At 40.1% G+C, this 72089-nt stretch overlaps 1 non-coding gene across 1 annotated transcript; it reads right to left on the bottom strand.

Annotated features, from left to right (window-relative positions):
* Positions 1–35096: 35096 nt before the first annotated feature.
* Positions 35097–35203, bottom strand: LOC147916844 (U6 spliceosomal RNA). Its single transcript, XR_015552614.1, has one exon. It is a non-coding gene; the product is annotated as a U6 spliceosomal RNA (small nuclear RNA).
* Positions 35204–72089: the final 36886 nt, after the last annotated feature.

Genomic DNA, 72089 nt, shown 5'->3' with positions numbered 1-72089 from the left:
CTATCATGTAGAAGGCAAATTAGACTTGTTCTGAATCTCTCTTAAAAGTAGGACCAGCATCAGTGGTAGAAGCTACAGGTAGGGAGAGAGATTTCCAGTTCGATATAGAACTAATTGCAATGAGATCAGCATTGTTAGAAAATGGATAAGGAAGGAGGGCTCAGCGTGGTTGAGAGCATCTCCATCATGAAAAGTCTTCAATCAAAGAAGTCTTCAACCAGATGGATGTCCACTTGGCAGAGATATCATACTGAGAATTTTAAGAACAAAATGCAAGTCTAGACTTGCCAACCTCCACAAAGACCCTTCCGGATAATTCAGGAAAGAATCTGTGGGCCTCATGATGCTGCATTTTAGTAACATCCTCAAATTCACAAGCTGGAGGCAGCCACACTGCTCAAACCCACAGACCCTGAGCTGTTTCACTTCTGTGTTGCTATATCTCACCTTATGACTTACAGACTCATAAACTAAAAGTTAGGAGACCTAGTTTCTAGTTCCAGATCTGCCACTGATTAGCTGTGGGCTTATCATCTTGTTTAAGCTCAATTTCTTCTTCTGTAAGATAAGAAAGTTTGGACTCATCAGTTCTTGCCACATTAAAGTTCCAAAGCATTAATGTTTCTCAGACTTGGTCCTCAGACCATAACCATCAGAATCACTGTTTAACATCTAGATGCTTGGGCCCTATCATAGACTCTGTGAATGAAACCCAAGAGTATGAATTTTTAGTAAAGCACCATAAATTAACAAGCACACTCAAGATCCAGAAACAAAAAAGTCTGTGTGCCCTTGAGATCAGAACAACAGATAAGTAGAATTCAGACACAGCAAGATTAACTCAGTTGCCCACATCTCATAGTAAAATCAGAATTGTTCCTAGAAGAAAATAATCCGGTTATTTCCTGTTCTCTTTGAGGACCTGAAGATTTAAATGAGAAGGTGAGTGGAGAACTAGCACAGTCTCCAAGACATGTCTAGTAGGGCTGGAGAGGCCTCAAACCCTGCCTGGTGAGGCAGGAATCAGAGCTTCGTAACAAGAGGCAGCCATGCACACTGCAAGGCGTCACAGCAGGCAAGTACAACAGCAGGTGCAGGCCCCACACCGCAGGGAAAAGTGCAGGGTGAGGCCTCTCGACAAGCTCTTCTGCACACGTCTACCCCTCAGAGTGACATGAGTCAGGGTTTGAACAACTGGGAAAATGGAAAAGCGAAGGATGCTCTTAATTAACTGAAAACCATCCTATGCCAAACCCAGGAAAGTAAGCTTTTCACATGGAACAATGACTCTGTCATAGGAGCATTCATCATCCAGAAGTAGTCCTACAGAACATTTTTATTTTCCTCCCCAATTTCAAGGTCCCAGAGAGCTGTTTTCCCAAACTTACCATGCAACTTTCTTGGTTTGAAGACTAAGTGAAATTAGTAGAGTTCTTTATTTGAATTAGTAAAGAGGAGTTTGTTTTTGAAAGCCCTTTTCGCTGTAGACCCCACATAGATGTAAGGTTAATCACCACTAACAATTCCACTTTCTTATACATATGTTCACGGAGGTTTTCCCAGTACTGAGAATTATCAGCGTAAGTTTTTTCTTAATCTCTGTTTAAAATACACATGACATCACTGATTTTGAAAATTCTGTCTTTGTCCTATAGCTTATCATCCAGGCAAGCACCCTGTAATGACAAACAGTTTCACTAAGTCAGTTGCTTCCATAAGGCTCACTGATATTTAAGCTGAAAAATCCTAGATGCTGGCACAGTCAGTATTTGTATATTTAGCAACCACCTCAAACCCTTCCCCCAAATCCTCCCCCAAAACAAATCCATGAATGCTCATCATAAATGTAACTATTGCCTAATATAAGGGTTTCCCACTGTTCAGATGAGGCACATTGAAACCGTTAAAACCATAGACGTGCTCATGAACATGTCAGGTATCTGCGTCTTGTACAAACCAAAACAACTTTTGATGCCCTCTCCCCTTAAAAACTGTAGGAAAGCTTTATTTGTAAGTCATGGGCACTAGTCAATACTAAGTCATTACCATGTTGAAACCTCTAGCAGCATTTCCTTAAATGACACCTTCTACCCGTCAGTTCTAAAAGTCACTTAAGTGTCTCCATCAGATCAGCTATAAAGCAAATAAACTCTGGGAAGACACCTCAACCTAGAACAAATATTTCTAATGCTGAGAAGAATAAAGAATAAAGCTTGCCTATGAAGAAAGCTAATTTCATATTCCTATCAGAGAGTCATCAAGTAATACTGCTTGAAAAATGAAAAATACCTTACCCAGAAACAGTTGAATTAAGCAGATGGATTTTGACAGGACCTGCATAATTAAAGTTTCCACTGCAGCTTTAGAAACTCCTGTTCTGAAACCCATTTTGTCAGCCAATGTTAAAGAATATTTTTTTGGCTCAGGAACAAAAAATCCACATAGTCCCAGAGGAGAAGCTGCCTCTCAGCTTCAACACCCTCAGACACTGCCTTTCAAAGAACGACACTTTCCCCTGGAAATGGATCTTGTCATTGACACTGTCATGTTAATTGGCCAAATTCAAACACAAGTCATCCCTTGAACCAGCAACAGGAAGACCTTTGGATAGAGTGTTTTAAAACTTTTTCCTAAAGGAAAAGAGACATGCTAATAAAAAGTCAACCTTGGCATGCTAGTCCCTAACAATTAAGAAACCAAGACCAAAATGCTTTTGGTTAGCTGCTGCCAGCCAAGGAGTCTTCTTCTTTGCACTCTTAATTGGGCAGTAAGAAAAGGCACCCAGACCTCAAAACTCCATATGATAATAAACGGTTGGAGGTGGTACAAATAAATTGCCATCCACATATAATCCAAACCTTGTATCAACCAGTAGTTTTGCTCTTTTTCTGAAGCAAATTTCATTCCAGACTTGTTCACAAGGATCAGAAATTTCTGTTTAAAGCTGAGGCACCGAGGGTCCCACGGAGAATGGCTTCTGAGCTGTGGCCTCTATACAAGGCACCTGATGGAGGGGACCTGGGACAAATGCAGAAGGTGAACCCCTCTTCATGGATCAAAAGTGCAATTCCCTCAACTCTACTCTCCCTCCCTACAAAAACAAAGCTAGGTGAACATTCTTAGATGGGATTTAGATTTCTGGGCCTGAAGGTAAGATGTCCTGCCGAAACCAGCACCATTTCTGCGTCATTCCTTTCCTGGCTCTGGAAATGCCCCTGGCAGAGCCTGGAGAAGGACGACTTGGTTTCTAGGGCTCCGTAGTTGGAAACCTCTGTGGCTTGAAACCCTGTCTCACCATTTACTGGACAATAAGGGGTTTTTTGTTTTTGTTTTTTTAGTTTGACTTGTTTTTTAATCGTTATCAAAATAATATTTTCAGATGGAAGAAAAGAATTTCAAAAAACAGCGTATTACAGCAAAAAGCAGGAGTTTTCTGTTCTATTTCACTCTTTCCAAAACACATTCCCAGTTCTTTTCTCTGGAAACAACCATTTAAACACATGTATGGTTTTCGTTCTTTCTGGTAGTTGCCTTCATAACTCTGAATAATCTGAAAAGACTTAATAAGTTATTTTTGACAGACCTTTTCTGCCTGGTTCAGATCTTCTGCTGAAGACATAGCTTTAAAAATGTTAAAAGAAATAAATGGCACAATTGGAAAGAATAATTGGAAAGATCTGCCTCATTTGGAAAGAGTAGATTTTAAATACCTGATAACATGTAAACATTGGCTGCAAAAGTTTCTGTAAAACTCCTCCCATTGATTTGAAACCCCCAAGTGTTTGTTCGGAGGAGTCACTGAGAGATTCTCTTACCCAACTGGCTGTAAGGACCTGGCGCTGGCAAGCATGCAGCATGTCTCTTTGGTGTAGAAATCAGCCCGCGCTGGGCCCCTAGTGTTGTGAAATAGTCTCACAACTTAGGAACAAAACTGAAGACTCAATCTGTGTGTGCCTGAAAGCTGTAAAAGCCCAGGAAATCAACTCCCGCTCCAGAAATGAGCAATGAGTAAAATCAAGATTTAATGAAGTAACCTGGAAGCCAGTGCTGGCTTACCTTGGGGAAGCCGATGGGGCTCTGTAACCAGGTCCAGGATTACAGGGACTTTGGGCCTTCCCCAGAGGGCAGCCACTTAGGCCTCTTGGGGGGTTTGGTACATTGTGGCACTGCCCCCCTGGTAAAATTGGGGTCCCGGGAGGGAAGGAGCAGAGAAAAGTCTTTAAGTTTTGGAAAGGCTGTAGAATTGCTTGATCCAGAATTATTTGCCATGGGAAGAATACCATGTGTGTTGGGTTGGGTGCAATTAAAGTGATATAGAAACAGAAATATGCATATAGAACTCTACCTTACGTCTGGTTTATGCATAGTTGGAAGAAATCAGTAGTTCTCAAGGCTGGTCCAACTTTAAAAATCACTCTCCCCTGTCCTACCACTCTGTGCCCCTACACACTCACATATGCACACACTACATATACATTTCATACACATGAAATCAGGTTGAAGAACTATAGGTGCAGTCCTACTCTGAAGCCCTCAGAGAACATCTAATCTTATCTGCTTACATGACCAAAGAGAAAAGTGAGGTTAGAAACATACTGCGACTTCCCCAAGATCTAGGCAAGACTAGAGCGCAGGCACCAGTCTCCTGATCCAGTACTTTTTCCACTGCACCAGCTGAAGTGTCAGACAACGAGCTGAACCACAGTAACAGGCATCATGGCAGCCATCCTCCCAACTCCTTCACTCACAGCACTCGTGCCCACCAGCCCAGCACTTCAATGGCCTAATCTCTCCCTCAACGTGGCTCCCAACCTCACCCCCACACTTCATCCTTCCCACACCATCACTTCAGTCTAAGTTTTGTCAACTGAGAGGCCAAGGGTCTCTCAGCTCATTTCGGCAAAGCTCCAGAAACATAAAACTGAGTGGCCCAGGAATGTAATCAGAGTACAGTGGGGCTGGAGCACTGTGTGTTTGTGGGAGGAGGAAGGGGACTATTGGAGTTGGATGGAAATGGAAGATATTTTGAGGACAGATTGCAATGGGTCTTGACTGTCCTGCTGAGAGAGAGAGAATAAAAGTGGTCAGGAACTTTTCTAATGCAGGGGCCCAGCCTGCTTAAAAGAAGACAACTGATCCATGAGGACAATTGTATTAGTTTCTTTCCCTGTATAATGTGTATGATCTCACTAGAGTGGATGCTCCTTGAAGGCAGGGACAATACCTGTCACGTTCAACACCACATCCCCAGTGGTTAGCAGAGTGCCTGGCATACACAAGTCCTGCAAAGATACTGGTTACTGAGGAATGCAAACACAGCTACAGACATGCAACTCCCCTTACACTGGTCACATGTGAGCTCTCAGGGTCAGTGGCCAACATTTACGTTTTGTGAGTTAAGGATAGCCCAACTGACACCCCCCTGTAGTTTTTCCCCATCAGTTGTAAGAATTGCAGGTAGAAATCTCTATTCACATTTCTGTCTCTATGTCAATTATACAGCACCCAACCCAGAATACAGTGTATTCTCCCCATTGTAAACACTTAGGGATCAAGAACTTCCGTAGACTCCCCAAACCCTGAAGACAATACCAAGAGGACTGAACAACGGCCTGAGAATGAAGAAGCTTCTCCTGTTGTCTCAGTCTCTGACTCACACTAGACCAGGGACAAATCACTTAACCTCAGCTTGCCTTGTTTTTACTGTATGCAAAATAGAGCCGATAACAATACAAGCCTCCTCCTTCCCTCAGAGGGATATTCTGAGAATTGGGGAGATGCTATCTTGAAAGTGATTAGAGCGCCAAAGAACTGGGCTCTCAATACAGAAGCGGTGTTGTTCTTAGGTTGTGCTACAGCTGCTGTTTTTCAGCATGAAAGGTAGATATTGTGAGGCCTTGTTGGCAAAGAGAGGAAGCTGTTGCTGTGTGGTGACACAATGATACAACAAGCAGGAGGGCAGACACTTCAAAAGTTTAATAGCTCTGATTTCATTCCTTGAATTCCTTCTTCCTCACCTCAAACCTCAATCTCCATTATTTTTTATGGATAGGTGTTGTTCTTTTCTTTCCAACTTTCCCCAGCTGCCAGGACATCTGGAGAAAAACAAAGCTAGTCCAAGACATAGATAAATTTTTCCTAATTGAATCATAGAACCACAGGGGGAACGCTGCTTCTTAAGGAGTCACCTAGTTCATTCAATTTAACAATCAATTTCTGAGCATTTTTCTGTAAGGGGGATACAGGAAGATGAATAAAACCTGGGGCTACGTTTTCTGAATAGATGTATGCTCAGATAGCTATGTGTGTACTTAGGGGAGCAACAAGACAGAAAAGTCACTGCCCTGGAAAATCAAGATCATATAGAGATTGTATAAATAAAACATGGTTTCTGTTTTTGCAGAGCTCAGAGGCAGTGGCAATAATTCATTAATTCATTAAATAATTCAAATAATTCATTAAGAACCAAGGCAATGAGCCGGCCCAGTGGCTTAGCGGTTAAGTGCATGCACTCGGCTACTGGCGGCCCGGGTTCGGATTCCGGGCGCGCACCGAGGCACCACTTCTCGAGCCATGATGAGGCCGCGCTCCACATACAGCAACTAGAAGGATGTGCAACTACGACATACAGCTATCTACTGGGGCTTTGGGGGGAAAAAAAAAAAAGGAGGAGGATTGGCAATAGATGTTAGCTCAGAGCCAGTCTTCCTCAGCAAAAAGAGGAGGATTAGTATGGATGTTAGCTCAGGGCTGATCTTCCTCACAAAAAATAAAAATAAAAATAAAAATAAAAAAGAAACAAGGCAAGCTGTAAATGACTTATAAATAAATTTGCCTGAGAGTGCAGAGCAGAGAATATGTAATTCTGACTCTGAGGATTAGGAAGAGGTATTCAGAAGAGGGATATCTTAGGCTCAGAGCAGGCAAGTTTCTCAGCAATGAGAACAGGGTGTGCAAAGCCACAGAAACATAAAATTGAGCGGGACAGGGAAGATAATGAGAGTTCAAGGTACAGGAGCACTGTGTGTTTTGAAGAGTGTTGGATAGGATTAAAGATGGAGGGAGGGCTGGCCCCATGCCTTGGCGGTTAAGTGCGCGCGCTCCGCCACTGGCGGCCCAGGTTGGGACCCCGGGCACGCACCGACGCACTGCTTCTCCCACCAGGCTGAGGCCGCGTCCCACATACAGCAACTAGAAGGATGTGCAACTATGACGTACAACTATCTACTGGGGCTTTGCGGGATTAAAAAAAAAGGAGGAGGATTGGCAATAGATGTTAGCTCAGAGCCGGTCTTCTTCAGCAAAAAGAGGAGCATTAGCATGGATGTTAGCTCAGGGCTGATCTTCCTCACAAAAAAATAAATAAATAAAATAAAAGATGGAAGGGATTTTGGAGACACCTTGCAAAGGGTTCTTGAATGCTTGCTGAGAGGCTGGGAAGTCATACGAGCAATGGAAGGCTTCACAAATTTTGAGTTGGCCAGTAGGATACAAGCTAAGCTTTGGGAAATATAACTCCTGGACTCTGGAGATGAGTTGGATGACTACTGCAATAATTCAGGAAGGAGATGGTGAGAGCCTTAAATAGCCTCTGTGAATGGCTGAAGATATGGAAGAGGGGAGACAGGGTCAAATCAACCTGGGTTGCCTACAAACTGGATGCAGTTCTTGAAGCAGAAGGGAAGGTGAAAAATGATGTCCAGGAGAACTGTGCTCTGTCTATTCCACTCTGCTTAAACTCTCAGCTCAGATGGGCACCCTCCTATGCCAAGACCTGCATTCTAAAGTAGAATCATCTTACAAGTTTTTGCATGAAATCTTTACTTCCAACAGGAGAAGACTAGGTGCCTCTTTAGACTGGGTCGCCATAACCGAGCCATGTTCATGGGTCCACAGAATATCAATGGTAGGAAAGAAAAAAAAGGAGATAGAACAAAGAAGGATAGAAGAAGACAAGGGGGAATTAAAAGCTGGGAAGATGGGTGAACGTCTGCTAATAATGATGTCTCACTCTGGTTGCCTTTCCCAACTCTAGGGCTTATAAAGTCATCTAAAAGAATATCCCCAGTTTCCACAGACTAGAGACAAGCGGCTATTGCTCTTGGCCTCTTTCATTGAATGATAACCTTTGGGGACTTGTTCAGAACAAAGGCCTCTGTAAGCGCCATCACAACCTCGCCAATGATGGGAGCTTTTACTCCAACATTTGAAATGTCTTAGTAATAAATAAATAAATTCTGCACATGGTTTCACTGCCCATTTTGATTGTAAATTCCTCAGATAAATTAATTTGTTCAACATTCAACCAGGTTTGTTATGCACCTACTGTTCACCAAATCCTGTGCTAGGCTTTAGAGAAACAGAGGTGAACAAAACTAACATAATCCCTGATTTCGTGGAGCTTACAGTCTAATAGAGGTAACAGATATCAAAGAAATATTTTAACATTTAAACACTTTAGGGCCGGCTCCGTGGCTTAGCGGTTAAGTGCACGCGCTCTGATGCTGGCGGCCTGGGTTCGGATCCCGGGAGCGCCCCGAGGCACCACCTCTCCGTCCAACGTGAGGCCGAGTCCCACGTACAGCAACTAGAAGGATGTGAACCTATGACATACAACTGTCTGCTGGGGCTTTGGGGGGAAAAAAACTGAATAAATAAAATCTTTAAAAAAAAAATAAACACTTTAATTACAATTCTGGTATGAAGGAATAGTATAAATAGTACAGGCACCATAAGAACAACCAGACTTGATCCCACTGATCCCCACAGACTTGAAGGATAGGAGAGAGTTTGCCAAGAAAAAAAGGGAGGGAAGAGTATTCCAGAGAGAGCCAAAAGCTACCTGAAGACATGAGATGGGCCTTCTGGCATGACAGAGATCAGAGAGGACAGTGTGGCCAGAGTCTAGTGAGCAAGGCAGAGGGCAGCAGGAAGTGAGAATGGACACTCACAACTACGAGCCTTCTTCGTTTCCTATAATTACCCCTTAGCACCTAGCAGAGCAAGGTTCCAGAACAGATGAACAAATGCAACTTGGATTACTAGAGGTATCCTGGCCTACTGGCAACAAGATGTCGTCTAGCATGGAATCCGTCTTTACCTAATGGGATGAGGTTGGATGAAACGCTTCCGCAACCTTGCTTATGCCGAGAATAGCCTGTAGAACTAGAAAACTGCAAGAATGAAGATGTGATCTCTCTTACCCACTTTATTATTCACGTATCTTGTGGTAGTAAACCCAGTGTTGGGGTTGCTATCAAGGTGAAGACTTGTGGAAGTATCCATAAGGACCAAGTGTAGGTTAGAAATTTGGTTTTGAGGTATCAAGTTGCAATAATATAATGCATCTCTTATGCAACTTAATTCTATTGAAGAGTAGAAGAAAGTAAGATCAAACTCTGTATAACAACTCAACTTTCTCTAAAGCATAATTTCCCAGTAAGTTTACAGATACGAAAAGAAAAAGGTATCTGGATACTCTGGGCTTTCCCACTCCATTTTGCCAATAATTTTTTAAACAAAGAGGTGGTGGATTGTATCAGTGCAAATCCCAGCAAGAAACAGAATTCACCCCCAGATAATTCAAATGAAGAGACTTGTATGGCAGAACTGAGGGCAGGGTTAAAGGAAGGAATAAACAAAGGATGATGAGGTAACCAGGGAGTAGTAAGAATAGAAGCTGTTCTGCTAGGACTAGGGCTGAGGGGATTAGGAGAGGGGATAGTGCTGCTGGTATCCAGGACGGAAGCCATAGTCATGGAGGAAAGAAGCTAGGAAAGAGCAAGAAAGACACATCCTGAGGGCTCCCTCTCCAGCTCTCCAGGGTCCCTGCAGTGTCTCCTGTTGCTGAACCCAACAGCAAGCCAGCCAGCAAAGGAGCTTGGATAACACAATCCACAGAGTCAGGTTCCAGGGCACAGAGCAGGGCAGGGAAGGGGAAAATGGATGTCAAAAGAGAAATAGAGCAAATAGAGAATAATCAGCATAAATATGATGGGGAAATATGATGTAACCAGAACAGGAAAAGGAGGGAAAATTATACAACATCTCATATATAAATACTCTAAATAGTAACATATAATACATAATGCAATCTATAATGTACTATAATATATGATCAATTCACCAACATATCTACTTTAATATGTTATTATACTATATGTCAGCTATTATATATATTTTGTGTACATTGTGCAAATGTATAACGCATATAGGTATGTATAGTATATATATTTTCATATGTAGTTTTGTTGAGGATAAATTTACATGGGCAAGATGTTCTGGCCACATGGATAGCTGATGCTGAAAATCAGAGGGAAACTGCCCTTCTTTGCTCTTATTGCCTGTTGTTTCCTTGTGTCTGGCACCATCGCAGATCTGTTTCCAAATGGAAAGGATTGTAACCTGACTCTAAGTCAGTTCTGCATGAAGTGAATGCAGTAGACATTTTTTGAGGTTCACAAGGTCCCCTCTCTCTGGAAACAACCGCCTGGTTGTAGGAAGTGGTCCTCAAGAGCCATGTACATATGACGGACTCTGTTCTTTCAGGGCAGATGCCCTCCTCCTCCACACCTCCACACCAAACCCTTTTGCTTTCCTTCAGGACACCATTCAAGTGCATCCCTCCTGTGGCGCAGGCCCAGCTCTCCACAGTCATGTTCTTTATATCTTTCTCATGCGCTTTATACTATGTCTTATAATGATCTGTCTCCTCAGGGAGCAAGGACATGTCTTATATTCATTTCTGTTTCCTCCTAATGTTTGGCATAAAAGAAAAGAAATGAATGAAGTGAGCTTGTTATTTCAAGTGTACATGAATGGATGAATCATTCTGAGAATACAAAACACTACAGCTGGACCCACAGGGTCATTCTCCATTTGGACCCTCTCTCTGATTTTTTAGGGTCAGAATCCATATTGGGTTTATAGCTTTATTTCCCTTTCTAGGAAGGGAATGGTAGAAGAGGCTAATGGAGGAAAAAAGAACTGCGTGTTCTTAAAGCATGCAACTCTAGTATCTAGGTTCAAATGAAATCAGGAATATGGTGAAAGACGGATGAATCTAGGCAAGCACAGAAGTGCAGAGGAATATAACGCCACTCTTTCCATCAACCAATGACTCAGCAACAAGCCCAGGACTGAACCCAGGGCAGAGGACTTCTCAGCCATGGATACAGCTCTTTACCTGGTAGCTAGAGAAGGAGATGCCAGATGCTATAATGTCATTTGAGGCCAACAATCCATAGGGAGGTCACTAATCTATAGAGGGGCCATAACAAATTGTGATCCTAGCAAGCTGATGTCAAAAAGGACTCTTAATCTCTTTTTTCACATGCATAAGTAACCGTACGCTGCATGTCAATGAGTTTTCCCTAAGCAGCCAGGCCATTGAAAACCATTTATGTGGTACTGGGTATGTATTTTAATGGCATTAGTCTAAAGGTCAAGCAATGCAAAGAAAAGCAGCCAGGAAGCAGGGCAACAGCTCCGCAGGTAATTGAGCGTGCAAAAGCACTCCTCTACCGTTGGGACTAGTCACATTTTTGTTTATTTCTTCACTGCATGGTGTGGAAACAGTGTTCTTTTATTTTCTCTTCTCTGTTTATGTTACAAAGCAGCCATCAAGATAAGGATTATCCTTCTAGAAATAATATTGCTGTTGGCGATAGTCTATCAGCAAAAGTTGGGCTTTCACTCTAAAAAAGAGAGTCAGGGAGAGTTAGGTATCAGCTCTCAGGACAAACCTCAAGTATCCAAGTGAAGACTGGAGAGTCGAGGCAGAGCTTTAAAAATGTGGAAATCCCGCACTTCTAATTCCAGTTTAGAGACCTGGCAGACCAGATTTTTGGGGAAATGCTTTTGTAATTCATTGCAATGTCTGCTTGTTGAAGCCACAGAGAATGACACTCCTCCTTCCATCCATCTGTCTGTCCATCCACCCAAAAAGCATATATTTAGCACATAAATAATAGTGATAACAATAAGCAGCTAGAATTTCATTTATTTCTCATTACATTTCAGGAACTGGACCCACTGATATGCATATTAGCTCATTCAGAGTGCTCCCAGGGGATCGTAATAAAGCTCATCCAAAACCAGCATCTTAGAGGCCCCACATTGAAGGGCTCTAAATGTGGTCAGAAAAGAGAGGAGCCATCTAATAATCAGCCAAGATTAGGAAAACATGATGTTGAAGGAATATTGTGTATGAATGGTTCCTCTCTTCTTGTGGAGACAGACTCAGAGGTCAAAATGAACTTGAGTCATCATTGAATTATCCCAGAGCGCGTCAGCCCAGCCCGAAAAGCTTGACTAACTATCAAGTGGTCCAGGGAGAAAACCAGAGAGGTACTCATTGACCTGTGGTTCCGTATTTTGGAAGAAGCTCTGCTGGGGAGATTCCTTCTCTCTCTTTCTCATTCCCTCTATCAGTGGCCTTCAGAGCAGGGTAAAGTTGCTGGTGGCCAGGGTCCAGGCTACAGTTCACTCCAGTCCCTGAAGCTTCATCCTGAGGCCTTCTCCATTGGCATGCATAGTAAGTGGATATGTGGCAACCAGAAATCAGTGAGGATATTTCTAGAAGTGCCCACTGTTTTGCTCTGCTCCCACTGTTTTGCTCAGGGTGCTGCCAGAACCAGCCTCAAAAGATGAAAAAGATACAGGAAGGAAGGGTCTGCCTAACTAGCCAGGATATCTCGCCCCTTTTGCTACCCACCTCCCTACACATTCATTCCCTCTTGCAGGGTTGCAGGCCTCTGCTGGCTGACTGTTCTGCTGGGACCCTTTGGCCTACCTCCTTTACTCACTCTGCTGAAGAACCAGAAACCAAAACAAAGCAGTAATGTTTGTCATCCTGGGACAGATGAGAAAACTATGTCCTAATCCCACCAAACTTCCATGTTCGGGTGAGGAGAGCACAGGATGACACATCAGAGCCAGAGACACGCCCCTGGGTAAGGCCTGAGCTCCAACAACAGTTTGGTTCCTAAAGTATTGGCACCTCTCTGAGATAAAAGTGAATACAGTTCAGAAATGGGGGTTCCCAAAGACTGAGAAAGAGGCGTGGGCTTTTATTAATTATTGCAGAATATTTATGTCCCATTTATCACTGAATGTTGGCTATGAAAAAGCCAGATAAAGAAATTTGGCCACCTGAATGCCTGCAGCTTTCCATCAATAACAAGCCAGCCTATCAGAGGGCCCTGTTTCTGACTGCTCCGCCTGAGACAAAGGTCCTTTGTAAACTCGAATGCCCCAGAGCATGGGCTTGGAGCTGTGTTGGTGCAAGCAGAAGGAAGAGGGGGAGAAAAAAGAGAAAAAAATTCTTTTGCTTTTCTCAGCAGAAACTTAGTATTGAAAGCAGGGACTTTTTAAAGGAAAGAGCTGTTGGGGAAGGAAGAGGACCAGGATCTGCTAAGACATCTTTGAGAAACTTCCTCCCTGGACTGATAACACAGCTCTGATCTGGCTGCACACTTTATTTTGAAGTCTCCAAAATAAAGGTGCAGAGCTGGATATGAATTTCCAAGTATGCCCCATTGATGTACTCTTGTTATTGTCTTCTCCCAGATCTGGAGAGGTTAAAGACCTTTCTTTTTCCTTTTTGGAGGGGAGTTGAGTAGAGGGGAAGAAAGAAACTGGAGGAGGCTATGTTCAAAATAAACCCAGAACTCTGATGATCGTTTTCAGTCTGGAGAGAGAAGAATCATTCTTTTGTAGAACTAACATTCCCTTAAAGAGGTTTCCTCGATTTGGGGGATCCCCAGGAATGCAAATCATCCACTTGTGACACTTAACTGTTCCGTTCGGGGTCTTTTTTTCCTGACTGGATGGACCATCTAGAATAAAAATGGAGCAATCAAGTTCAGGCCAGAGAATTAGGAACAGACAAGAGAATTAGGAACTATAGTCCCAGACCATGAGTGTAGGAACTCTCTAAGATGGATTCAACTTCATCATTTTCTCGCATTTACCATTTTTATTAGCACCTTGCTGTTTCTTGGTAATAATTTACAATGAGATGAAATGAAACGGGTTTTGCAGCTTCTTTCCTTGGGGTCATCAATGGAGTGAGGAGCTGGAAACACTACTCCCTTGCTACCCTGGACCAGGTGGAGGGAAGAAGCCCAAATGGAAGGCTAAGGCAGTGTGAAACAGGAAAGGAACACGAGCAGGCTGAGTTTGGAGCCCAGCAGGACGGTGGAAAAGGAGAGCACAGGGAGTCTGCCTGGCTGAGACACAACCTCACAGCCTTCCTAGCAAGCCACTCTGGGGTCCCCATCAAAGGCAGCAAAATAAATCCAAGCGTCCTGTCTTACTTAGGCACTCAAATAATCACCCCCAGGACTGTTCCCCAGAATGAGTATCAGGCATTTTAAGTTTTAATGTTTCTTTTTGTCAAAAACTGAAACACTGCACTTGTATAGTTTTTAAATTCACGTAGTATACTTAAAACTAGCAGTCCTCCACCCTACTTCAACCCCATCCATTTCCTCCCCAGAGGCAACCACCCTCAACTCATTGAGCTCTTGCCTCTCCTAAGCATGACTATATTTGGAAACAATATGCTTACAATGGCTATTTCTTGATTTATTAATTTTAAACATTAAAATTTATTGATTTTTTGCCAAAGAAGATAGGAACTTTGCTGTTTTATACACATGCATTCAACTTTCCTTTTCCCGTCACCCCAAAATAACAATATTATAGCATTGTTCTGTTAGTAATCACTGGGCAATGTTTACATGGTGACTATGCAAAGGTTCACCACTAGTCCAAGTAGTACACTGAGCCGATGCCTCTTTTCTCGTGCACCGTTCAGATCTCCCAGACTTTGGGAACTTTTCTAAATTCCCAGAGACGAGATGTCCAGTTTAGTCTCTTCACTCCCTCTTAAACATGACTGTCCACTCCCAGCGTGCTCCCTTCATTTGCATTGCTCCCCTGCGTCTTTCTCTTCCATCCTTCCAAATTCCAAGCATAACGACACCTCAAGTACCATTTCCCCCAAGAAGTCTGTCCCCCTTCATTGCTCTCCTCTGCTCCTAAACTGTCTATGTAACACAGAGTCCGGACTACACGATTGAGCTGTTAATTATATTCTTTCTCATAGTGTTTGGTGTTATTTCTTTGTGTTGTTCTTCCCTCCCCAACTGTAGGTTCTCTGAAGGCAGGTCTTCTTCTGCCTTGTACCCCCTCTGTATCTGTCACCCTCAGGAAAGCCCCTCACAGTATAGTCTTCAATATATTCTCTGAGGCTACTTCTCAGGTATTGAACTCTTTCTTTGGAGATCATTATTTTTGCCAGATATGAGCCCTGGACAAATTCTTCACAGTAATCAGTTTTCTCTTAAGCTCTCCTCTCTCAAAAGAAATGGTTTGATCATAACCCAGGGGGAACTACACCCAAGCTAAAAACACTCAAAGCCATCTTTGACAGTGTGCTCTGCCTTCCCCACCCCACATCTAATCAGTTACTATTTTAGTGCCACAGTGTTTGCCATCTCTGCCTCCTCATTTTGTTCCTACTGCCTCTCTCTCAACCTATCCCAGCCCACCCCCACCCCATTTGGGCTTTCACTCTCTGTGGTCTGCACTGTTGTAATAGCTTCTTGAATCACCTCTTCCTTCCTGTCTTTCACCGCTAACTCATCTGCCAGATAAATTTTTCTACAGCATGGTTCATTTCTGCAGTGGTTCTTCATTGCTGCCTTACAGTTGCCTGGCATTTAAAACCTTCCATTCAGCCTTAACTCCTATTACTCTCATCTCATCCTCTACATTGACTCCAACTAGAGGACTCACCATTTTCCAAACATACTTCTGTGCTTTTTGGCCTTTGCACATGCTGTTCACCACCTGGAATGCTTCTCTTCACTATTCCAGCTGCCACCTCCACCCTGCTCTTCCCAGCTCAGCTGAATCTTTCTCAACTCTGAATTCCTATAACTTTTTATTCCTATTTTTCTAAAGGAGCTTGTTACATTCCACTTTTTATTATCATTATTTGTGGCTCGGTCTAATCTCCCTAACTAGTGTGAAAGATCATGGAGGGCCAAGACTTGATCATTTCATATTCCATTCTCTACAAACAAGGCAAATTGCACAGATCAGGAGTGGCAGGGGTTGAACAAATGTTTATTAAGTAAACGAAAGAAGTAAAACTGCATACTTTTCTCTTGAACCTACAGATCCTTCAAAAGACCATTCTAATACTCTTTACTCTCTCTGTGGTGAGTGGCAGAGATGAGTTTCAATATCCAACTTCTGGTGAGGAGGAGAAGAGTCTAGCTAAATTCTGTGGCTTGCCAAAAAACAATGTTGTGGTGTTAAGTCGAGTGCCTCCTACTCTTATGCATGGCCCAGGAGGTCATGCTATTTCCTGATCCAAAGACCCTCTTGGGGATGGGGTTTAAATTCAGGGAGACTATAATTCAGAGCTGTCAACACTCACCCAGCTTGCCTCAACCTCACAACTCAGCTCTAACTGCAAAGCAGCACTCGCCCCATCTGTAAGTGAAAAAGGAAGTCTCTGTCTATTTTTACAGGGCTGAGGGGGAGGCAAGAGGAAGCATTTCATTTAATTTCTATTTCTTCTCTTGGCCTCTAACTTTCTAGCCAGGGTTTTCTATTTCCAAAGCTTTGTATTATGTAAACATAGAAGGGCCCTTCTCAAAAACAGAAGCTCTGCTAATTTCCAGTCTCTCTTCTGGCATTCTCAGGAGTCCTGCTAAGCATCAGATCCCAGGCAAATATGTCTTTGGCTACAAGTCGCCTGTGATGGCCAACCCTGGGTCAATAGATTCATTTGCCTCTGTGTACCCAAGATATTTGAAGCACTCATTATTTAAAAACTTTCCTAGAGAAAAATGATATTGTCCATGACTTATCTGTTAGGCCAGTTCACACAAAGCCAAACATGTTTCCATTGAACAAAGCCCACCAAAGCCAAAGATAATTCTTAAGGAAGCTTCTTATAACCCATTCCACAATTATACAAATACTCAGGCAAAAAGTGGCTTGAGAACTACATCATCCATGCCTTGATTCTATATAGACTATGTAGCCTGAACTCATTTTAAATGGTAGAACTACCCTCCTCCCCTATTAAGGAGAGGTGGCAGAAGATACGCAAACACACAGGTGCAAGCTCCATTGAAGACTATGTCATTTTTTAAATGGTCCAACACAAACACGCTTTTGAGATTGCTACCAAAGCTGGACAACCTTCATAGCTCTGTATCAAATATAGAGGGCTGGGTTCATGCCCTAGAGATCTGAGATCTAAGATTAGAAAGTTCACCTTGATGCAGCTATGAATCAGATGAAATTATAAGAAAACAAGAATTATTTTTATTTTCCTACCTTTATCCCACATCCCTCTACCCTCAGGGAGAGAATTTCTGGAGCCAGGATACTGATAATGTAGACGAAGTGCATTAGATGGCTTGAAACTATTCTAGATTCTTAATCTTCCAGTCTACCAAGAGAAGTAGCAGATGGCACGGGACACAATCTGTTTTCAAACGTTGCATTTGTAAGTAGAAACAGGCTCTTTGGACAGATTCCAGTTGGTAGATTCAATGAAGACTAACATAAGCCTCAGATTCCCCATTGGTAAAACCAAGAAGATTGGGTGAGATATTCTCTAAAGTCCCTTCCAGTGCTAATATTTTATGATTCTCAGTGGTAAAAATGCAAGGATTTGGAACAACCAGTCTCATTTCTCCCAGTAAGCTCCGGGTGAACCGAGGGCCAGTATTACATTGCATCATCTCATGTACAGTAATATGTGAATGACATTACACAATGCCTGCTTTTATTAATGGGAACACTCTTCCAGCAATAATGCAATACCCTTGAGCTCATTCTGGCCTTCTTTGTTAGTACCCAACCCAGTTGCATTGTCAGGAGCTATAAGAACATGACATAGACGTTGGAGCAGGAGCAGTTGAAGAGGGCAGGCACATCAGGGAATGACACAAACTAACAGCCCATAGTCTTGTTCATGCTCACAGTGGATGCTTAGTGAATGCCTGGTGACTAAGAGTGAGTAATGTAGAAACACTAGTGGATTTGTTAACTGCTTAGAGTCAACACCTTTGCACCTTGCTATTTTCCTGGGGCTAAGTCTCGGCAGGGATGGAAGGGAGGGAATTCAAATTTAGGAGTCCTTTTAGAGTTTCCATATGTTGGGGGCTCTCATTTATTGGTGTTCCATTCTCCTAACTACATGGGATGGGTTGTCTTTCATTAAGCAGATAGATATCCCATTCCTAAGAGGTTTGGCACAGGCAAATTTTGAGTCAAATTTATACTTGATTCCTGCCTTGGGCTTCTATCTCAAGTCCCTGTTGGCTCTCTAATGCAGGATGCACTAGAATAAAAAACAGAGATCCTCAAGTATCCCATCGCCTCTCCTTCCTGCATGGGTGTAAGCAGCTCTGCTTGCTTCCCTCCCTTGGAAGCTCCCTGGCCCTGTGAACTCTCCGCAGACACCACCCCTGGCAAAGGACACCAACTTACAGCTCTGAAAGGAGAGGAGCAGTCAACAGGCTTAGACAGTATAATCTTCTTTCTGCTCTTTACAAATATCTCACTTCCCTGACCCCACCCTCGATAAGGGGCTGAATTCAGCACTGTCCGTCAACAGCCACATTATGCCATCTGTCTTCGGAAAACATGGGGTCCCAACGCCTATCCTATGTGCGACACTTTTCTTATGTAAAGATGAATCCTCTATAAACCCATTTTCACAAGACCCTTCTTTGAACTGTTTTACTGGAATTGACTCACTATTATTTGCTGGGACCATCCATTCTCTCCCCTGGTCCCTGAGTGCCAGGTAGCAGGGTAAGGTTAAGAGCCAGGCCAGGGCCATGGGGCAGAACAAAACCAATTGGCCGTCTATAAACTACTTTTGAGGAGAAATAAACTTTGATAATAAGCCCCTTGCTATATGGAATAAGAAGAATGTTAGGCTAGAAGAAGTTTTCTGTCCATTTTGCCCTACTGTCTCTCCAAATCATATCAGGTTCATAATGTCTGAGGAAGAGCTAGTTAACACTTATAAAGTGTTAACAGCCAGCACAGCTCCTTCTCTGAGATTCTGACTGATTTCTCTCTGTGCTCATCTCCCCTTTGTGGACGTTCTTCTTCTCTTGTCAACTTATATATGATTGTTTTCCCTTTAAGCATATTGAAAAGGTTGATATCCCTCACGCTGTAAAGGTGGGAGGTACGCTTGGCCTTGGACAAGCTTGGAGGACTTTTTCTTTTTAGGGAACTTAAAGCTGACATCTTCCATGGAACCAGTCACTTGTTAGGGGAACATTTCACATCATTTGCAATTTGAAAGTAGTTAACATTGAACCAAAGTCTCTGCTTAGAAGTCCATACAGATTGCCTCATTAAAAGATATTTGAATTTCTACATGGCTAGATATAAAATAATCCCTAAGAAGTAGAAGCACAAAACCTAGAATGGCCACTTGTGTGATGAGGGTGAAGTGAAGCACCCAGATGAGAATTCCTATAATTTTACAAGTGGCACAAATTCTTAGAAATTCCACAGAAGTATGTGAAAAAATGGACTTCAATAGATCCTATAATAAACATCTAAGACATAAGTTATGGTTGCCTTTCAGAGTGTAGGTCATGGAGAGAGAACTGGGTTGGTGCTGTTAGTGCTCTTCAGAAGGTTTGGGGCCTTGTCACCATCTTTGGACATTTGGTCTGTTTTTCCCCAAAATAGTTTTTAGAATCATCCATAGGAAACTAGGTCAAGTGTGCATGATCACCCAGGCTCCAAGATGTGACGTTGGGGCCAAGTGGCAAGAGCTGACCACGATATGGGGAAGGTGGTCCAGTCAGCTTATGCTTAAAGACATGTGACATATCTGACAGAGCTGTTTTGGCTTTTGGATTAAAGGATTCTTCATTTTAACATGACTACGGAAACAAACCATTAAACTATCTGGTGTTTCTTCTTACCAGGGAAGATGAACCACACAGCTCCTCTCACTATTCCTCAGGCTCACCCCCTCCCTGAGCCTCATCCCGTTACTGTACTGCATGTCTTTCCTGGATCTCTGGGTGAAGCTTGAGTGTGGTGGGAGTCAGAGACAGAGTAGGACCAGTGACAGGGTATACCGTGGGGATAGGGAGATGCTGCTTATCTTATTTGGTAACAAAATATGAGAATGTCTGTTGCAAAAATAACTTGTTAATAGAAAGCAGCATTTTTACGTTTTTGTACAGCCAAATGGGCAGCATTAAGATGCTCTCCTTCATGCTAAACAACCTGAGGTGCAAATACAGTGTTCAGAATCAGCGCTTTATGAGATGGTGTTTTACGAGACAACAAAAGCCAGTATCCAGGCAACATCCCCTTCCCTACACTACCTTCCTTCAGGAGTTTTAGCAGACCAATTAAAACACCTCCCTCTTCTCCTCCCAAATTTTGAATGGATAGGAATATAGACAGTGGAACCTCTCTGTTTTACTATGGATAAAAGCCAGTCTAGGGGTTGTGAATTAAATGTGCAGCCACAGTGGTTTCCTAATTCATGCCTGAGTAAATCAGACTTACCCAACCAGGCACTGGTGGAGCTGGACAACCTCAGGCCTATCTCTAGGCAGGCACAGGTGGCTCACCTCAAGGCAGAGTAGGAAACAAGCTTGACCTGAGGACAGGCTGCTCTGGGAAAGTGTGGGAAAAGATGTACCAGGCTTACACTAATCAAAAGAAAGCTAGAGTGGCTATAGTCATATCAGACTAAGTAGATTTCAGATTAAAGGATATTACCAGGGATAAAGAAGATTTTTCATAACTATAAAGGGGTCAAACCAACAAGAGGATATAACAATCCTAAACATTTATGCACCTAATAGAATTTCAAATCACGTGAAGTAAAAGCTGATAGAATGGAAAGGAGAAATAGATAAATCTACAATTGCAGTTGGGGACTACAACTCTCATCTGTCAATAATTGATAGAACAATTAGACTGAAAATCAGTAAGGATATAGAATAGGGGTCAGCAAACCTTTGGTCCAAATCCAGCTCATTGTGGGTCAAATACAGCAACACCCATTTGTGAATTGTCCTGCTACAACTGCAGATTTGAGTAGTTGTGACAGAGAATGTATGAGCCACAAAATTGAAAATATTTACTATCTGGCCCTTTACATAAAAAGTTCATGGACCTCTGGGGACAGCCCCATGGCCTAGTGGTTAAGTTTGGTGCACTTCACTTTGGCAGCCCAGGTTCACGGGTTTGGATCCCAGGTGCAGACCTACAACACTCATCAGCCATGCTGTGGCGGCAACCCACATACAAAGTGGAGGAAGATTGGCACAGATGTTAGCTCAGGGCTAATCTGCCTCAAGTAAAAAAGAGGAGGATTGGTAACAGATGTTAGCTCAGGGTGAATCACCCTCAGCAAAACAAAATAGGTCCGTGGACCTCTAGACCTCTGACATATAAAACCTGACAACATTATCAACCAACTTGACATAATTGACACTTACAGAACGCTCTATGGTATGGAAGAATATACATTCTTTGCAAGTGTACATGGAACATTTACCAAGATACACCATATTTGGGCCATAAAACAAGGCTCAATAAATTTTAAAGGATTCAAGTATACAAAGTATATTGACTGACCATAATAGAATTAAATTAGAAACCAATAACAGAAAGATCTCTGGGAAATCTCTAAATATTCTGAAAACTAAAGAACTCGCTTCAAATATCTCATGAATCAAAGAAGAAATCAAAAAGGAAATTAAAACACATTTTGAATTAAATGTAAATGAAAAACACAACAAAGTGTATGGGCTACAGCTAACACAGTACTTATGAGGAAATATATTGCACAAAATGCCTATATTAGAAGTTTTAAAAGGTCTGAAATCAATGACCTCAGCTTCCAGGAATGGTTTATCAATTTTACTGATTTTCTCACAGAACCAGTTTTCATTGGTTTTTTGGTTTTCTATTTCATTTATTTCTGCTCTAATCTTTATTTCTTTCTGCTTACTTTAAGTGCAACTTATTCTTCTTTTTTTCCAGCTCTTTAAAAAGATAGTAAGGGAATATAATGACTAACTTTATACCTATAAATTCAACAACTTAGATAAAATGCACAAATTCCTTGAAATATACAAACTGCCACAACTTAATCAAGAAAAATAATCTGAATATCCCTAAATCTATTTAGAAATTAAATTCATAGTTTAAAACTTTCCCGCAAAGAAAACTTCAGGCTCAGGTGGCTTCACTGGTGAATTCTATCAAACATTTAAGGAAGAAATAATACCAATTCTACACAAGCTCTTCCAGAAAATTGATGAGGAGGGAATACTTCTTAACTCATTCTACAAGATTAGCATTACTCTGACACCAAAACCAGGCAAAAACATTAAAAGAAAACTACAGACCAATATCCTTCATGAACATAGATGCAAAAATTCTAAACAAAATTTTAACAAATTGAATACAATGATATATAAAAATTATAATAAATCATGACCAAGTGGAGTTTATCTCAGAAATGCAAGGTTGGTTTAACATTCAAAAATCAATCCACGTAATTCACCATATCAACACTATAAAAGTAAAACTATATGATCATCTCAATAGATGCAGAAAAAGCATTTGACAGAATTCAACATAGATTTCTAGTAAAAAAAAATTCTTAGCAAACTAGGAATAGAAGGGAACTTTCCCAGTATGATAAAGAGCATTTATGACAATCTACAGCTAATGTCATACTGAATGGTGAAAGAGTGAATGCTTCCTCACTAAAATCAGGAACAAGCCAAGGATGTCCACTTCTTTGCAACATCGTACTGGAGGTTCTAGTCAGCAATAAGGCAAGAAAAAGAAATAAAAGGCATCCAGATTGGAAAAGAAGAAGTAAAACTATTAATTCACAGGTGACATAATCATATATGTAGAAAAACTGATGAAATCTATAAAAGAATTACTAGAACTAATAAATTGCAAGGTTGCAGGATACAAAATGAATATACAAAAATCAATTGTATTTCTATACACTGACAATGAACAATCAGACATTGTATTTAACAAAACAATACTATTTACAACAGTATCAAAAATATGATATACTTAGGGGGCTGGCCTGGTGGCATAGCGGTTAAGTCTGCATGCTCAGCTTCGTCGGCCCAGGGTTCACAGGTTCAGATCCCGGGCACGCACCGATGCACCGCTTGTCAAGCCATGCTGTGGTGGTGTCCCATATAAAGTAGAGGAAGATAGGCACAGATGTTAGCCCAGGGCCAATCTTCCTCTGCAAAAAGAGGAGGATTGGCATTGGAAGTTAGCTCCGGGCCAATCTTCCTCACCAAAAAAAAAAAAAAATGATATACTTAGTGTTAAGTCTGATAAAGGATGTGTAAGACCCGTACATTTAAAAACTATAATATATTGTTGAGAGAAATTAAAGATAAATAGAGGAATATACTCAGTTTATAGGTCATAAGTCTCAATATTGTTGAGGTAAATTTTCTCACAGTTGATCTATAAATTAAATGCAAACACAATCAAAACCTCAGCAGAAATTTTTTAAGAAATTGAGCAGTTGATTCTAAAATCCATATGGAAATTCAAAGAATCTAGAATAGCCAAAACAATTTTGAGAAAGAAGAACACAGTTGGACTACTAACACTACTTGATTTCAAGCCTTATTATAAAGGTATAATAATCAAGACAGCATGGTATTGACATAAAGATATATACACCTACATCAGTGGAATAGAATTGAAAGTCTAGAAGTAGATTCATACATATATGGACAATTAATTTTTGACAAAGGTGAAAAGACAATTTGACAGAGAAAGGATAGTCTGTATTTAAACCTCATAAGAAGTCTATGAGTTAGAAATTATTATTCCCATTTTCAGATGAGAAAACTGAGGTCAAGCTAACTTGCCCAATATTTCAAACAAGTGGTAGAACTGGGATATGAACTCTGTTTGGCCGCAGAATCCATGCTCTTAATCACTCCACCATACATCATAATGTGCTCTCCAGGAAAACAAAACACCAGATGCCACAACTCTGAAAGAAGCCTAGGAAACCATTTTTAAGAAATCTAGTAATTTAGTAAGTAAATTAACATTTTAAAAATTATAGAGATGAAGATTTAAAAATAACTTTTGAACACTCTGGAAGTACCCACATACTTCAATCATTCATTCATTAAATATTTATTAAGTGTTAAGTATAAGACATGCTTCTTTATACACCAATAACTGCTACATACCAATAATTGATATGTGACCATCATATCATTGAGATTCTCTATTAGAAACAAAACTTTCAGGTTAACACAGGCTATCTCATGCACTTTACAGTAGTAAAAGGGCATTTCTTTGTTTTAAAAATCTTTTTATTTTACGACCTCAGATTGGCTTTCTCCCATGCGCTCAATTACGTCTGAGCTTTGACTATACAAGACTGCGTAAGATGTATTCTTAATATAATAAAACATAATTCTGGCTAAGCCACAGGGAAGAAATCTTTCTGTCCAACTTGGCTGTTGTCACAGCTTTGTGCTTATTATAAAAATATATATATATTGAAATTTAGTATGTCAGAAACAGAGCTTGAGGCCTTGAAGGAGAGCATATTTCATAAAGTAAATAGTTAAAACTCAGTATCCATTTAACTTTAATTTTCTAAAACCATATTCCATATATCTAAAAAGTACAACAGAAGTTTTTTTAACCAGTCTCTACTTAACCAGCTCACCAGATTAACTAATGATCTCTGTTCCCTCTATAAAACACACTGATTAATGACCAAAACATGCTGGATACTTGCAACTATAGACAACTCTGCAGCAGGCACTTCCAATTAAGTTGTCTGCTTACCAAGAGTCAATTGCATTTGTTACCAAATATCTTTATGCTGGTTCTGTTTGTTCCCTGACTTATGTAATTTAACCAGGTATTATATAAACCTGTATAAGTATAATATGAGTGCAAAAAAGAGAACTGTTTCTGTAAAAACTTAGTTGAATGTTTGAATTGCCTTTGAATCAAGTGGGTAGGATAAGTGTAAAATTTTAGAAGTTTTTCATAAAATTATAGATTCTGAAAGAATTCTTTACTCATCAGACAGCTTTGCAAATGTCTTTAAATTCCTTCAAGAACCCACTTGAAGGATAATGAAACTTGAAAAGTAGATGAAGTATTATAAGTGTGGTTTATGCAAGAAAGATGACAGGAAACTCCATAGGCAAAGACCCATAGGCAAAGATGAGGCCGTGACCCTGCATAAAAGATTGACCAAAGAGAGTATGTTTATATATTTTAAGTTTACATAAAATAGTGAAAGTGTATGCACGTATTATTATTATTCCTCACTCTAACTTACTTTTTAGTTTAACCCACAAACTACTAGTTTTAAGAGCATAGACTAAGAGCACTTTTACTTAATTGATGCTCTCTGGACCAATTCTAGATCAAACTGTAAATTAGGAGAATTGGTCCTTTCTCCCCTTAGAACCACCCTTCATCTGACCTGCCTGCTTCTCTCCCCAACCCCAGCCCCCACAGACAATCAGCGCCTTCTTGGTCTAATTTAGTGGTGCTAAAACTTGATTGAGAATTAGAACTATCTGGGGAGCTTTTAGAACTACAGATTTCCCCAGGAGCCAGTCCCCAAACATACACTTGTAGATGGAAGGTAAGGCCCAGAGATCTGCTATTTATAAAGCTTCCTAGATGATTTTCATCATCAACCAGGTTTGGGGACTACTGCCCAATCGCAGTGAAGAATAAATGACAAAAAGTAGTTTTTAAAGTTACCTGGTGGGACAAAATGACAAAAGAGTTGTAGATGTACGCAAGGACATTTCATCATGAAATGTCAGTGGTTTAAAAAAACTGCATGGAGGGGGAAGAAAAGAGTCTGGAAGAAAAAATAAGCCTCTTAATTTCATATTTTAAGATGAGGTTCAACAAAAGTTAGAGTGGATTTTCTTTAACATGCAAATTGCAAAACCTTGAAAGGACAATGATTTTTAAACTATCTGCAGTAGAACCCTTCCTTCTCACGTAGTTTCATGTGGGAGAAAACATGAAAAACAAAGCAAAGAGCACTACTGTAGCTGATGCTGGGGGCAAGGGAGTGTCCCGTCCTCTTGGTTTCCGCCTCTTGCCTTATGGAAGACCCGACACAACTTCTTGGAACCTCTAGGGAATCACAGGCAATATTTTGAAAACCACTGGCATAACCAAACCCTACAGAGAACCGGAAGTTCTCTCAGGATGCAAGGCTAGTTCTCACTATCCAATAGCAACTCTCTTGACTCAACAGCAGCTCTCAGAGTGGCGCCACCAGAAAAGCCACACTGCCATACTCATGGCTTAGTGTAAAGATCTGCAGGAGAACTGCTTGCTACTGACTCCCCACTCCATGTGCACCTCATGGCTTCTGCTTATTGAGGACTTCTACTCGTAGATTCTGTGTACTGCTTTTTCTCTGTACCACTTACTGTCTCCTGTATCTCTCACATTCAGATGCCCAAAGAATCTGATTGTGTTGCCCAGTCAACATTCAGTAGAGTGTGTCTTTTGGGGCAGAGCTTTTGTGTCAAGCTGTCTATGGGTCACAGGCCAACTATAGATAACTGAGTATCCTTGAGTCGGTTGCTACTCCCTAGAATATTTTCTTAATGGTACCAGGGTAATGAGGTCATATGATATCAAGTATAGTGACATATTCATAAGGAACCACTTTAAAGTGCTTTTTTCAAAAGTGGGTTGTGGGTGGCAGGTCCTCAGATCCTCAGGGCAGTACATGCAGATATCAGAATCAATAAACCAATATAAATTTAAACCATGTTTATAATAAATAATTACAATAAAGTTGCAAGTCTAAACAGCTGAGCTTATATTAATAAAATTACCAAATTTGAGTGAAAGGATAAAGACAGGAGGGAAGTATAATTGTGAGTTTTTAAATGGATAGAGATTCCCCCATTTTAAGTCACCACTGCAATATGAATAGTTTTTCAAATATGTAATCATTTAAACAGAGAATCCCTCTCCATTTATTTCCACTCTTTCTTACATTAGAAAATCCAACTATTTTTGAAATGAAGAAAAAAAAATTGCAGACACACATTATGAAATATGAAGAATCTTGGGACTAACTGACCACTTCAGTGATTATGAAAACTGTAAACTATTTTAAAAAGCAGATTTTTCATTGTTCTTCATTAAGGTCTGATTACCTCGCCCATTAGCATTTGGCTCTTTTATTATTATGATTGTGAAATACTGTAGATATTACCACTAATGCATAAAGAAAGTTGACATGGTTATCTTGATTAACTCATCAATAATCATTTGGAATAATTTTTCTTCATTCAGTGACTGGATCATTCACATGCCCTATAATAATTGTGTACATTGAGGTGCAAGAAATTAGCATAAAAGTTATCTACCCTGGAGACTTAGTTTCCACTTCTACCACTAAAATTTAATTCAGACTAACATTTGAAGACTTTATCAAATGACTGAGAAAAAGAAATGATTCCTTGGTCATTTTTTCAATAATGTTACTATATATATATACACAGTCTTGCATTTTTTGTGTCCCACACTTATAAACAAAAAGCAAGATTAGAAATGTAACAGCATTCCTAAATCTTCCTTCTTGCTACTTTATTTTTGATAAGGGAAAAATATCAAGCAGTTCTTATAAAACAGTGTAATAGTGACTCTCTATAAATAGAAAATTGCACAAGTGTATTATTCCACACTCTTCTTCCCCTGATGAAGAAGAAAGAAAATGGTGGCTTTCCATTCCCATTCTCAGAACGGAATTAAGATTTTAAGTGAGTTTACGTAGTTTGAGCTTTATGTCTCAGCTACTGCCAGAATAATTTAGAAACACAAAACCTTGGTTCTAGAAGGTTTCTTATAGATCATCTGATCTAATCCAGAAGGGAAAACTGAGAGACTATGTAATTTACTCAAAGTCATTTATTCAGTAAACAATAAGATGAGACCTCTCACCCAGATCTTCTGACTTAAGTCCAGTAATTGCTCTTTTAAACCACAAGACATCATTACCACAAATACCCTGAATCTGGCCAAGTCCAGACATGAAGACAGTATGGAAAAGGTGGCTGGTAGACATAGTGAGAGACTTCCAGATTACTTTTCCCTCCGTGGCAATCTCTCCTTAATCAGGCTCAGGAATGTATTGATTCTGGCTGGTCTCTGTTCTCTTTCAGGAACTTAGACAATGACTCCAGCTGTCGTCTTATCTCATAAAGACATTGGCACTGTGAGTTCATTTGTTTTCAGGCACAGGTGAGCATATCAATACTGACAGACATAATCCTAAAGGACTTGATTTCTGGGTATCCTCCCAGTCAGGGTTTACCTCAGTTGATGGAAGTAAATGATAACCAGTCCAGGGTCACTGTGCAGTTCCTCCATGGACAGGCGAAGTTCTTAGGGAAATTCAGGCCACAGACTGGACCTTGAGCTCTGACCAGGTATCTCACAAACAGATACTGCAGTTTACAACAGGGGGAGGATGTGAGTGGGTCAGTGACTTACAAACAACTTGGCATTACATGACAATTGACGTTGATTCGGGTGATGCTATGCATAATTAAATAGTGATTGGGACTATTTAATTTGGGACTTTGGGACTTTGGAACTATTTGACAAAATCCATAATCCTGAGACTTTGGGGCAAGCTCTGTGCAACAGAAATATAATGCAGGTAACGTGTAATTTTAAACTTGCTAGTTACCACATTAAAAAGAGTAAAAAAGAAATAGGTGAAATTAATTTTAATATATTTTATTTTTTAACCCAATATGTCCAAAATGTTATAATTCCAACATGTAATCAACATAAAAAATTATTAATGAGATATTTTACATTATTTTCACACTAAGTCTTCAAAATCCAGCGTAGATTTTATATTTACAAACTATCTCAATGTATATGCTTGGAAATACTTTGATTTAGATTTCATAAAATTTACAGTTAAAAATATAGATTTCTATACCCAAGTTGTCACAAACATACTTAAGTTTTTCAACAACTGAATCAATTATCCAAAAATCAATTTCCTTTAACATCTGCATCCACATTGATAAAACTGGTTCTTTTATAAAGAAGATTTGATTTGACTTTGAAGTGAAAGCTTATCAGTTTCAAAACTACTTCTGACGAAGTTAAATAAATTCACTCTTTCCTATGTCCACTCAGGATTATTAACATCAAATTCAAAAAACTATTTAATAAATTGAAATACAACTCTAAATTTATCAATATCAACAAGTGTTCCAATTTTCCTTGTACTGTTGGCAGCCAATTTTCATGAAAATAGTCTGCATATTGACTCATGTTATAAAAAGTGTGAAATCATTATTATTAATTTGTACTATGAAAAGTTTCAATTTCAATATAAATTGTTCTATCTGTCTAGATAGGTCACAAATAACTTTTCTCTTTCCTTGGAGCTTCAGATTTATCTCCTTCATATGCGATGTAATATCAGTGAGAAAATGTAAATCACACTGCCATTTTTATCTCTGATAATTGAATATTTGGCAAGCATTTCTTTTGTTCCAAGAAAATCAGAGTTAACAATACAGTAAATCTGTAAAGCTCTTCCACAACTCAACCAAGGAGCATTGGCAAAGAACACAAGATCATTACATTCATTGTCTTCTGTGTCTTTCAACAGTTCCATAAACTGTTGATGATTCATAGCATTTACACACATATATTAAAGCATTTTAACAACTATATCCATAATACTCTCATAGAGTCTGCCTCAGCAAACTGAGCACAAATATTTTCAATATATATCACATATGTCATATAAGGGAAACATCAGTCACTTGTTTTAAAATTCCAATAAATTTGGATTTTTGACCTGACACAGTTGGCGCACCATCCATTACAAGAAAAAGGAATTTTTTGCAAATCTAGCAGAAACTCTCCTTTCACAGACGTAAAAGACTCAAAAAATATGTACATCATGAGTTGAATTTTAGATCACAAATTGACAACACTTCTTCACAAATGTGGAAGTCCTTTGAGACAAAATGTAACTAAAATATTAATTGGGCAATATCACCATGGTGCATGGTATCTAAAGCTAAAAAATATTTGCAGTCTTTCAAATTTTGAATCAATTGATCTTTTATATTGTTAGAAAGGTCATGTTTGGACAATTATTTAGTGGCTTAATTGAAGATCTTTCACTTTTAAACTATTTTTTTTAGTCCTTTTCTTATAATTTTCTATCAAAATTTCCATACTGAAATAATTTCTTTTACCATCTCTCCGTCTAAATAGTGTGTGTGTGTGCATGTGCGTGTGTTCGTATGTGTGCAAGAATGCAAGCAGTTTTACAGCTGGCCAAAGTTATAGCTCAGATCGCCTTAAAAATCATTTTAACGTAATCTGTTGGACATTAAATTCTGATTTCAGGTAACTCCTCCCATCAATTTTTTTTGACTGTTAAGAGGAAACTTCTTATCAAATTCACTACATATTTGCTGAAAATGTCTCTTAACATTGCCACTTTGTTATCTTAAAAAGTACTTTTTTACAGAAAAATCAGCTTTTTCACTTTGCTCTGCCACAGCAAATTGCCATTGCCATTCACTGTGAAATATACAACATACATTCCTCCAGTCTCTTTTTTTCTTTACTGCTGTATACTTCTGCATCTCCACTCAATTCTCCATCAGTAGTATGCCTTTGTTTTACTTATTTATTTATTTGTTATTTTTTATTGAAGTATAATTAACATACAATATCCTATTAGTTTCAAGTGTACATCACAGTGATTTGATATTTATATACATTTCAAAATGATCACCACCATAAATCTAGTTGCCATCTGTCACCATACAAAGTTATTACACTATTACTGACTATATTCCCTATGCTGTACATGACATCCCCATGATTTATTTATTTTATAACTGGAAGTTTGTGCCTTTTAATCCCCTTCACCTGTTTTGCCCCCTTCTCCCTCTGGTAACCATCAGTTTGTTTCCTGGATCTATGAGTTTGTTTCTGTTTTGTTTTGTTTTTTAGATTCCACTTATAAGTGAAATCATACAGTATTTATCTTTCTCTGTCTGACTTATTTCACTTAGCATAATACCTTCTAGGTCCATCCCTGTTGTCGCAAATGGCAAGATTTCATTCTTTTTTAAGGTGAGTAATATTCCCTTACATATATACCACATCTTCTTTATCCATTCATCTATCATTTTATTTATTTATTTTTTCCCCCAAAGCCCCAGTAGATAGTTGTGTGTCATAGCTGCACATCCTTCTAGTTGCTGTATGTGGGACGCGGCCTCAGCATGGCCGGAGAAGCGGCGCGTTGGTGCACTCCCGGGATCCGAACCCCGGCCGCCAGCAGCGGAGCACGCGCACCCAACCGCCAAGCCACGGGGCCAGCCCTCATCTATCATTTTAAATTTAAAATTCATTCATGCTTATTTTTAATTAGAAAAATGATTTAGTTATAATTAAAATAATAAGCATTTCAATTTATGAGTATCATTGTAACTCATGCTATCCGCATACAATATTCAAATAAACACATTATTGTGTTACAGCAATGCATAGAAAAAAATAATTTGAACTGAATCAATTTGTTGACACCAACTACTTGATTATTTGTTTATGTATAACACTAGAAAAGACACATGTGCCCGACACATGCACTGCAATGCAATGTCTGACACTATGCAATAAAGTGAAATGTAGCCCTACCAAAACAATAAAGTTATAGGAAAATACTTTATACTGCTTCAGTTTTATATTAAAATTAAATAAAATTGAAAATTCAGTTCCCAGTCATCCTAGACCCATTTCAAGTGCTCAATAGCCACATGTGGCTGGTGGCTACCATATTGCACAGCACAATTATAGAGCTTCACGGACTGTATCCAGTTTGAGAACAGCTGATCCATGTTTGTTGTTGTTGTTTGTCTTTCTCGATAAATTCAAAGTTCAAGTTAAGTTTTAAAGGCATTCAACGTTTTTCCATGGATCTTGTTTGCTTCTCTGGAAGCTGCCGCTTGTTGAGGATTAGAAGGTAATTGAAATAATAGACATAGTGTTTAGGCTTTCACAGCAGAAATGGAAAGGAATGAGAAAACATTTACACACTCACCTGTGGTTTCTATTTTTAGAATATTCAGAATTGGTTATATCTTCTTTAAAAACTGTGGGGGAAAAATAAAGATGGTTTTTAAAAATGTAACGACCTTTTCATTTGTTAAATTAGTAAAAATCAATTTATTTGTCTTAAATATTGAATTGCTTATTGTACTTCTATTGATAGGATGCCCAAGTCCTTGTAGCTTCAGGTCACTTTCTTCCAGCTTAAACAGAGCTGCTCCTCGATCTTTAATTCTTTGGTCTTTTGCCTCTCCTGCCAACAAGAGCTAAAAGTTTCCTGGTGACTTTGAATAGAAATTAAAAAATAATGAGCATAATATTTGGCATAATAATAAAAACTCAAAATTTCAATAATGTAAAATGATGCATTGCTTATAATAATGAAAAACTAGAAAAAAAACAAATATCCAATAGTAGAGATTTGGTTAAATTTTGTCACATCTACATAACAGAATGCTCTTCAGACTTTAAAATAATAAAGTAAGTATTTGTTGGCACGGAGAGATGGCTGTAAATGTACTAAGCAAAAGAGCTAATTCTATAACAATACTCTACTGTATGATCCCATTTATGGTTTAAAATGTGCTTGCATATATATATATATAATACACATGTATATATGTATATTATATATATATCTTTAAATATAAAGATCTGACAATATTTAACAAGGTGTTTCCTTTAACCCTTTACATTTCACCATTTAACATGTGTTCTTATTTTCTTCTTTTTGTTTTTCTGTACTTTACATAAAAAGAGAGCATGTTTCATGCCTTTATATTTTAAAATATAGTAATGTTTATTTTTTAGTTTAAAAAAACAGTTGTTATAACTGCCATTCCTAGCTATTTCAAATCACTTGGAGCCCTTCCTTGCAGATAAATAATCTAACCATTTTTATACCCAAGTCTATCTAAGGAGTTGAGCTCCACCACTTCTGGCTTTTTGAAATCACCAGAAGAAACAAAACACCAGTCAAAAAATACTTAGGTGGGTTTGTCTACAGTGTCATAACAACTTTGCTCTGTGTGTGTAATGAGATTTTGAGAATTACAGACATCACGGGTCATTTCCCAATACCTTACCCCTCTTGTGAGCCCGGCTTGGATAGTCAAAGCAAAGAAGAATGTTTAAAAATGACTGAGTCCCCAGAGTTCCATGTGGGTTCCCGACCTCCCAGAAACACCATTGATCTCCACATTGGAGGAAATCCTCCCTGTGGGGGATCGACTCTTGTGAGCATCCCAGTTCTTGGCCTCCTCAGGCTGCCTCCTTCTTCTCTTGGACCATTCCAGGGGAGGGCCTCTTCATGTCTCTTGGCGCTCTTTCGTACAGGCCGGAGACCGGTATTTTCCTTTCCTATCAGCCCTTTGTCTCATCACTGGAACAAGTTTTTTAGCCAAAAGACTCTGCTACCATTTTAGTCGAGGCCTCAGAAATGAGTTAATGAGGACACGTATGGATAGTAAACTATAATAAAGATATCATGTCATTTGACAACAGGATGCCAGCCCTCAAGAATGTCATGGACCAGCAAGCACAAAATAGCACAGAATAGACTGAATTCTCAAAATGCTGAAAAAGACAAGATCAAGGTGGGGTAGGATCAATACCAAAAAACGTTAACTGGGGGCACCGAAGTAGCCTTATGCACAGATGGTTCTTACATAGAACAATTTCAGGGGAGCCAGGAGATGTTCACTGCAAGTCCCTCCTCTCCAGATGCTGACTGCTCAACTTTCCCAGATAAATAATTCCTGAGTTGAAGCTCCCAAGGCTGCTATTAAATTGGAAATGTTAATAGACAAGGATAATGTATTAGGCTGTTATCAGCCTTTTGATACCACCAATTTTATTATTGGATTATTAGCTTAGTTGGCCAGTCACCTAGCTGGTTCTGAGGAAATGGAACCCAGATGGAAGCATTCTGATGGAGAGGAGAGTGAGGTGAAAACATGGATGCTCAGGATGGAACAGCAACGAGGCAGAAAGATAGCTCAGGACCCAGAACAGAGGGAGAAGCCAAAAGACCAATAATGCCTGTTGAGAAGCCCTGGAGAGCGAGGCCATCAATTGGTGGGCAAAGAAGGGAGGAAAGGAAAAGCATGCCCCAGCCTGCTGGAGGCATTTGGAGTTCACAGGGCCACTCATTCGCCACCCCAATTAAAAGCTTTTTGCTCCCCGCCTTGCCTTGCTGTGGTTTCCCCAGACAGAAGTGGCTTTGTTACTGGGTGAGCACCGGGGCCTGGAAGCAGCTGTGAGTGTGTGGACTTCCTGGTTGCAGCCTTTCTCCTCTGAATGCCTCGCTGGGACCTCTTGGTCCCGAGCCTTTTATCTCCTGTGTTTCATCTGACTCTCATTGAGTATATTCTGTAATTTGCTTTGTCAACTGCCGCTCCCAAGGAATCATTCCCTCTTGATCTTTTGCTTTTCAATCCCTTTTTTTGTTCTGTCCAAAATGTGATTTTTAATTATTTTTTTAGCTTAAAAATTTATCAAAGTTCAAAAGTCAAATAGCCTATAATGTTTATTATTATAGTGATTTTTTTCTTCTTTAATTTACCTCAAATCTTTATATAAGATAAACATACTGTTACCTCTTAATTCATCAGTTATAGACATTATCTATCGACCTCTTATTATGGTGGAGGAAGATTTTAGCTCTCTCCCATATCCTTTACCTCTCTCTTCCTCCCAACTAGTTACATCATAATTTGGGGGTTAATCCATTTTGAGTATTTTAGTAATTATGGTTAAGTAAATACTGTTTGCTGCTAAGCCACAAGGGATACTATGATTAATTACATTCTTGTGTAATTTTTTTGTCTTTCTTGGAGTTAATGATTACTTCATTTTTTTCATTTGCTTAGTTAAGAAATATGAACTGTTTCATGAATTTGCATGTCCCTCTTGGGCAAGGGCCATGTTGAGCTTCTTTTCCTCTTTTCAGTTGAGGTACATGTGCTACCAAAGTAAGTGCTTCCATACTGCCATGAGTCTTGATGGCTGTTTATCTTTCATTCAAAACCCCATAAAGCTATAGGTCCTACTTGATGACAAAGACTACCCCAGATCACAGAACCAACACTGAGCCCTACACACAACTGGTGCTCCACAAATATTCCCAGTTTGCTTTGTTGTCCATGATCTTGTGCTGTAGACAGCTCCTACCAACACCTTTGCATATTCTGTACTCCCCAAGATTAGAAACAATGAGCCAAGACTCACACATATCATGTGAGGCAGAACCAGCTCTTTACGCTGACTCCAAAATATATTCCTTAAGAGGCATCTGTAACTCTATCAACTGGAGGTAAGTCTTGTAGAAACTCCATCTTTCTGGAAGATAATCTTAAATTTAGCAATAAACAAGTGGTGTCTTCGAACCTTCAGAGGAAAACAGCTTGTCACAAAGCCCAGGCCTTCACTCAGAGCTTGTTGGATCTTATTTGACACACAATTCTAGCAAACATGATTGTTTCACAGTCTTAAGCAAGTTAGAAGTAGCAGCAGACTATAAAGGGGCAATAGAAGTGGACACAAGAGCAGTGGGAGAAGGAAAGTTAGTTGACCTCAAGGAAAGAACAACTCAAAGTCAGAACCACATTATTATCTGGTATTAAACCAGATGTTTATAATTATGATTTTTGCATCACTCAAAAAGGCATTTTAGACATGTTTCTTTCTCAAATTTGTAGTCCTAGTACTCGATGGAGTCAATTTATATTATCTAGAGAATATGTGTAATACTTCACTCTTGCTAATGCCAGATAAACAAGGTAGATTAAGTTCCATTTTGTCTTAACTCAGGGAAGGGCAAGCCTCTCTGGCCTGGGAAAGCCCTTATTTCTTACAGAATGTATTTTTCAGAAATTTTACTAAAAGGCTTATAAAAAATAAATTTGAGTAAGACCAAAGAGATTTGTTTTACTCCACATAAACAAAACCTGCAATATATCTAATGTAAAAAAAATTTTCAGTTGTTTAATTTTCTCCCAGGGTTTCACATAATGGAGAAGAATGTCTGAAATTTTAGCGTTTTGTGGAATAATCAGAACAGATCTCCAGTTAGGGAAAAGCTGATAGTTGTATTTTACATCCCTCTTCCCAACCAAAAAACCAGGAACCTGGTGGCAAAGAAGAAGTGGCTCCACTGGAACCGAGTTGGAATTGGATAGTGATAGCCTCATGGTCATGCTTGACCATGAAGGCTTGGGTTGGAAATGTTCCACATGAGAAATTTTATCTAGAATGAAGTGCCAAGAAAAGCTTCATTTTCCCTAAAGAACATACATTTTTTTCTTCTTGGCCACATTGAAAATCAGGTGTGTGTGATTATTTAATTCATGTCTTTTTCTCCCTACTGTCTATGAGCTCCATGGCACAGAGAACATATCTGCTTTTCTGACCATTATCCTTAGAGCCTTACACAGTGCCTGGCGCCTAACAGACATTTAATAAGCATCTATTGAATTAATGCTATTGAATGACATTCCTTTTTCATTTTGGTCACCAGGAACCTCTGGGCTAAATCTATAACTTATCCACTACTATGTTACTGGGTTGAAAAGTGTTCAGATCTATACTCTTTCTCACCCTCCTTATTTCTTATTTTAATATTAATTTCCCCTGACAAATATTTTTATTTTTATTGGATTGTTTTCTTGCATGCTTTTCTTCTGTGGGTCATCTTACATCAATTGTTGAACAAAGTGGGTATAAAATAATTGTTATAATTAAAAATAACTTATCTGCTACTACCAACAGAAACATTCTAACAAGTCTAATATTCACTTCACCTAATTTCTCCTAGATTAAAATACTGAGAAGGGAGTGAGGTTTTCCTTGAAATTTGTACCCACTTACTCTAACAGTAGCCAATACTTACTGAATATCAGTCACTGTTCCAAACACCTCACTTGTACTAATTCACTTAGTCCTCACACATGCCCTCAGATACTGAGAATGTTTCTCAAAGGAGGAAGGAATCACAGGGACAAAATGTTACTAAAATTGCATCATTCCCTGATTTATCAATCAGGAATTCATCAGTCACAAATAAGTCTGGCTGTTCATAACACAACACTTAGTAAATAGTGGCTTGAATAAGTAAAGGTTTATCTTTCTCATGCAACAAAAATTCCACTGGAAGGCATTTCAGGGCTGGCACACAGCCCCCACAGTGCCATCAGACTTGTATCTTTCCACTCAGCCATCCTTCATAGGTCTTCAGGCTCATTGCTTCATGGTCCAAGATGGCGGCACCATCTCTATCATCACATCTACAGTCCAGGTAGGAAGAAAGAGAAAGGCAAAGAGCAAAAGTGTTTGCTGGCTGAGTATGCCTCCTTTAACAAGAAAATAATAGATTTTCCTAGTTGCCTCACCAGGCGACTTTCACTTAGATCTCATTGGCCAGAATGAGGTCACCTCATGGCTCCTCCTTTCACTTGCAAGGGAGTCTGGGAAATGTAGTTTTTTTTTAGGTAAGGCACATTGCCATCCTAAATAGAATTGAGGTTCTATGTATAGGCTATCAGCAGTGTCTGTAATGTTCTAGTATATGAGTAAATATATCCAATATATCATGGAAATCAGAACGTCAGTCTTTATAGAAATGATAGAACTGGGCCTATTTTTATTCCAGAGTTACCTTAGTGCAAGAAGATTTTTGGGCCTTCATTGTACAGGTCTAAATCCAATTTCCCACATATAATCATATTTGTTATAATGACTTTTTGTACACTAAGATATCACCAGATATTCTGCACTAATAGGATTTCTGACAGTGGACTTGCAAATATCCTCATCCAAAAAGGTTCAAAATTCATTAGTGTATCTAAACCCTCACATACACAAATACACAAAGACAAAAAAAAAAAAAAAAGTAGTGCCAAGCAGCTGGGAATCAAGTAAGTAAAAAACATTTAGTGATAATCAGGATTAATTTTGAGAAAAATGATACTATTGGGGTTTTAGAAAGAATACTGACATAAGGAAATATTTGCAATATTTTTTTCACCTTATGTGAAGGGAGTTGTTTTTCCAACAAGTTGTGAATATCTGTTACATAAATATTAAATATAATTCTTATGATTACAATGGGGAGGAAACCTTCAAACACTCTATAGTTTAAATTAAGTTTATCTCCTTTGTCCAAACCCCTGTTTAGATAGGTAGGGGAGCTATAATTCCTACAACTTTTAAAAGATTGGAATCTAAGAATGAGTTGAAGAAGTTGTTTTTGGTACCATCATGATGGTAACTGCCCAATAGTATTCTGTACTAAAAACAACTTAATAAAAATATGCAAATATTAACAAAAACCTTAAAAATGATCAGAACTGGACAACTAAAAATAAGGCAGTGGGTATCACAGAGGATGTTGGTTGCATTCTGCTTTGCATGTTAAGTTCTTTAGGTTTGGCTGGTTTTTACAGGAGTGCCATTGGAGGGAGAATTCAAGGTATCTGTTTTCTATGAGGCCAGCACTCCTGCGCTTTTACCATGCCGTGGTCAGGATGCCTTCCCTCCCTTCTCTGCCCTGTTAAAAACCTGTCTATTCTTCCAGGCTGCGTCTACAAAGCCTTCCCTGATACCCACTGTTCATCCCTCTCTGCTTCTCCATAATCTGATTGAATTCATTGTATTATTACGTGTATGTATCATGACCTTATAATTTGTCATACATACTAGGACAATTTTGAGAGTGAAAGAAGACCCTATTAAATATTATGCCAGCTCACAAGAGTCAATCATAACTCAGGATGCACGGTCACCCTACTTATTTGGTCCAGGAGCCTCTGACATCCATGAGGGAAACATTCCTGTAACTGCCAAGAGGTCAAAATCATAAAGTTCAGGTTCCTAGCTGTCTCCTAAATCCCGTTCGAATTTAGACACATGTGTCTGGACATCACCTATACACTACAAGAAAACTGCATTTTCAAGTTTGTCTTTCATTGGATGGCCATTTCTTCACAAAGAAATAATGCCTTTAAAGACTTTACACGACTTTGGGGGTGGGGGAGGATGCTGGGCTGTCTGCTAGGTTCACGAACCAGCCACATGATGGCCGACCTCTCAGCAGCCTCAGCGTGCACACAGTTTAAATTCCTACCTCAGCAGAGTGCCAGACTGATATATCATGATCCTCCTTGTCATTTCTCACGAGTTAAAGCATGGATGTTGAATCATAGTGGACCTTCTTTAAGGTTCAAAAGTCTATGATTTCAATGAAGTCCTTGTTCAAGCATTTGAGCTGCTATGAAGCTGTTTTTTGAGAAAAGCTATAGACTAGTCTACAGGAATTCCAGTGGCTCATTTCCTCAGCGAGACGGTATGGCCCTTTTCTATCTACACATTAATATTTAAGACTATTTATGCCTAGAACTCCATCCTTCTCCTCACCACCAAATTTCTGGAAGACCTGTCCATACTCTTCACGTCTCGTGCATTTCTCACTCTACCACCTTCTGGCTCCAGCCCCCTCTGTACTGTGGAAACTGTTCTGACAGAGGCCAACGATAAACTTCTGCTAAAAGTGGAAACTTGTCCAGGCTTTATTATACCTAAACTCTTCCCAGTGACCATTTCCTCTTCGATGGATGTTTTCTTTCTTTGGCTTCCAGCTTGTCGCTCTCTCTTGGTTCTTGGTCTCATTTGCTGACCCCTGTACCTTCAATCACCTCTTGAATATCAGTGTTCTCCAGGGTTCGGTTCTGGGCCTTCTTTCCTCCCCATCCTCACATTCTTCCTTGGCAAACACATTGACTCCCATGGTTTCAACCAATACTATACAACCAGCAATCATGGGTTCTAAATTTTCTAATCAGCTCCAAATTATGCTACTTTCTTTTCTTTTTTTTTTTTTGGTGAGGAAGATTAGCCCTGAGCTAACATCTGTTAGCTAACATCTGTTGCCAATCCTCCTCTTTTTTTTTTTTTGTGAGGAGATCAGGCCTGTGCTAACATCTGCCAATCCTCCTCTTTTTTTGCTGAGGAAGACTGGCTCTGGGCTAACATCCATGCCCATCTTCCTCCACTTTATATGGGACACTGCCACAGCACGGCTTGCCAAGCAGTGCACCGGTACGCGCCCGGGACCCGAACCGCAAACCCCGGCTTGCCCCAGCAGGGTGCGCGCACTTAACCGCTTGCGCTGCCGGGCAGGCCCCGCCAATCCTCCTCTTTTTGCTGAGAAAGATCCGCCCTGGGCTAACATCCCTGCCCATCTTCCTCTACTTTATATGTGGGATGCCTGCCACAGCATGGCTTGATGAGCGGTGCATAGGTCTGCGCCCGGGATCTGAACCTGAGAACCCCCAGGCCGCCAAAGCGGAGCAGGTGAACTTAACCACTACACCACAGGGGCAGCACCTCTACTTTATTTTTATTTTTACAAGTAAAAATTACTCTTATTATGAAATCAAATGTGATTTAATTTTTAGAATTACATGGGATTTCTCTCATAAATATTCAAATCCACCTGCCTTTATAGCCTGTCCCACCATCCTTTGTGTACAAATTTTTGGTTAAGTAAGTCATCTGAGTTTAAATCTCAACTCCACCACTTACTAGCGTGAGCTTAGGCAATAAATTATATAACCCCTTTGTGCCTCAATTTCTTTGTCCTATTAAATGGAGTTAATAATAGCAAATCCTGCCTCATGTAGTTATAGGGAAGATTACAGGAGCAAAACTATATGCAAAGCACTTGGAACAGTACCTGGCACTATAAAGTCCTATATGCCTGTTAGCTGTTATTATTTTATATGGTCAACTTACTTATATTCTGAAGACTCCCATGTCTCTGCAAGATCAGTCCTCTTTTGTGAGCATTAAACTGCCTGTTCACATGGATATTCCACAGGTACCTCAGTTGCAACGTGTCCAATGCTGAACTTGTCATTTTTTTTTCCAACAGACGCCCTCCTCTAGTCCCTGTTTGCATGAGTGGTCTCACTTATACTCTCTACCCAGCCATGAAATATCATTGATACTTTTAACTACTCGTCCCCCATCCATCTAATTGGTCATGTTGCTTCCACCTTCCAAATGTCTTAGATTGGACCCATTTCTCCACTACCACTGTCAACTCATCTTCTCTCAACTTGACTTTCACTTCCTTTTCCAATTCAACTTATTTCTAAGACGCCAGTCTGGTCACATCATTCCACTGTTTAACAGTCTTTCAAGGCACTTTGTTGTCTATAGCAGTACTATCCGATAGAATTTTCTGCAATGATGGAAATTTCTATATCTACACCCTCCAGCAGGGTTGCCACTAGCCATATGTGGCTACTGAGCACTTGAAATGTGGCTAGCACAACTGAGGAAGTGAATTTTTAATTATGTTTAATTCTAATTAGTTTAAACATAAATAACCTCATTTAACGTGTGGCTACCACATTCAACAGCATCGGTCTAGCGGATAGAGCCCACCAAACCTGGCCTGGCAAATTCTACATTCCCCTCCCCCAACACCTTATACCCTGGCCCCAACAATCTCTTATCTTATATATATATTATATATATTATATATATAATATAATATATATATTATATATATTATATTATATATTATGTTTTAGCTATTTGTTTGTCTGCTCCCAAAGTGTGATCTCCTGTAGAATGGTTCCTAGCTCAGTATCTCAAACTTATTAAATATTTGTTGAATGAATAAATGAAACACAAAAAACTAATTTTGATCAATAACTGGATACTTATACTTTGAGTTACTTGGCATTAGAAATCTCGTATTTTTGTCATCTTTAATCATCTTTAATCATTGGTACAGTATCTGTCAAAATACCAGTTGATAAAACTGACTTTGAAATGAGCTGGCCAAAGATTTATGCTAGTCATTCTGACTTTGGATTCTCAAGGTTCTACTCCTGTACTAAATCAGATTATCAGAAAGGCATACATCTAACTTCCCTCAGAAATACTAAGGACTACAATGCAACACTATGCCTTCTTTTTTGTTGTTGTTGTTATTGTTGTTACTATAAGAAATGGTCGTGTGGAGATTCCAAATTTTCAATAAAATTCTATCAAAGATACCGTTCATTATGTGATTCGATGCTCCTTCTAGAAAGACCTATGTGAGAATTCTTCTGCTAATACAGTACTAGAAAGATAACAAACTTGCACACATCCTTTCATTAGCTAATGACAGCTACATGACCCTTCACATTTCCCTCTGGCTGCAAAGAAGTTTGGAGTTAAGTTTTATGCATTGTAATTAGTAACGTTTTTTTTTTAGGCTCAAGGTAAATTCCATTCTTTAATCTCTGTCTTAATGGTTTTATTGGGTCTATGCTATTTGTTGTTAGTAGTCTCAGATCCTTTTATATTAACAAATATTCTTTTAGATATTATAAATATTAAATAAATAAAATATACAAGTTTTCCCATTTTAAATTACCTACCTGTATTTATCTGTATTTTCTCTCCAACAGGTCAACTTCTTAGAGACAGGAAGTCACCTTTTCTCATTTGCTGCATCCTCTCTGTGGCCATCACAGGGGCATGCAGGTAGTCAGTGCTCAATAAATTGTTCTTGATTAATGGTATCAGAGCCAATTAATTCAGCCACAATAAAATTTTGTAATCTAATTCTAATATTTTTTTAAAAACTACTTGTAAAACTGAGCTACTATAGTAATAAATCTTAAGGCTGAAAATAAACACATAAAACGATGTTCAACTCCATTAACAATCAAGGAAATACAAATCAAAATACTACCCTACTGTTCTTGGACTGTCTCATTAGCCAACGTTTTTTTTTTAATGATAAATTACATGCTGTCAAGCATCAACTTGCCATGAGACTGAGGTCATGAGATTGAACAACCTTTCTAGAAGAAAATTTGGCAATATGGGTGAAAAGTTTCAAAAGTGTTTATATCTTTGATACTGTAATTGTATTTCTAAGGATTTTACTCTAAGAAACAATAGATGTGCAAAAAAAAATCATGTTCAAGGACCCTTTTACAGTATAACTTACGATAGTAACAAAATTGGAAATAACCTGTCCAGAGAAGAGTGAAAATTGGTACAAATGTTGCAATTTGGCAACATTTATACATACCCTTTATCTAGCAATCCTTTTTTTAGGAATTTATTCAAAAAGAATATGTGAAACTGTGTATATAAAAGCATATTTAGGGGCCGGCCCGGAGGCATAGCGGTTAAGTGCACACACTCCGCTTCAGTGGCCCAGAGTTCGCAGGTTCAGATCCTGGGTGTGCACCAATGCATCGCTTGTCAAGCCACACTGTGGCGGCATCCCATATAAAGTAGAGGGAGGTGGACACAGATGTTAGCCCAGGGCCAATCTTCCTTGGCTAAAAGAGAAGGATTGGCATCAGATGTTAGCTCAGGGCTGATCTTCCTCATAAAAAAAAAAAAAAAGCATATTTGTTTCAGCATTATTAAAAATTTCCAATTCTAAAGTATTGGATAAGTAAAGCTTGGAACCTCTATGTGATAGAATACTAGGCAGCTGTTAACTTGGTGTTGTAGAAGAAAATTTATTGACAAAATCAACACAATAAATTGTTTAGATACAAATATAGTTTACAAAACAGCATTTATACTATATAATCATTTTTGAAAATAAAATCTATGCTAAATTTAGATATGCCATTGTGCTTTTATGTATTTTTCAATTGTCTACAAGGAACAAGTAATACTTTTGTAAAATCAGAAAATCTCTCCGAGGCAGAATGCATTTATGATTTTAAAGTCTCAGTATGGAAGCAGCTAAAAATAAAACGTTAGACTCGTCTGAAGAAGGCTGTCCTCTAGGTGTGGGTCAGGGCTTTACACCTTCTGGGCTCAGGCACTTTATAGAAGCTCTATTAGGGCTTTATAAAAGCACTGCTTAATCATCTGAACCGTGTCAGAAAGCCAGGGCTACTGAGACAGGAGGCTTATATCACCACAGAGCCCACGTAGACCAGAGCCTGCTCTGCATGTCTTCCGGCCCTAACCACCATGGAGTCCAGCATGCCAGTCGTGCCGTCTCCATCAGAGGCTTATCAGGCAGCAAAGTCTCTTTCCAGAAGAGATCCCTGCCTCTAGGACTGAGGCAGGAGGATGCAAGGAGATATGGCCTCATCATGTTTTCTGTTTGGCTGCTGCACCTCGGTAAATGGGCCTCCATCCTACAAAAAAATGTAAAACATAGTGTTTTGCTTTCTGGTCTATTTTGCAAGTTATTATTTAGATGCACTACATAGTACTAAGAGGTCTGAAGAGTTAACGTTGCTTGCAAAGTCCCCAGTCTAATCCCTTATTCAATTTAATTCAATTTGGAAAATGTTACTGAGCACCTTAACACTGCATACTAAATGATGGCGTATACAAAAGGCAAACTAACATCCATTCAGTAAGCATCTACTAGAAGTCAGGTGCCAAGTTTGGACTTTACATTTCTGAACTCTCACATCCTTTCAATCACCCTGGGAGGTAGTTAATGTGATCCCCGTTGAACACACGACATAGAGGCATAGAGCAGAGATAGAATTTGCTTAAGCCCAGATAGTAGGTGGTGGAGCTAAAATGTGAACTCAGATCAGCCTAATCCCAAAGCCCATGTTTTCTCCATTTAGCAATTTATCAATCTCTATCTTTGAGGTTTACAAGTCATGCATAGAGTTTACAAGTCATACATCTAAATATCTTAAAAAAGGGAAATGTCCTATAAGCACAATTCAAACCTCTAAAGGAAAGAGAGCATCTCTTCCAGGAACACTGGAGGCAAGTCTTCACAAAAAGGAACAGTGACACAGAAACCGGGCATGGAGCTTCCATAAGATTCTGGCAGGATGGAAGCAAGGACATTCCAGCAGCTCACAACAGCAAGAGCAAAGGCACGGAGATGGGACCCAGGAGCTATGCCTGAGAAATGAAGAGTGTCTGTGGGGTGCCTGGAGGCAGTGGGTGAAGACATGGCTGGCAAAGCAGGCTTGACCCAAGCCATAGAGAGGCCTGAATTTATCCCAGGGACAGTTTTTGAGCAGAGAAATAGCACAATCAGAATCGTGCTTCAGAATGTTTACTTAGAAATATTTGGTCCATTGGTGTTTTTCCCCTCTTTTAAATTTCATAAGGGAATTTTGATCTTTGAAGAGCAAATAAGATCGGGGTTTTTTTGTCCTTTTCTACTTTTTAGTATGTGGATTTCCTTAGCTAGGTTCTTTACTATAGTATAAATCTGACCATTTAGTAACTCACTGTCTGAGCCTCACCTATTTGTCATTCAATATAGACCAATGTTATTTTCCCATTCACCAAATTACTTCAATATGGGCAAATGTGGATTGGTTGCTAAGATATTTCAATCAGCTCAGCTTGGTTAATCAAGAATATGGGTGTTGATGAATGGGTGAGTCCATCAGTGTCCCTCCTTAGGGGCTATGTCATTGTAACCTCACCACTCATTGAAATCAGCTCAAGTGGCTCCGTGTTTTAGGAGAGGAAGCTGGGCTAACTGGACAAAACCAACAGATACTTAATTTGGAAGCAGAGAAAAAAATTGTATGTGAACACAAAGAGCTGGAGAGAAGAATATGGCCTGCTTTCTTTTTTGTTGTAATTCTTCAATACTGCCTGACAATCAATTCAATTTAATATAACCTCCTGGGAAAGCACACTTTCTTCCTAAGCAGGAAACTGTAAAATGTCAGAAATACATAAAAGGCAACTTACATCTGGAAGAGGAAAGACAGGTATGCTTCTAGAAGGAACACCTATGAGTTGAACCCTGAGAATTAAGCAGTTGGCACTGCTCATCTATCAATGTTTCTTTATTCCCAGCATAAGGGCTGCAGCTTAGGAACATGTTGAAAACTCCTCACTCAATTTTCCAAAGGAGATTATGAGTGCTAGAAATGAAAGTCAAGGGGCAGTAGAAAGTTTTGATAAAGACATGGGAAGCGGGACGGTGTCTCCTCTCCATTCCCTCTGCCTCCCCACTCTCACTCCCAGGCCGAGCCCTCGCCACCTCACACTTGAGTTCCTTCACAGGTACCTTTGTTCTCCTTTCCTTACTCTCTCCCTATCCCAGTTCACCCTGTGGTGAGATTCCAGTGAAGTTGTATGCCCACTCATCCACCCTTCCCCACTTAGTGCCGGTGCCCTACTTCCTACTGCTCCGGATTTTCAAGCAGCTTCCAGAGGAGCCCCTATGTACTGTGAACAAGCCTCAGGGGGACGGCAGGGGGCATGGAAGTTGAGAGGTGGGTCCCAGACCCGCTCCTCCAATTCACCCAGAGTTAATCATTTTCATCTATTTTGTTTGCTGAGCTTCCCCTTAAGATTTCTTAATAAGAAAAAGCTTTCATCACCAAAAGAAGTTTGAGAACCACTGTTGCATATCACTGCAAGCCTGGGTTCATTCACCCCTCTCATCATCTGGCCCACCCACTTCACCAGCCTCATCTCCAAACCACTCTCTCGCCCACCTTTCTCAGTACATTCATTCTGTTCCAACTCCCTCCAGGTCTTAAAGAACTTTTCCTTCTCTGAACTTTTTCTTAGGACATTTATTTGACTCTTAGTCATGTTTTGCCTTGCAGTCCATTTCTAATGCATTTTCGTCTCTGTATGTCTTGTCTTCCCAAATGGACCAAGGCTCAGGGTGAGGTGGGGGCCCCACTGCAGAGACATTCAGCGCTCACTCACACATGGGATCCTCACACGCGGTTCCTTCCTACCACCCTGCACTTGCTGACACCCTCCTCCACCCCAGCTCAGCTGTCCATTCAGAGGCTGAACACTCCTTTCTTGCAGCTCACCCCCTGCCTCTGTCAATGATTTCCCAGGTTCCATTCTGTTCTGACTTCCCCTCTTAGATCTAATGCATATCTAGTCAATACTCTATGACACAGCACGTAATCATTGCCTGCCTTGAATTGTTCTCCGGTTGTTGCAGGTATTACTTTTGTCCCCCTGGACTGAGATGCAGGCTCACTGTGGCAATGGATGGGTCTTACACTTCTCAGTAAGGGCAGATGGCCTGATAGGCTTTTGGCAAACTGCACTCAAAGCTCCTTGGATGAGTCGACTTCTCCTTAATTCCCACAGAATAGAATTTTCTCTTTCTGTTTTGAAAGGCCAACCCCACATTTATACTCAATGCTGCAAAAAACTGCTATAAAAGTTATGAACAGGGCCGTCCCACGGCTTAGCAGTTAAGTGCACGCGCTCGCTACTGGCCTCCCGGGTTGGATCCCAGCGGGCACCGACGCACCGCTTCTCTGGCCGTGCTGAGGCGGCATCCCACATACAGCAACTAGAAGGATGTGCAGCTATGACATACAGCTATCTACTGGGGCTTTGGGGAGAAAAAGGGGGAAAAAAGGAGGAGGATTGGCAATAGATGTTAGCTCAGGGCCAGTCTTCCTCAGCAAAAAGAGGAGGATTGGCATGGATGTTAGCTCAGGGCTCATCTTCCTCACACACACGCACAAAGTTGCGAACATGTACAAAACAGTATGTTTTATAAGGAGAAGCCACAGCACCGTTGACCCCATTGCCGCCCTGGTCAGGCTTCTGTAGTTGTAAACAACAGGAGCATAGTCACACCAGGCAAACATAAGGATTCAGGGGAGCAGCAAGTGAAGTGATGCCAAGGCCTCCTCGAACCGGAAGTGCCAGATACAAACGAGACTACCCCCAGCATCTCCCCAGAGAACGCAAAGTCCGCCTTTCAAGCCAGGGCAGTTCCATTCCCGGGGGCCTCTCTGCATCCACCTTTCTCTGTTTCCTCATGACTTCTCAGCTTCCCTATAACTTCAGAACGTTGTATAGACACATGATTCTTCCTGCAGCCCCAAAGGCTGAGAAAACTTTTAGTTCAGCACTGGCAACTCTCCATCCCCAGGTCCCTCCATTCAAATCTTAAGAGAGAGAATCTGATTGGCTGAGCCCAGTCCGGGCTGGGTTCCCCTTCCATCAGGTGTCCAACAGGGAAGAAGGAGGTATGTCCTACAAACAGACCAACCTGAGTACGGAATCTCCGGGAAAGAATATTATTAAGAAGGTATGACTGAGAGGCAAAGACTGGTCTCTATAGTGACATTTATTATTACTTGCAACACATTAAAAATGTGCCATTGGCTCCCTCTGATTTAACCTCTTCTGTTTTCCAAATAAGCTATTTTCTCAAAAAGTGCTCCTAATTTCAAAGTACGAGGACAGAAGGAAATCAGATGCCTGGACCCCACCTGGGTGAGACTGATTGTGCCCGGTCAGTCAAAACTGACACCAACAGGGTCTGTCTCAAAGACACTTCTTGTATCAATCCTCCTAAAAACCCCTAAGTTTAAGCAGACTCAAACTTTGCATGCAAATTGGGATACTCTCCTAAACTAATGAGCTTGCATTGTATTATTTGTATTTTGAGGCCATTAAAAATGCAATTTCTTCTGGTTCTCTCAAAAGAATTTCATGCATATGTGTTCTGTGAGCTTTCCCCAGTGAATATCATTATATCATGGGATTTTTTACTGCTGGACAACACAGTATTTGTTGTTCAATAAAGGATACTTTGAAATGTGAGCTTAGTGTCTGAAAATCAGCACATTTTCTTTTTCGGACGAAAACTTCCAGGAAGCAGATTTCTTAAAATTCCGTTAGGTCTGCCAGTCTTATTTTCATCAGAACAAATAAACTAGAAAAACTTATTGTACATAATGTTATTGGCCTCTGGTTCTCCATTCTGTAATTTTTAACATAGAAATTGTTCCCATAAAGTGAAGACCAAAAATAAATGAGAATTCCCACCAGGCCTCTAAGAAAAACATAGTCAAGTTATAAATTTCAGAAACAAGAAACTTAATTAATTTTCCAGTAAAGAATTATGGAGACACAACTAGCATTTTATGGACAAAAGGTGTATAACACCACAACCAAACTAAACATTTTTGACACTACTTTACCTTCAGAGATAACAAACTATTGAATTTTCTGCCAAAAGAAAGACTTATAGAACCCTCAAGACTCAGATTTAACAGAAAACAAATCAGTATTATTGGACATTAATGATTTTTGAGACTTCGAGATGGATTTTATAGTCAACGGCAATGATTCTGTCTTACTCACATTGAATCATGTAGAAAGGAGGAATTTTGAAATTGGCATTTCCCACACAATTTATTGCCTACAACTAAAGGCAAACACTGGTTTCCCCCGGTGTCTCTCAACTTTACCTTCACTGCTTCTGCATGAGAGCAAAACTTCCTTAATGAGGTTTGTATGTGAAATCAGAACTCTGCTGTAGGGAAGACGCTCTTCAGATCCTTCCAGCTACCACTTTCTTCCTCATCTTGTAGGTATACTTTGATATAAACTGTATTGCCTCTGCTTATATTCTTCCTAATAATCTACGTGATGCAATATACACACAACTATATTGTTATTTTTAGCAGACAGGCAGATCCTTTTTTCTGATTCTGAATATAGAGATAACACATTGTCCAAGAATTAATTGCTCCCTCCTCTGTGCTTTCGTGGCCAAGGGTACCTCTGTTCAAATACGAGTAATGTAAGTTGCCTTATATACGGAGTAGCTAACCAAACCACAAATGTCTCCCTCGATCATGCTTCTTGAGGAAAGAGTCTCCATCATCTTTGTATCTCCCAAGGTCCTTGCCATAGTACCTAGTGGTGCCGAGGGACAGCTTATGGATGTTGCAGTGTCCCATCCTCAGCCATCACAAATAAACACATAACCCAAAGGAAACTGTACTTGGCAAACTCAATCTTAAGACAATTTTTCTAGCCCACTCCTCTTCATCCTCCAACCTGGTTGCATAACCTAAGCCTCCTTCCTAAATAGAAATTCTAGGGCTGCCAGTCACTTAGGAGAAGGGAATAGGGGGCAGGGAGGAAAGGAAGATCAGGAGAGAAAGAAAGTGAGAAGGAGAAGAAGAGAGATGGTTAACATTTTTTGAGTCCCATATGCCTGGAATCTTGTTAAATACTTTACATGGTTTATCTCATTTAATCCTACCAACAGCCCTAAACGGGAATTATTATTCTATTTTTCAGCTGAGAAAATTGCAAAGTTTAAGTAACTGCCCAGAGTCACTGGTAAGAGGCAAAGCCAAATACTCAGAAATTGTTAGAGGATTGAATAAACAATATTATCACTAACCATCGCCCTTCCCCTGGTACTTCAGTGGAACCAATGGAGAGCTGAAGTAAGATAAAAGAAGTCCATCTTTCGCTCCATAGCATTTCAGACACACACACATTCACCTGCCTATCAGATTGCATTAAGTGCTGAGTGCATTTAGCCAAGGATACAGAAAATTACTGGAAGTATGGCGGCCACTATAGCCACACTATAGCCTTCCATACCCAGGCCTCCAGACAAACTTCTCATTCCAGACAAACTTCCACTTAACAAGCTGTGTGCCTGCATTGAGGGAATGTTTACAAATATTGAGTTTCCTCTGGTTCTTGAATCATATTCAGTATTAGCGAGGCCATATGTTCCTCTAGAAAGAGAAACCAATTAGAGAAACGCCATACTCAAGTGTCCCTGAACAATCTCTTCGTCTCCAACTTCCCCAGCTGAGGAAGCCTGCACACTCAATAAACTTCAAAACAATTTTAGTCTAATATTTCCATAAGTGTGAACCACCACCCCCTGTGTCAAAATGTCCTGGTACATTTGTTGGAAAAGCTCATGCCCCACTCTCCCTGGACCTACTGAATCAGGCTATCTAGGATTGCAAACCCAAAATGAGCATTGTTAACAAGCTCCCAGTGCCGCCCCTGTTCACTAACATCACAGCATGGCTGTGTAAGGTGGGGGAGGAGAATGCTCCCGGCTTGCATGGAGAGTCTCATTTACGTGAGAATAACCTTCCATTGAAAACATTCAAAACCCATTACTGTTGCAAACTTTTCATTCTAGTATCTGGCTTTGTAGAAGAAGCCAGGGACCTAAAGTTTCAAGCTTTCTTAAAATTGTACTCATTAAACCTCATGTTAATCATGGATCAGGGATTGCACATTATACAACCCATTAAGCTTTTGTATGTTCCTGGAAGACTGCAGATTGTATAAAAATACAAATGATCCAGCGGTTAAAATAATTGGCTATAATGAACAGCAAAATTAATTATGAATGACCACATTGCTTACCCAGTTGACCCAAGTCATTAGCAGATGTAATGGATCGGGCAAAAATAAGATACATTTTGGCTTCTACAAAGTGCTCCACAAGCATCCGCTGTAGTCCCAGGATCTCACTGCCAGCCCAGAGGATAAATGCAGGAGGCCAATGACGATCCTCTAGAGAAAGACTCACTATGAATCCATGATAAGAACATAATCCATTATGAAATCCTGGATTTATTATAGAGCAGGAAGAAAACTGTTCACCTTTTTCAGTTAAATTAACTCTTCTGTACCACCAAGATGTCTTCTGATTTAGCTAAGCAGTGACTTATTAAATTAGCATTTCCACCAGTGTGTTCCATGGAACACCAACCCTAAGTGATATTGGGGGTGCCAGGGAGATGGAAGAGGGGGTAGAAGCAGAGCTTCTGGAGCAAATAATTTTGGAAAATACCACATTCTTGTGCACATTTTGGAGAATCACAATGCAAGCTAGCATATTAAAAGTTCTGAGAGTCCAGCAGTAAAGAAACTCACTTCAGTTCTGCATTAGTCAATGTCCTTGGCTGCAAGCAGCAGGATGAACTCTGCCTACTCTAAAGAGAAAAGGGAGTCAGAGAGACAATATGAAGTAGCTCCTAGAATAGATGGAAGGCTGGAAAACCGAGGATGTTAGGCATAGAAAAACACCAAAATAATCTGGCTAGGGCACTGCCACGGCCACCAGGAGTTATCTCATCTCCTCCTTTGACTTTGTGTCATTTCCCAGATGAACTGTCTCAGGAGGAAGCATTTGAACAGACATGCCCAGGTATGAGGCCTGTTCTCTGTTCTCTGGTTCCCTCCTCCTGGACTCACATATCAGAAACAATTTTCCAGCTCAACTTTGTTTAACCAAACATTTCCCTAAATTATTCTACCACTGTTTCATCATGTAACACCTATTAATGGCAGAACACACTTTTGGAAATGGAGTAAATAATAGTAAATGGGGTACATGATTAACATGTATCATAATAATTAGTATATGCCATCATTAGTATGGTTAATTTTGAAGGTATACTGAGCTATCATTTATGTTTGCAATAGTATTCTGAACAGTTCATCCCTGGGAAGGCAGAGGTTCTGAGGCAAATCACTGTAAATGTCCCTATTCCCCCTCTTTTTTTTAATCTACATGAACTTTGGTTAAAATGAATCCCAAGGGCAGCCTTGATGGGGAGAAATTAACAAGAACACAACCTGCTGTGCCTGGATGTGTTGAAGGGGGTCAGTACCTCATGGTCTCAGTGACGGTGGAGAAGAGGGTGATTTTGTTGTTACTCTTTCCATTAATACAATTACAATAATCCTTAGGGTGCTTCATATTTCACAGCATGCTTCCACCCACCTTACTTTTTTGATAGTAAAAGCTCTGGGCTGATAGTTCTCATATGAGCCCAGGATTCTCTGAGCCCCAGCACACAGACCTGCCTCCTCCTTGCTCAGCAACAGCCTGCCTCCCTGAGTCACTGCCTAGAAGTGTCTCTGACTATGAAATGTCACCAGCAACAAAATCACATACTGGATCTTACGTGATGTTAACCAAGGGAAAGATACTACTTTCTGGCCCTAAAGCATTAAGGCTTCTGTTGTTTGTGTCTTCAGTTTTCCCACACTTTGGAGTCTGGAGTATTCACAGTCAAATTAATCCCCAGAGAGTAAATGAGCTCAATGCAGGGGAAATGAGGACCAGTAGGGATGCAGCTGGCCCATACATGACAGAGAGAGAGGAGCAAACTGCATCTCACAAGCCTGGACGTTAGAGAGAGTCATGCAGCTGCTTACAGCCCCAAGAGGAAAGAGAGGTCCAGCATGCTGGTTCTGCCTTAACAGTGTCTAAAAGAAGCATGGGCTATGTCACCCCCTGCCTGCGTCTGCCTCTGCCCAGCCCATGTCCATACTAAAGGCCTGACCCTTTAGGCTGTGCCCAGCATAGTGAGTACCTGTGCACTCCGGCTGCTCCTGCTCACCAAAGATCAGGGCCCAGAGAGTCCACACCCATGCATTGGGCTAGAGCTCCAACATTGAACCTGACTAGTCAGCCAGGTGGTTGCCAGGAAGTTGCTACTTCCCCTTGATTTTCCCAACTAGAGTAGACACAAGCCCCGTGACCCAGGTCTCTGGGGTTGACCATGTTTCCTGTACCTTCTCGTTAACTCTAATGAACCTCTCTATCAGATAGGATTCAATTTGGCTGCACTAATAGAAAACCCAGAATAAGGAGGCTTAAAACCAAAAGATTTATTTCTTTGTGTAAAAGAAGTTTAAAAGTGAGTGGTCCAATACGGGTAAGTTGGCTTCACAAAGACATCAAGAAACTTTGGAGAAGGCAGGAGAAGAATTCCTGTCTTTCTGCTCTTCAAGGATTCTCGTGATCCAAAAAAGCTCCTAGAGCTCCATCCTCCAAATTCACCTTTCAAGCAGTAGTAAGAAAGAAGGAGAGAAGATGCAGGGGACTTTCTCCAGCTGTCTATACTGCTTTTAAGGAAACTTTACAGAATTCCTTCATAATTTTCACTTTATTTCAATGGCTAGAACTTGGACACATTGCCATATGTAGCTTCAAGGGAGGCTGGGAAATATGATTTTATGGTTGGATGCATTGCCATCCCCAATAATATAAAGGTTCTATTAGTGTATTAGTTAGAATTAAATTCTCATTAATGTAGGCAGTCCAGGGCTGGTTTGGTGGCTTCACAATTAGCAGAGTCTCAGGTTCCTTTTACCTTGTGATTCTACCATCCTCATCATGAGACTTCCAGATTGTCTTAATAAGTTTAGGCTACTATAACAGAATGCCATAGACTGGGTGGCTTAAGCAACAGACATATATTTCTCACAGTTCTGGAGGCTGGGAAGTTCATGATCAATGTGCCAGATTTGGTTCTTGAGGAGAGCTTGCAGATGGTCATTATCTCCCTGTGTGCTCACATGATCTCCTCTTTGTGTATGCACAGAAAGAGAGACAGAGTGAGCTCTGGTCTCTCTTCCTCTTCCTATAAGGACACTAATCCCATGATGGGGGGCCCCACCCTCATAACCTCATCTAAACCATTACCCCCCAAGGGCCACTCCTCCTAATCTCATCACCTTGGGGGTTAGGGCTTCAACATATGAATTTTAGGGGGGCGCAAACATTCAGTCCATAACACTTCATAGTCTAGAATGGCTTCTCCTGTTCTAGCCTTCACATCTACAGTCCAACTAGCTAGAAGAAAGTATGGAGACTTTAAAGACACTTCCTGAAGGTTCCATGTATCACTCTGCTTGCGATTGACTAGAGCTTAGTCACATGGCCACACCTAGCTGAAAGGCAGGCTGAGAAATAAATTCTGAGTGGCCATGTGCCCAGCTAACATTTGGGAATTCTAATTCTGGAAGATGGGGAAATGCATGTAAGAGACAAGTATCAATTTCTGTGACCATTTGTGTTAATAATACCTACCATACCCTCCCTAATTCCACTGAGACATCCACCAGATGCTGAGACTTGCTTTGGTCGAGAAGCTCTGTCATAGCCCTGATGTCAGGATTAGATCCCTTGGATCTAATTCCTGTTGGATTGGACTAGATTTTGCCAGCTCTTCTTGAGTTTGAAATAATGGTGTCACTATAGTGCTGGCCAATCTTCCATCCTAACTATCTCCTACCCTTCCCTAACCTTGTCTAAGAGTTTCCAGCATGTTTTATATTGCAGGCTTAGCCAGTTTCGACAAAGAAATAAAGAACTGTTGGTTACTTTTTAAAAAATGTTTTTCATCCATTTCTGATCATTTAGTATCAGGGAAGTTCCTCTTTTTAAATTGGCCTTTTGACAGAACCAAATGGATTTGCATTTGTAAACAGAAGCACGTTGATGGATAAAAAAAATGATTGAAGTGAGGTTTTGGCTTCAACTCAACCACTGAGCATTTTATACTTGTCCTCTGCATGATAATGTAGGAGGAAGCTCACCAATTTTGACCAACAAAAATCTCAAGTTCAGCCCACCATCTTGAAATAAAAAAGTAGCCAATAAACATTTTCAAATAGGCATACCATGAGTAATAGTTATTTTGTCAAGTTCAAGGAAATTTTGTGGAAGTTTAGAAGTTTTAGATATGTCTGCTGGTCCTGTGCGAGGTTAACAGATCTTAGCACATTAGACTTGGGAAAGGTTATAATACCACCATAATGGCACCCAAGTTCACATCATCCTGAATACATGGACTGGTGAGAATACTGACTTTACAATAAGGAAATCTGGGTTTGTAACCAGTTCTAGTAGCACTTTTTAAACTTTGTATCTGTAGGCAAGTTTCTTTACCTCAAAGAGCCTTAAATCTTTTTTCTCTCTAATGAAGATACCATCATTGGGTTATTTGAAGATTAAGTGACCACATGTGAGGAAGAAGACCACATGTGAGGAAGACCACTGTGTTTGGCCCACAGAAGACAGTCAGTAAATGTCCTCTGATCTGAATTTACATGGAGGAAAAAGTTCAGTGCTACACTAATTCAATACAGCACCCCTCACTCTTTTTCTTCATGGACATAAGAAAACCTCATTCCGAACTTCCCATTTTAGAAAGACAAACTAAATATTTTCAAAGCTCTGCAGTTAGTGTAGCATTCAGTACTATGAGCTGGTCAGTTATTTTTCATTAAAAAATATAAAAGCTTGTATTGGAAATTATACCCATAGAGTCCATTTAGTTTTACAACTTAATTATATGTAGTAAAACTTTACTGCCACATTTAACAGGTATTAACCTAATTCTTTCTAAACAAAAGCAGTACTTGACTGGAAGCGAGCCCTAAGTTGAGGGGAAAAAAAGGAACTCTCTTAAAGTATTTCCTTAATATTTATTTTTCAAGAAAGGTCAACTCAGCTAATGCATGAGTTTGCTTAATGTCTTATTTGTGTTATCTCAATATTTTTAGTAAAACAAATTTGTTACTATGGTGTTCAGTTTTAGCATTACTACCAAATAGGCCAATATCAGGAAAGCAAAACCAACTGTGAGTTTTGCAATAACAAATTTTAGTCAATTGAGTTTACACATTGGTGAAAACAATTTTCAAAACTCAGGAAATAGTTGGGAAATATGAGTCTTTTCAGTGGATTAATTTCATACTATATTCTGGAGGATTTGTCACTTTTTTAATAATAAAACCAAAAAAGAAAATGAATCTGTCCAAGTGCTGAAAATACATTACTTTTAATCTTAATACACTTCAGAGCAAAATCTTATCAGAAATTCCACCTTATTTAATGTGTTCTTGTATAAAATAAAATATTCTTTAAAGTTCTCAATAAAAATCCATAAAACACTATTAGGTCCTTAAAATATGTTTCATATAGAATATTTACAACTCATAGCTTCAGAAGGTGCCAGCATACATATGCATGAGCAATAATACAGACTTCTTGGGTGATTATCTGAAATTCAATTTGACTCTACAACTATTTATTGACTAGTGTATAATCAGAGATAGCAAGTTTATATAATGAGTGAGATCCACACTTCACAAGACACCATATCAGCATCACCAACTATCATTTGTGGAACTCTCTGCTAGACATGCAGCCATATGGTAGGTTCTAGAGATATAAAGACATATAAAATACAACCCTGCCTCAAGAAGTTTATAGGATTATTCTTAATGTTGATAATGCCAGCATATTACATTTGCATAGTGCTTTTAAATTCACAAAATATACTCATATCCATTATTTCACTTAACACCCTCAAAATCCTTATAAGGCAGTTGTAGAAGAGGTAAAACCATTTCCATTTTATAGATTAAGTGAGCCTCAGCAATTAGGTAACCTGCCCAGGGTCACGAAGTCAGATTGACTGATGGCAGAAGTAGGATTAGAACTATGTTTATATCTAAGGATTTTCCACTCTAATAAACTTCTTCAAAACATTTATTTAGGAAGTCCAGACATATTGATAAGATTTATTAAACACCAACGTCGTATGGCAGATGCACAGGCCTAATGACCACTATAAGATGCATTGAGGAAGCTGTGGGAGAAAACTTTAGATCCGGACCCTCTCTGCACAGGCTTCAAGGAGAAGGCAAATCTGAACTGGTTGTGAAGGATGGTTGAGATGAGGAAAAGCAGGGAAGAACCAGCAGATTAAGCTTGATCCAAAATGTGCTCCTCGAATTCCCATCCTCCCTGGAGCGCAATAAGCTGAGGGTAATTCATATTTTTGTCAACCTTAACCTCCTAATGCCTAGCACAGGCCCCCTGAGTATTGTAGACTGTGTAGCAACACCTCTGACATCTTTCCATAACAGGCCGTCAATACATGTTCGGTAAATGGAGGGATGAATGAATTAGAATAAACACATGGACAAACAAACATTCATTCAAGCATTGGAAGCTCCCAAGGATTCAAGGCTTTGGAAGTCCTATCACATTTCTGAATGAATCTGTTCATTCATTCATTCATTCATGCATTCCTTTATACATGAATTATATATACATGAGTGGTTCTCAACTGGGATGATTTTGCCTCACAGGGGCTATTTGGAGACATTTTTCGGTTGTCACGACTAGGAAACTACTACTGGGATCTAGTGAGAGGGGCCAAGGATGCTGCTAAACATCTTGCAGTGCACAGGACAGCCCTCTGTGACAAAGAATTATCCGGTCCGAAATTTCAATAGTGCTGAGATTGAGAAACCTTGCTTTATAATAAGTGCTAGTAAAGATTTTGGTTTAGCGATGGGGACAGATATTTCAAATAAGTAAACAATCAGATTAATCATTATAAAAAAGAATAAATAATACTTATAAACTGGTAGGTACCATGGGAAAAAAAATTGTTGGGAAATTCTGGATGCCTTATTGCTTTTGAGCAGGAAAGGATAACTGGTCATTTCCAGAGGACAGCATTCCAGAAAATCTCAGGCAAACTAATTAGAAACCCATACACACCAGAAACCCAAGAAAAATTGGGTGCCTTTCTGGGAAAAAAATTCAATGCCTAAGGTAATTGTTCTGCTATTTTCCCTCTGAAATGTGGCGTCTCCCCCAACAAAACTGTCAACATAAAGAAATTAAAAATAAATAGGAAAGTGTTTGAGACTCGATGAAATTCTCATTTTCTTTAAAATGTAAAGACAAATTTTTAAAAATAGAGAGTTATTGGGTTTAAAAAGACATCTTCTATCTGTCCAGGCTCCCTTTCTTGTGGGAATCAGCCCTTCTCCACTCCTTGTGATTCTGGGAGACTGCTAATCATGGGCCCTCTCATCTCTTCCACTAGAGTGGCCACATAACACATGCTGGACCAATCAGACTCTCTTCCAGGCACTCAGTCGGAAAGTCAATGAAGCAGAGTTGTTCAATGTCTCACCCTAAAGAACTTGTCTACACATTCCTGCCACCATGATCCCCAGGGCTGCTGTGACACTTGCTTTCCATAGACCCGGTTATTTGTTTATCCCTGGCTCCTGGGAGAAACTCCAGTGTTCTCCCAATAACTCACTTTCTCTCTTGAGTTGGCCAGAGTTGTTATTTTAGCTTGAATCAAAGAACCCTATCTGATATAGTTTGGTATTTTGTTTCAGGAATGGACAGTGGCTTAGAGAAGGAAGTAGGAAGAAAACAGAGCTTTCTTTTTTTTCAATCGATCACCCATCCTTCCAGTCCCAGCAACCATCATACCTGCCCTTGAAGCTTTCACTGACTGTTTCCATGTAAGGTCACCTCTCAATAGATATCGTTACCTGGAATGACCACTGTTCATTTAACATGTATTGTCTTTTTACTGCTAGTGTTTTTTCCTAGACTGTAAGGGCCTATGAAGGCAGGACCATACTTGGTATTTCTTCCTATCTTTCACATTTACAATTGAATATTCAATTAAGAATTGTTAAATGAATAACTGTGGAGGTCAGTCTCCATGATGCCTCAGTGACTCTCACCTCTTGGTATTCATGCCCTTGTATAGTCCTCTCTCACAGTGAATAGTGCTGACTTGTATATCTAATAGAATATTGTGGGCATGAAGGTTTCTGACTTCTAAGGCTAGATCCATAAAAGATGTTTGAGTTCCTGCCTTACTCTCTGTTAGATCACTCCATCTGAGAGAAGCCAGCCACTGTGTCATGAACAGACTCTACTAGCCTTATGGAGAGGTCCACTTGCTAAGGAATTAAATCTCTTGCCTACAGCCAGCACTTACTTGCCACTGTGAGCCATCTTAGAATTAAATCCTCCAGCACCAGTCAAGGCTTCAGATGACTGGCGCTTGGGGCAACATTTTGACTCTAACCTCAAGAGAAACCCTGAGCCAGAACCATCCAGCTAAGCCACTTTCAAATTCCTGACCCACAGAAACTGTGAATTAGTACATGTTTGTTGCTGTTCTAAGCCACTAAGTTTTCAGATAATTTGATACACAGTAATAGATAACTAAAACAATAATTGATTCCATCCTGGGAGAAACACAAATCCCATGTTTATTTAACCATAAAAATGAAAGAAGGGGGGGACAAATTTATTTGCTTCCTTGAAGAAAGAGTTCCTATAAACATAACCACTTTAATGTATGATGACTCAGTTCCACTTAAAGGCTGAAGGCAAAAACAAAAAAACATCTTCCATATTGTACTGATTATAACTCTTAACAAGTCAAATACTTAACAATAAATACAGTACCTTTTTAGGTACTTAGCTACTAAGAGATGAACAGGATGGATTTCTCATAGAGAAAATTCTTCTTCTGAACAAAGATGGAAAAAATATTACAAGTATGGTCACCAGATTTTCTGAACCCAAAATTAGAAAATAGAGTTGACTTGTATGAAGACAATGGACTAGAATATTTTAAACCAAGATAGTTCTAGAAAATTCAGGAGATATGGTCTCAGTACCCAAGACTGAACTGGATGTTTAAGACATGCTAAAGACTGAACATAAACTATGGAAAAAGTTAAGCTACTATTAGAAGATTTATTCACAGTGTTTTGATTTATCGATGAGAAGGACAACAGCTTTAAAAAGACCTTGTACCGTCCTGAGAGGGCTAATTGTGATTTCAAAGTACTACTGACTAGGAAAAGTCCTGCTAAGTAATAAAAAACTTATGTGAGTCATATGTGCTTAGAAAACCAAAGTATAGTATTTCTTCTGAGTCATGTTTCTAATAAACCAAGAAGACCTGAATGTTAAGTCTAAATGACTGTGTTTTCTTGTTTCTTTTTGACAGATAATAGAATATAAATTCGATTCTATCCAGCAAATTCACCACAAATTAATTCTTGTTTACAGATATTACAGGTTTTTAGAAAATATTATGTATATATGTATATATATGTATACACATATATGTGTGTGTTGTGTGTGTGTGTATTTTGTGTTTCCATACAAAATTTAATTTATAAAAACTGTGGCTGCACTCTAACAAACATAACTGAGTTTATGCATCTAAATAAGATTTGTCTCCCGTACTGAGTTCATAAACTTATTCCTAAGACATTGTAATTACTCAAAATACTTTCAGAACTCCTCATTTGCCTTCGACACCACTGAAAAGATAATAATTTGATGATTAGGAAAAGGCAAACAATTTAGTGGTTAAGAACGGGGACTCTAGATTCAGACTTTCTGGGTTAAAAACCTGGCTTCGCCACTTACAAGGTGAGTAATCTTGCGAAATCACTTAACATCTCTGTGCCTTAGTTTTCTCATCTGAAAAACAGGAGTAATAAAAGAATCCATCTCTCAAAGTGGTGTGAGGAATGAATGAAATAGCATCTGTAGAACTCTTAAAACAGTCCCTGGCACATAGTGAGTACTCAACTAATGTGAGTCAGTGAGATTAGTTAGCTAGCTAGTTAATTAATTAGTAAGGGATGAGAATTTTCTCCAAAAATAAACTCCTCCTAAAAATGTGTGCAGTGGTGCCATAATTATAAAACACATTTACTCTCACAAAGAGAATAATACTCTTGGGAGGAAACAGTAAGTCTTGATACATTGTTCATGCTGTTGAATGAATCTGGTTGCCTTCCTGGAGACTTTTAGGATGCTTCTCTATAAACAAAAATCAAGTCAGCAACCAAGAAGAACTAGAAAAGCTGGATAATATGGAACAACAACAACAAAAAAAACACAACTGTTTGAAAACATTGGATAGCGATGAAGGCAGCAAGGACCCTAGGGGCCAAGATCCTAGAGAAAAGGGACACTTTTGAGATAGGCCCAACTTCTAGCTTTCTGTTGTCCTCCAGGCATTTGCTGATTGTCACAGCTTGGGCAGAGAGGCTGCCAGCCGAGCAAAGAGCTATAGGAAAGAGGTAGAGCTGCTGAGTGGAGATTTTGATAGTCTCACGGGACTGGGAAACAGAAATTGAAGTCCATGGTCACCAAGTTATCCAGGTTATAAGGGACCAAGATTACAGATAAAAAGGAAGCAGAGGGAGGGAGGCTGAGCCTGACGGTTTGAGCCACACTTCCCCTTGAGGCATTTGCTGACTCATGAGCTGACTGGACTCAGAGTCAGAGGGGCTGAGCAGAAAGCAGCAGAGAAGAGGCTGAGGAGCTAAATAGAGCAATTGACAGGATCAGGATGCAAGGAAGACAAAAACTGGAGTTCAGGGACACCAAGGAGAGGGCATCTGGTAACATCTCAAGCTTTCAGATCAGAATCCTGAAGAACTATTTTTTTAGGAATAAGGGCAATTGGGGAATTGACTAGACCTCAGGAAGACTGAAACCCAGCCTGGAACCAGTTCAGGCTCTAACTGGATTAATGTAAACTACTCCTACTTTAAACACCTGCCAGAAACTAAATCTTCTCTGGAGGGATTTTCATTAAAAATGTTCAGCATTCAAACAAAAATTACCAGGTGCATCAAGAGAAGGATCAAGAGAGAAAAAATATAGACCATAAAATAGACCCCATTGGTGATACCAAATCAACATTATCAGATATGAACTTTAAAATGACAGTGATCAATATATTCAGTAAAAGAGCAGTCAGGATGGAGAATTTTAGCAGACAACTAGAATCTACCAAAAAAAAAAAAAAAGGACATTCTCAAACTGAAAATACAGTAACTGAAATTAAAAACTCATCAGATGTTTTAAATAGAAAATTGGACAAAAATGATGAGAAAGTAAGTGCATAAGAAGATAAATCAGCAGAAAATATCCAGAATGAAGGACAAAAAGGAAAAAGCGTAGAACATACAGAAAATTTTATAAGAGACACAGGGGACAGGGTGAAAAATTCTAATGTGTAACTGAATCCTAGAAGATGAGGCGAGAGGGAATAAAGCAGAAGAAATAAGTGAAAAAATAAGCCAAGGAGTATTCAGAATTGACATAAGACATAAAAGCACAGATTCAAGAAGCACTATGAACCCCAAACATGTTAAATACCAAACAAAATACAAAACCCTTAAGTATATTGTACTACAACTGTTAAAAACCAAAGACAAAGAGAAAACCTCAAAGGCAGCGGGAAAAAAATAAGGCACATTACTTCAAAGGAACAACAAAAGATTGATACGTGACTTCTCAACAAAACAAAATGAGGTTGGAGAAGTAGGAAGAGGCTATTACGTAGGGCCTTGTACATCATGTTAAGGATTTTCTTCTTTATTGGAAGAGAAATGGGAAGTTGTTAAAAGGCATAGAGAAGATTTATGTTTGTTTTTTTTTTAAGGTAGGTATGAAGCTGCTAGGAGCTACTACACGGGAAAGCCTGTGTGGAAAGGAATTCAAAAGACAGATTATGAAAGCAGACAGATGGAGGGGAAACCGATGCTTGAATACTTATTTAAGCCCCTGGTCCTTGAATCCATTTATGAATTAAGTTTCATAAGCCACTAAATTCCTTAACCAAAGTTTCTTGGCATTTTGCAGGGGTCCTTGGGTGCCAGGTCAAGGATCCCTGCTATTGGAGGATAAAGGAAAGGAACCTAACCTAACCTGAGGGAGGAGGCTCAGGGAAGAAGGTTCAGGGAAGCCTTTCTGAAAGAGGAAAATGATCCTAGATGAGTAAAAATAGTCGTGTAGTAGAAGACATGGTGAGAGAAATGTTCCTCGCAGAGGATTAATCCTTGTGAAGGAGACATTCATAGCTCCTCTGGAGTTGTTTTCCATATGACTAGTCATTTTCCATGTGGCTGGAGCAAAGGGTGTGAGAAGGGTAGTCATGAAAGGCCTGGCAGGAGGAGTAGGCAAGACATCGCATACTCCATGCTAAAGAACTTGCGCTTTACATGCAGGCTCTGGAAGTTCAAGTGATATAGAAGATATAAGACTAGTAAGCTTTTTCAATTGCATACAGAATGAGAGAAGGAGAGGCTCAAATTTGAATCCCAGATATCCGTTTAGGGCAACCCAGTGGTTAGAGCTGGTAGTGCAATTTACCAGGCAAAGAAAAGAGGAAGGGGAGCCAGTCTAAGAGTAAAAGGGGTTAGGAGTAAGGTAGGGGAAGAGGATAAATTCAGTTTGGGGATATGATGACATGAGGGACGTCTGTGATGAGAACTGTGCCAGGCAACTGGAATCGGATGTATAGATCTGGAAGTTAGGAGAGAGCTCTGAACTGGTAGGTGATCAACATTTGCCTCCTGGTGGTTGAAACCTCAGCAGTGGGTCAGCAGGCTAGGATGAACATAGGTCAGAGGGCCTATGGGGTCAGTGAAGGAAATGTGCCCACAAAAGCAAGTTAGGAGGAATTATTAGAGAAATGAGAAGAGAACTAAGACAGAAGGAAAAGAAGATAGAGTTTAAAGAAGGGAGTCTTCAGGCTTCAGAACCAAAAGTAGCCTGGGCTTCTCCTGAATATTTGGTTTGTGGTCTTTTCTTATATTGGCTGGTAGAAGACTTCTGACATACATCTAGCAACTGTACAGAACTTGAACATCATTATGTTCATTAACTTTATCCTTAGTTTTATTTTTATTATTACTTCCCCCTCATTCTATTCTTTATTTTTTCTATTGTATTTCTTTGTATCACCATAGACCCTGAGATGGAGGGAAAATGAGTAACCAAACGCATTGCCTCTAGAATAAGATTCCAAGCTCCGGGCATGCCACCGTGCCAACCACTCACAATTGTCTTGTGCACGGCATGCCTCTCTCGTTTACCTTACCTGCCTCAACCCTGCAGGCATTGGAGTCTGAGACTCCTAGTCTAAACAATCACTAAGATCCCTTTCTCCTCAAAATTGGATGAATCTGTATTCCTTCAATTCTAAAATCCCAGGAGTTGTTATCAAATATAATACCAAGTAGTCAGAAGAACAGTTGTTTCTATTAAGTTCCACTAAAAACATCGAAACAGTGAACATATATGATGTGCACGGCATTTGAGAAGAGATGGCTTGGGCTTCAAAAGCAACATGACCGCATTTACTCCGGGTCTTTGTTACTCATCACTATGAGGTCCGGAGCTAGCACACATGGTCAGTGGATTTAAAACAAAATGACTGAGTGGTACATCATTAGGCCATGATGTTCAAGGCTAATTCTGCATTAATGGCGTGATATTCTGTTTGGCTTTCTTCTATTAATATTTATAGAGTACTCATTACCATAGCAACTAAGTGCTTTCCACGAGAACTGATCGAATTGTCAGGCAGAGGTGAACAGGAGAGGGGAGGACCACTGCGGGAGTTGAAAGGAAGCTTCTAATCTCCCTCTAAGTAACCCTTTCCTTCCCCTACGTGACAAAGCAGCATTCTCACAGAGCATTTGTTTTATGCATTCCCTTCCAGAATCCTAGCAATATCCATTCTTGGTTCCTTGGAGCACTGCTGCATGCTACATGCCGTACTGGGCTCATCCTTGGTAAAAACGGTAAAACAGCAGTAGTTAGTCTTCAACCCGGATTTTACCTTTCTGTTCTCTTTTCCTCTTACAGGGAGGCAGTAGAGCATATTAATTTAGAGCCAGGCTTTGAAATCATGTTGCCTAGGTTTGAAGTCTAGCTCTTCCCCTTACTAGGTAGGTCTCCTATGGCAAGTTATTTAACCATTCTGGAGCTCAGTTTTCTCTTCTATGAAATGGAGATATTAAGAGTGCCTACTTCATAGGGTTATGATGAGAATCAAGTGAGTTGATAAATATTAAGAGCATTAAAGAATTCCTGGTACATGGTAAATGCTCAATAAATATTAGCTGTTAGTTTGATGTATCCTTATCTTTTGTTCTGTCACCTGACACTCATGTTGCTCTGCTCTTCCTGGTTTTCAGTGAACGGACAAAACTTTTCCTCAAGGTGAGGTCCCTCCTAGACACACCCAGAGGAGTGAAGGAGAAAGGTGACTCCTGTCTGGCCAGATCAATTGGCCAGATCAAAAATGCCTAAACTTCTACCATTGGAAACTCATTTCTCTGAGTAAAGCAATGCCTTTACAAGGATGTTTTCCTACTAGATTTAACCTTCATGAAGGCAAGGAGCATGCCTCAATCATTTGTCTCCAAATGTAGAGCCAAATTCACACTCACATCCCATTCATATTCAGGTGTAGATGAATAATGTGTTATCCCCCTCTGAGAATATGTACGCATGCATACATGAAGAGTTATGACAAGTCTACTATTTCAGGCTCTGTGACAGGTGGTAGGGGCTAACAAAAATGATTGAGGCATGTTCCTTGCCTTCAAGAAAGTTAAATCCAGTAGGAGCAAAAGACTTGTAAAGGAAACGTTTTACCCAAAGAAATGAGTTTCCTTGGTGAAATTTTAGGCACTGAATCAGGAGGAATGTGGTAGGGTCTTTGTGAGTTCCTAAACCACACTGTGGAGATGACCACCAACCCTAGCAGATGTAAGCCAGGCCCTGGCTTGGAGTCAGATGGCGTTCCTCCCTCAGAGAGTTTCCTGCCTGGTGTGGTGTGCCAGTGCTGATCAATGCTACTGACTCATCTTTGCACAATCACAGGGACTATCTCAGACAAAGTCGGAAGCACCAACACCCAACCCAAGAGTTAAGATTTCAGATAAGCAGCCTTGAAACTTGGAAGAGCTCGTTTTAGGATAAATGAAGGGACGCATTCCTTTACGCTGTGGGTAGTAAATCCATTACCTCATCTGGAACTTGTTACTGCAAGAGCCTATATAAACTAAAATTAAAATTAGGTTCAAGAAGGTTGAGATAAATGTATGAATGAAGAGTTACAAACAGGCTCTTGAGATGAAGTTAAGGAGCTTTCAATTCAATAAGAATCTACCAAGGATCTACTGCTATGTATTGACCACTCTTTGGACATATTCTTAACTTTCTAAAGGTTCCATTCTCTTCCATCAAATGTTCCTTGGTGCCACTCCTGAGGCAGGGGGCTGGGCTGGAGACAGAGTTTTCTAACCACTGGGAAATTTCTTATATCCTAATGCTTTTTATCAGCACAATTTGTGTGTCAGATCTTAATAAATGCAGATCCCCTTTCTCCCTCACCCAGACCTTGGAGAATCATTCTCCGAAAAGCAGTGGTTCAACTCCAGGAGAATAATTGGAAAGCCCAACCTGAGCACTAGAAAAAAGAAAGGAAAGCCACATCTGCTCAAGTTTTTCAACAGTTTACTTATCTAAATTGAAATACTCAGGCTAATTAAATACTGAAGGCTATTTTTACTCTCTTGCATTCATCAGGTTGGGACCCATGGGTGGGATGACTTTAGTTACAGGTAGAGTAAGTCTTCTCCCAGGAGGAGTGATAAGAGAGGCTCTGTAATGCCCTTTTGCCTCAACTCGTTGACAAACGCCCAAATACCATTGGGTCATAGCTTGGCTACTTTAGGTCAACTCACCCCCTAGTGTTTCTGCTGCAGTAGGGCCCAAGAATTTGCATTTCTGACAAGTTTCCAAGTGATGCTAACTCTGCCGGTCCAGGGACCACACTTTGGGGACCATTGCTCTAGGTCATTATGTCCACTCAAAAGCAATATCCACCTGGGATGGATTACACTGTCATCAGCCTCTTACACCCAAGGGTGAAAAAAGGCTCCAAGAGCAGGGTTAGATGGGGCGGCAGGGAAGAAGGAGCTTGAAGGTCCGGAGGGGACGATGAGGCTTGTTTTCAGTGCTTTGCTGTTTTGCCCAGAAGAAGGCTTTGGGCTGCTCCCCACATCCACTCCCCGTCTCTCACAATCCACCTGGCTCTCTTACTCTAGACCCATCTTCTGCAAGAGCCCTTCCTCAACCACAGGACTCCAGCCACTTCCCAAGCTGGTGGCTCAGCTGTCACTCTTGTCCATCTCCCTGTCAGGAACAGCTGCTCCCAATCCTCAGTGAACTAGCCTGTCAAGGAGTGACTGGCTGAGGCTCTGAATTGCAAATCACCCCAGTACTGGCCCAAACTCCCTGCCTAAGAGGCAGCTGTCCTGGGGGAGAGACCCCTTCCCCATTTCACATACACACACACACACACAATCAGCCGTGTGCACCAGCCAGATGCTTCAAGCGGCCGCTGTTTTCTCCACCTATGGGGATCCTTCAGAGATTGCTCCTGGGCTTTAAATGCTATGTCCAGCCTCAGACCAACAGAGCAAAGATCCAAGGAAAAACCTGAATCACCAACAATGTGTGGCGAAGAGAATGGAGGCTGGGGCGGAGGAGATAATTTGCCACTCAAAGTAAGTATCAGTCACCAGAATTTGGTTCTGGAATCTTGACATGTTTAGTCTCTTTTATCCATACATGTCAGTTGAGAGAAACTCCAATTAGGAGAGGATGAAAATAATAAATAAATCCACAGGACAGAATCCAGAATCTCTGAATTTGCTGACGGGAATAAGAAATGAGTGGTGATTCACTCTGAGCCCACTCATTCCTTCTTCTCACATTGATCAGCTGTGAAGTGAGAAAAAATTCACATACACTCATATTCAAACTCTTTCTCAGTCTCCACAGAAGGAGACTTTCCTTGATCTGGAAACCCTGCCTGATCACTTAGAAATCACATGCATAATAATTGGAGGAGAGACTGGTCCGGCTGGATGCGAGCTGAATGGCATTCCACGCTCCTCCCCATCCTCCCTGGTTCTCTTCCCTCCACCACCCAAAGATGCACTTACTTCCTCCTCTGGTTACACTTCACCACCACAAACAGGGCACCCCCACTTTCTACAGAGCCTGAGTCTCTTTGGAAAACCTTCCAGTGTGTCCATTCTTCTGAATATTGTTTTTTTTAATAGAAGCAGTCATCTTTAAACCATACAACTGAATCCTTCGTTGTCAGAGATTTTTTTTTCTCAATAAAGAGTAATACTGCACCCAGTTAAATACCAACATTATCCATCTTTGTGTCTGACAAAGGTAAAAATATTAAATATATTACTTCAGTGAGAAGTGATTGCTGATAAACCATCCGATATCTCATCTTCCATGGAGTTATTTTAGGCACTTAAGTTGGCACGAATGTGTATCTTAATGCTCTAAATTAAAAAAAAAAATAGGAGTAAGAGTGTAAGCAAATTGTGATTCTAAATGTGCTTTAACTGAAAACAGTGTCTCTAGGGAACACTTTTAAAAGACCCATCCTAATGTTCTTTGTACAATTAAATTTATTTCCCAGGTTTATAAAATTCAATTGCATTTCTGCAAAAGAAAAAAATTCACCATCTTCCCCTCCTTATGACAAAGTCCCAGCAGCAAGTCATTATCACTTTTGACTAATCAGAGAGAAACCACCTGCAGGAATACTCCCCTTTCTGTTGCTCCCAGCAGAACCTTCCAAATGATGATTAATCACTGAATAAACGGCAGAATTGACAACAGCATAATGACAAAGAGAAAGCAGAGAAGGGGCCTGAACAGTCGGTGCATGTGGTCCAGCCCCAGTGGGTGGAAGGGCCGAAGAAGATGGATGACCCTGTGAGAGCTTGACACTTGAGTATCTTGTCTTTTACAAGGGGGGTCACTGCTGCCAAACTCAACAAATAAGGCAGCACGCATCAAGTGGACCTGCTTCCTATGGCTGTCAGAAGCAAGGAGAAATGTCTTAAAATTAAACTAATGAGCTGAAATTGGTATCCTAAGCTCAGATGATAAGAGATACTACAAATGACAGCCTAATCCATTATTGTGGAAGGCATTCAGAAGGTTTTACTGATTATAGCCTCAGATTACCTTAACCGTGTCCCTACTAATTTGAAAAATGATGAATCACTAAGTTCAAACAGGGCTCAGAAGAGTCAATTATACTAAGCAGCGATATCAAAAGCTCATATTTTCTACACTAAGGAATAAAACATGTTATGCCTAATAACAAACAGAAATGAGGCCTATTACCCACTCTCAGTTGACCAAGTCATTAGCAATAAGAATGTTTCTCTAATTTTTCAATATTTCTTTTCAGGATATATACTCCCTGCCCCAAGGACTCCTACTAGCCAAAGTTTATTAACATGAAAAAGACTTGTAGTACGTGAAATATTGATTTGCAGCCAGCTTAATGTCCTTCAGATACCATCAGTTTTCAAGCGTTTCATGCTCAAAAGAGCAGTTACTGGTCAGACTCATTATCCCTCAGGCTTCATCAATACCATCATCTTCATCACAATCATCTTCACCTTTATCAGTTCTTTTTCTATAAAACATAGAGAACTTTAAATTCACAAAAGAGTTTCATGCACATCTTTCCACTGGTCCTAACTTAAACAGATACTTCCAGCCAGTACCCCCTTCTGCAAACATGACACTCTTTGACTCTTGTCAATTCGGCCTTGTCTTAGGGACCACTTTCCACGTTAATTCATACCAATAGAAAGTATTTCATTGTATGGCTACGATATCATGTGTCAAGATTTCCCTGAATTCCAAGGTACTTTTTTTCTGCATTATGTCTTGTTCTCAACCATGCCTAGAACAATGTTTTGCACATTGTAGGTGCTCAGCAAATATCTGTTAAATGACTTTATTTTCTGTTTCCTTTTTCTAGACTCAACCAACACCAGGTCTTATATATGTGATCTTCAAAACCCTTCCCAAGGGTAGTTCTCAGGTATGGGTAAGTCACATTAAGACCTGAGTAAATGGCCAGCCCCGTGGCTTAGTGGTTATGAGCATGCACTCTGCTACTGGTGGCCCGGGTTCGGATCCCAGGTGCACGCCGACGTACCCCTTCTCCGGCCACGCTGAGGCGGCGTCCCACATACAGCAACTAGAAGGATGTGCAACTATGACATACAGCTATCTGCTGGGGCTTTGGGGAGCAAAAAGGGGAGGAGGATTGGCAATAGATGTTAGCTCAGAGCCAGTCTTCCTCAGCAAAAAGAGGAGGATTAGCACGGATGCTAGCTCAGGCCTGATCTTCCTCACAAAAAAAAAAAAGACCTGAGTAAAGCAATCGCGTTGAAACAGCAGAGGAACTTAGGAAAGGATGATTATAGATGGACCTTGAAATAGTGAACAACCCCCTTTCTCACCACTTACAATATGGCTGCATTGGGAATTACTTTTTCCCACCAAAATTCAAGCTCTACCATCCTCTAATACTAGAGATTTTAATCTCTCATTCAAAACTTAGCTTCAGATTCAAACTCTTTGGTCTGGCTTTGAAGCCCCTACCTGAGCTGACCCACACTGCCTGCTTAGCCAACCTTCCCTCTCTACCCTCTTCCCCCAACACATACTCACCATGTTTGGTCCTGCCTTCGTCTTCCCGCGTCACTTGCACACCACCACCCTTCTCTGGAGCTCCCTCTCTTCTAAAATCTTATAATCTTGCATCAGATGCTTCGGGAGGCTATAACGAGCCACAGCCAGTGCGAGAGAGCAAGGACTTCAGGTGATCCAGCCTTTCCAGGTTCTCTATTTACTCACTATGTGACCTTGGGAAAATTGCTTAAACTTTCAAAGACCATTCCTACATCTCTAAAATAGTGGTGAATATATGTACTTTAGAGCGTTATTGAAAATAATTAAATGAAACAATGTGTGAGAAATGTCTGGCCCAGATACTGCAAAGATTGTGTCATTCATCTCCAAATCCCCAGTATAAATCTTTGGGCCTGACACGTAGTAGTAAATGTTTACTCAGTATTGAATAAAAAGTGAGCAGACACAGAGAGGGATAAAACACATGCACACGTGATCAAAGTTTTTAATTTAGTAAAATGTGACAGCTTTGGTTTTCTTATTTTATCTTTTGTATTTAAATTATTTTATCTTTCATTTTTTTAAAAATCTATTTCCAATATCTATCTAACCAAGTCAAACATTAGACATCTTTTATTAATGAGCAGCAGAAACCGAATGTCTAAACTCTTATCCTGGAATGGAGTTCCAGTTCCTCTGCTCCCCTTCTCCCACATCCTCCCATAGCCCCAAAGGGAAACCTGAGGGAACCCAAGGAAGCTCTTGTGCACAACAGGTGTGAATTTGCTAAAGACAGGAAAGCACAAGGCTCCCCACACTGAGTTCCTCTCTGCTGGGGAGATGGAAGGTTTAAAAGAAATCAAGGACACAGAGGTCCCTCTTGGCAACTTTCAAATATGCCCTACAATAGTATTGACTGTAGTCACCATGCTGTAGATTACATCCCATGACTTGTTTATTTTATAACTGGAAGTTTGTACCTCTTGACCCTTGTCGCCCATTTTGCCCACCCCCAACCCCTCTCCCCCCTGACAACCACCATTCTGTTCTACCTATGAGTTTTGTTTGGTTCAGTTTGGTTGGTATTTTAGATTCCTCATAGAGTTGTGATCAT

The sequence above is a fragment of the Ceratotherium simum genome, chromosome 6 (assembly GCF_057802395.1).
Source record: "Ceratotherium simum simum isolate JZ-2026a chromosome 6, ASM5780239v1, whole genome shotgun sequence".
In the NCBI taxonomy this organism is placed as follows: domain Eukaryota; kingdom Metazoa; phylum Chordata; class Mammalia; order Perissodactyla; family Rhinocerotidae; genus Ceratotherium; species Ceratotherium simum.
Note: the sequence above shows the minus strand (reverse complement) of the source record. Positions and strands in the feature narration are given on the sequence as shown.